General features: G+C 38.3%; 4 protein-coding genes and 1 pseudogene across 9 annotated transcripts; 2 read left to right on the top strand and 3 right to left on the bottom strand.

Moving 5' to 3' along the window:
* Positions 1-2,256: 2,256 nt before the first annotated feature.
* On the bottom strand, positions 2,257-4,409 carry LOC137956509 (stem-specific protein TSJT1-like). The gene is made up of 5 exons (XM_068804034.1): positions 4,148-4,409; positions 3,442-3,682; positions 3,189-3,309; positions 2,770-2,879; positions 2,257-2,534 (listed from the first exon to the last, which is right to left on the bottom strand). The coding sequence occupies exons 1-5, from the start codon at positions 4,348-4,350 to the stop codon at positions 2,499-2,501; spliced, it is 711 nt and encodes a 236-aa protein (XP_068660135.1). The 5' UTR covers positions 4,351-4,409; the 3' UTR covers positions 2,257-2,498.
* Positions 4,410-10,109: 5,700 nt separating this feature from the next.
* On the bottom strand, positions 10,110-30,418 carry LOC137956781 (cation/calcium exchanger 5). Its single transcript, XM_068804403.1, has 2 exons — positions 29,381-30,418; positions 10,110-11,358 (listed from the first exon to the last, which is right to left on the bottom strand). The coding sequence occupies exons 1-2, from the start codon at positions 30,188-30,190 to the stop codon at positions 10,594-10,596; spliced, it is 1,575 nt and encodes a 524-aa protein (XP_068660504.1). The 5' UTR covers positions 30,191-30,418; the 3' UTR covers positions 10,110-10,593.
* Positions 30,419-34,893: 4,475 nt separating this feature from the next.
* On the bottom strand, positions 34,894-36,836 carry LOC137957024 (ribosomal RNA small subunit methyltransferase-like; annotated as a pseudogene).
* A 6,751-nt stretch (positions 36,837-43,587) lies between these two features.
* LOC137956253 (uncharacterized) lies at positions 43,588-54,030 on the top strand. 6 transcript variants are annotated; one of them, XM_068803651.1, is made up of 4 exons: positions 43,588-43,740; positions 44,509-44,530; positions 53,388-53,582; positions 53,673-54,030. In XM_068803651.1, exons 2-4 carry the CDS (start codon positions 44,513-44,515, stop codon positions 53,787-53,789), a joined length of 330 nt encoding a protein of 109 aa, XP_068659752.1. In that variant the 5' UTR covers positions 43,588-43,740; positions 44,509-44,512; the 3' UTR covers positions 53,790-54,030. The 6 variants fall into 6 exon arrangements, with proteins under 6 accessions (XP_068659752.1, XP_068659751.1, XP_068659757.1 ...); XM_068803650.1 differs by having other exon boundaries at positions 44,506-44,530; XM_068803656.1 differs by having other exon boundaries at positions 43,589-43,740; positions 53,400-53,582.
* Positions 54,031-58,262: 4,232 nt separating this feature from the next.
* On the top strand, positions 58,263-61,605 carry LOC137954829 (uncharacterized). The gene is made up of 4 exons (XM_068801734.1): positions 58,263-58,380; positions 59,698-59,880; positions 60,056-60,788; positions 61,047-61,605. The coding sequence occupies exons 1-4, from the start codon at positions 58,263-58,265 to the stop codon at positions 61,603-61,605; spliced, it is 1,593 nt and encodes a 530-aa protein (XP_068657835.1).
* Positions 61,606-65,190: the final 3,585 nt, after the last annotated feature.

Genomic DNA, 65,190 nt, shown 5'->3' with positions numbered 1-65,190 from the left:
AAGGTCGTTTTTTTGAAAATTACCCATCGTTCAATAATTTTTTCGATTTTGAATTTGAATACATATGAGTATGACAGGCAGTGAAAGGTCGATAGAAAAAGTTAAATCGTTGTTGTCATTTCCCATCACATCACTGCACTAATTTGTTCATCTTCCGTTAGATGGGTTTGTGGTGCCTCGAGCTCGGTTCGGTTCGATTCGGTATCTCTAGAGCTTGAGCCGAGCTCGAGATCCTGGATCGACTCGTTTAAATTAACGAGCCTGAGCTCGACCGAATCAAGGTTCAGCTCAACGGCTCGCGAGCCAACCTGTTAATTTAACGAGCGACGAGATTCGGGGGATTTGGGATTTCGGGAGTCTCAAGACCGAGAAGAGAGTCACGTCGCGGACACTCTTCCATTCCGTCTCTACCATTTTCATGCCTTCTCTTCCATTTTCGTGCCATCTCTTCCATTTTCGTGCCATCTCTAGCATGGCGGCACGATTTTCTCGAGGAAATCGTGGATTACAGATCAAAATCGTTGTCCGTCTGCGGGGATTCATCGAAAATGGGGGATTTTGGTCTTCATATCCCTCTTTCTCCCTCTCCCTCTTCGATTCCTCACTCTCTGTCTCAACTCTTCGATTCCTTACTCTCTGTCTCAACTCTTCGATTTCTTCGTTTACAATTTATCCTCTACGATTTCTTCCTCTTTTATCTTCTTGGTGGCGGTGGTTGTGGTGTTTGAGATGGAGTTTGTTGGGTGGTTGGGTGTAGTCTTCTGCGCTTCATCTTTCTTTGCCGAAGTCCTTGGGGTTGCTCTACTTCCAATAACCGACATTGCAACAGTGATTGCCTTCAATGAGAAGTTCACTTCAGAGAAAGGGATGTCCTTGACCTTGTGCTTGTGGGGATTTACTTCTTATTTCTACGGAGCCAACAAGAGGGAGAAGAAGGTTAAAGCCGAAACTGAAGCCCAGCAACCTGAAAACATATGATTTCTTCTGGCTGTGAAGACTTGGCAATCTGATTTATTTTTTTGGTGATATTGATAGTACTTAGAATGAAAGTATTTCACACTTACAACTATCATATTGAATCTTTAGTTCAAAGTTTCTCGGGGCTTTTTCTGGATTGCCACCCATTATGCTTAGGGGCTCAGGGCATACTTCTCTGGTATCCCCAATTTCTCTGAATGTTGGGCATCAATCAAGCTTCCTCTGAACGTTTTACAGTAGCTTGATGGATAAGATGCCACACCATCACTTGACTCTGTCGAGATTCCATTGATAGAACACTTGCGAGGTCTTTATTTGAGAACAAATTCATGATTTTATCCTGCTAAAAACCGATGGAAATGACCGTCCGCACTGGAGGTTCACTTCCCCTGCTAAGATCCAAGCGGTAGCCACTCCTCTTAGGGTGGATTATTTTCTAGCATGAAGAGAAACAACTATAGTTTGTAAATTTATAATGGATTTATAGTTTTTATTTGGGTGATTGTAAATTGATAGTGATATTTTATTTAATTTTGTTGTGTTTGATTATTGTATGGAGTTTATTCATAATATTATGCAGTGCATGAAGTGTATAAATAATTTTATGGAATATTTATGGAATGTATAGATAATTTTATGGAGTGTTTATGGAGTATAGATAATTTTATACAGGTATTATATATATATAGATTATGCCCAATTTTAAGTAGAGGTCATGCCTAATTTTATACAGTTATTATATACATAGATTATATTCAATTTTAAGTAAAGGCCATATCCAATTTTATACAGGTATTATATACATAATTATGTCCAATTTTATGTAAAATATATACATAATTTTATATATAATTTATTTGATATATATTTTTTTAAAAATTTTAAATGTATGTTAAAACTTGAACTCGATTCAAACTCGGTTAAAATTATTAGACTTGAACTCGATAACAATTTTAGGCACGAAATTGGACTCTATTCGAGCTCGAAATATTTAAATAAAACTCAACTCAAAGATAAATAGGTTTAGGCTCGGCTGAACTCGGCTCGAGGTCACCTCTACTAGTGCCCACTATTAAAGGGAAAAAGCTCAGCTCGATGTTGCTGTTTCCCTCTGCAAAGTGATCGATCCTTTCCTAACCCTTATCCGGAATCTTCCGTGCCATCTTTAAAGCTTTCCTATTATGTTCCTTTCGTTTAAGCGAAAGTCAATCCTTCCCAAGAATTTAAAATGGAGGAAGGAGGTTAGAAGGGTGAGTCAATCGTAAGAACAAACCTTAATGGGCAATACCAACACAAGCTTATCTTAATTTCACAGCAAATCCACATACATGAAACATGACAGAAGCAGGTGAATTGAGGAGTAACAAAGTAAGTAAATAACTCGATCCTAAAGCAGAAGCCTCATCACTACGTCAGTTTTCTTCTTTGTTCTTCTTCTTCTTCCTCCTCCCACACTCTTTTTCTTCGTTTTTATGTACAGAGGCAACCATGACACCTCGTCGCTTTCTGAGTTTTTCTCCCTAGTGAGTAGTCGCAAAAACGGGCGCTGGTTCCACCTGGTTTTTTTACAGGGAAAGTGAAAAGATAAATGTCAGAACTTGTCGCTCTAATGATTGCAGCTGGTATGGGATGTGGTGGTCCAGGGATGTCGAGTATGGCCGTCCACTTCGTCATCTTAATTTAGCTCGACCTGATTCATCATGACGAAGATGACTTCCTGCCTTTTCCTTTGCTTACGGAACTCCCCCCACCATTACAATTTCATTAAAGTGGTAGCTACTGATAGTTTACCTTGAAAGTGGCACCACATATCTCTTCCTCTCCTGCAGGGATGGCGGTGACCTTGTTTTTGGGGTTCTCGTAGCTGATCAGTTGTCCGGAGGCAGTGGAAAAGAAGCAGCCTGTTACGCAATCAAACTTCAAAAGTTGAGATAATTGGAATTGGAGAGAACGATTAAAATTTGTTGGGAGATCTCATCTCTCCCTCTCTCTCTCTCTCTCTCTCTCAGAATTTGTCACAACTCACAACTGAACACACAGATGGCATCTTTTCCTTTTTGAAACAGTAATTAGCTAAAAGAAAATCCGTCCAGGAGACGACCCAGAAATTATTCAACTGTACAAGATGACAGTTTAACTTATCCGAGATTTCCCAGTAGAGGAAAGAAGATAAGATTCTGATTTAACTTCACAGAGTAGCGGCGTTTTACCTTGAGGGAAAGGTGCAAGTGATTTGCCACAGGCTCCTTTCAGCAGCTCGGCATCATCGGCAAAAGCCACAGATCCATCTGCCGTGATGCCCCAGAAGACTTGGACTTTACCGTATTGATCCTGTCACCGCACCCAACAACGCATCACCTCTCGGTTACTGATTTTTTAAGTAATAGGTGGAAGTAACAGTTTAACACCCAGAAATAGACAGAAGTAGGGGACTGTTTCAAATTCCAAGGTTGGTTTACTTACAGAAGCCACAAATAATGTAGAGGTGGACTTATCGAAGATGACAAAGGCGAAACTCCCACTGAGATGCCCGACGACGTGATTCGCAGGGTATGGAGCCCGGTCTCGGAGGGCCTTGTACGCCTCGATCATCAGAATGGCTTCGTTCGCCGTCTTCGACAGACCGTATTGCAGCCTCAAGCTCCCCAGGTTGTCGAGGGCCCCTTCAAACAAGCAGAATATCTCGTCCTTGACAGCAAATGACCTGCAAGCATCATTTGTCATGCTTCCTGTCTTCAGTAGACCATCCAAATCCTCAAATGAACGAAGAAATTGCATCTTAGAAACGGAAACCTGTCAATTTTTTCTTCTACCATTCTTTTTCTACTCACCAATATTTGAAAAACTTGAGAAAGAAAGAAAAAAAAACAGTAGTGGAGCATTTGATTTTTTCCTCTTCTTCAGAAAAAAAAAATTATCAAACCAAATTGGATCGCAGCGCCCTCTTTCTATCTTTAATTTTTCACTTCTTAAATTCTTAATTTTCACCTCAGCGACGAATTTGTCCAGCATATTTAATAAGCGATGCCAGTTTCAAATTATTCTGAAAAGGCCGTTGAGACGATCTCTCCCATTCGGAGATGATATCTGACCAATTAAACGGAGAACGATCGAGAAAGAAGAAACACCAGATTGTTTATGGAATGAAGCACTCCTGACTCAACTTTACCTCGGTTTTAAGAAGGATTCGTTCTCGTGCGTGTAAGCAAGATGACAGACGCTGCCGATGCGTACGGAGACGGCAGCGGAGTGATGTTCTAAATAACGGCTGATTAAATTGGCAGCCGTCGTCTTCGGCGACGGCGTACGACTCCCTGCGGCGACAAGCTCGTCTGGTGGCGTCACAACGGCGCTGCTGAACACCCCCAACATCCTGTACCGACCAGCTTTCTCAAATTGAGGGAAGAAAAGGGAAGAAGACAGAACATAAGAATGGCGAAGGGTGGAAGCAGGCAGCCTAAATTTATAAAGGAGAAGGAGGAGGGTAAAGTGGAGATTTCATCGTTTATTGTATCATTTAATGACGAAGAAAGAGAGGATAATATCCAGTAAGAGACGATCGGCACACGTGACAGTGGGCCCGAGTGAGCATTGAAAAAGTAAAGTAAACAACTCTACGGTAGACACGCGGGCTTTAGGATATTTCTCGATTCTTCATCATTTACTCGAGCGATTTTGGATCGTCAATTTCCATATCATTTCGTTGATCGAAATGTCCTAATTCTCGTGCTTCTCTCTCTCGTGATAAGTCATAAGTGATAGTTCATTGTATCGTGACTCGTGAGAAGTTATTTCACTTTCGTGGTTTATTCATTTCGTCTTCACGGAAGTACTTTCACTGTTTTTCGCTGTACAGGAATAAAGTAGGTGGAAGCTCCATTAGAATTTTGTAAAATTCTCTTCTAAGATTTCTCCGTGAGGTGCTCAGAATCGAGAAATATCTTTTTACTCGTAAACGGGAACACGAGGCAGTGATTTTCAATTTTTCATATTTCCACCCAATTCCGTTCAGCAGGCGTCGCGGTTGACGACAAAACCCTAACATCCCTGGTTCCCAAACCATGGACGGACCCCAGTTTTCTCCAAAACCAAAAGATTCCGCACCCAAATGATTCTTCAATAACAAATTGATTGGCGTCGTTCATTGTTTAAATCGACCATCCTCATAATTCAAACAGGACGACAGCGATGGAACAGAAGTCATGGGTGTGTGGATTGAGAATCTCAATTCTCAACCCAGACGATTCGACTTTGTGGCGGGCAATTGATCTGGTGGGAGACCTCCGCCTCCGGCATTGACAGTTGAGAGATGGTATGGGAGATTCTAATGAAGAGGGAGAAGAAAAGATGTGGTAATCCGTGTCTGGGTTCCATTGTGGGATTCAGAAAGGAAAATGGAAGATTAAGCATGGTGGTGATGATGCGGACAGCTCTACCTGTGTTTGATGAATTCAATGCGAGCTGTTACGATTTACGGAGTTCGTTGAAGTAGGCGGAGAAGGGCGCAGGGAAGAAAACATGGATGGGACGGTTTGGTTAACATCCCTTTCCACCCATGACTTTGCGGAGTGCGGAGCAATTTGCAATTTAACCTTCATAGATGAGCAGGTATGTTTTTTTTTGGACGAGTCTTCCACCGACCGACTCTTTTAGGAATATTACTAGATTGACATTAATTAAAGGTATTTTAGTTAGGTTAATTTTTTATTTATATTTAATTATTTTAAGACTTATCTTATAGTCAACTTTGAATATAACTACGACAAGGATAATTTAATTATATTTAAATTCTACTTGTTTCTTAAATAGAAAATCAAATTACATTAAGTCAGTAAGGTTTTTTTTTTTTTTTTCAGAAATTCAACTTGGTATCAGAGTGGGCTCAATGATGATTCTTTTATGATTTATTATCTCTAATAGTTTAAATTTGTTTTTTATTTTTCTTTCTCTTTTGTTCTAGTACCCTTTTTTCTTGGCATTTATACCTCTATACTAATTTTTTTATATTATAAATTATATATTGATGGAAAGATCTTCGAGTCAAATTTCCAATGCAAAAATAATTTTGACAATCAGAGTTTTCTACAAAGAGAAGTAGATATTTTAAGTAGAAAAGGTCATACTATAAGAGAGGTTCGAGTAGTAGTAGAGGTTCAACTTTCGAGCCTTTTTATACCATCAAGAACAAGACTTTATATGAAGAATTATTATCAAAATAAATATCTATAAATCTATTTTGTTATCTCTATAACAAATACTCAATCCGAGTTTTTTAGAGGGAGATATCAATGTCGGAAGAGTCAATGGTCATACTGGTGAAAGAATAAACAATTTTCAATTTGGCCAGATTAAAGAATCCACATTCTATCAGATTTTTCTCTCAAAATAAGTATACTTTATGAAGAAAAATTATACACGGATGAAAGGTATCGAAGTCTAGTTTAGAACTAGAAAATTTCATGTCAATATGATTTGTATTTAAGGAGATATTCGTATTGGAGTCGGCTAGGGCCAAACTAAAGAATGAAGAAAACCAAGAGGTCATAAAAGATTCAACAACAAAAAAATTTACGTCAAATTAGGTATCAATTTAAAGTTCTTTGAGTCTAGTTTCTTGAGCAACAAAACTTGTGCGATTTTGAGTTATATTTTGGATATATTTATATCATAACTACTAAAAGTCAGTTCATCTGAAAATCTCTCATTTTTCCTATTTTCTCTCTTATTATCTCTCCATGCATATGCGTAAATTGAGTTTACTTTTCCCCCCAAATCCTAATTTTTTACCCAAATTTCTTTTCTAAACAGAGATTTTTTGTCAGAATTAGTCACTCCATGATGTGCTTGTTCAAGGTATGCAAAAAAACTTTGCTTCGATGTTGTTTTAAAGTTTGCGTTTTTTGTTACTTGGTTGTGTATCTTACTCATCGTCAACTCCAAAAATAGTGATCGCCCTTTTTTTGGTCAAATTTATTAAGTTTTATTGTTATAGTCTCCCCTAGTTTTTTTTTTTTTTAAATGTCACATTCTAGAATTTGTTTGGAAGTATGAGGGTTGCATAGTCAATTCCTCTCGGTTAAAGTTATTTTCCTCTATTATTTCTTTAATTTATCATCTTGTGTTTGTATCACTTCAAAGCAATGCCTAGACCCACTACCTAAAAAGTATAGGAGTGTGTCTGACATCCAACTTGAGTCTAGTCTTTTGTTCTTTATCTAATAGGTGATTTGTATTTAAGCTACCCTTAAAAAGTGAGTAGTGTCTTTGTTGTGCCATAAAGTTGAGCCATTTTTGCATTTAAAATTGAGCGGATCGTGTTTCAGACTATGACCATTTTGCACTGGCTTTGACGTACGACTATTAGTGATTTTCTTCTCCCATATTGTGTTTTTTTCCAAGTTGGGTCTCTATATCCTTTTTATTTTCAACTTGAAAGGGAGAACTAGAAAAAGATGTACAAGGAGGTATTTTGTTCCACATGTAATCATTTTTATGTTACCAAAATATTCAAGATGTCAATATTTTGTAGCCCAAGAGTGGCCGCTGGAACAGCCAAACTAAGTTGCTAAAGAGAGCAGCAACGACCAAGGATTTCCACTAAGAAGAGTTGCCGTGAGCAGCCAAAATAAAGAGCTCCAAGCTCTGAATCTACCGAGAGAAACCTAGCTACTGGAGGAAGCAACAACCACCAAGAAAATCTACCCAATAGGCTCCTAGAACAGCCACAACCGATAGCTCCAAATTTTAAGACTGACCATCACACCGACGCACAAGAGAAGCTGAGAAATCAAGGGCACTCTTCCCCTTCCTTTATCTTCTATTTAAACATAGGGTTAGGTTAAGTACAAGACAGCCCATGGGCTTAATTACAATCCAACCCAGCCCATTAATCCTTACTTATTAACCTATATACATGTAAATATCTAAACAACTAACGTTAATATAACTTCTAACTTATATGAATTCCAAAATATGGTAACACAAGAAAGGGGAAGAACAAATTAGTCTTTTGGTCAATTGACTCGTTGACATAAGACTGAATGAAAATTGAGGGACAAATAACACATTAGAAAGTTAAAAAATAGTGAAATGGTGGATTTACCGATAAATTGAATCCTAGTTTGTGATCCATTTGCAATGGAGACCAAGAGATCTAAAGTGCATCATGTTTTAGAGGACAAATTTTTAATTTTATCTGTGACCTACTCAAAGGCTCCAGAATCAATTATCTAAGGTGAATAATTACCAATAGTAGCAATTGTAGCAATTGTGTTGCTTTGGAGAACAACCATGATACTTTTAAACTTTTGAAACAATTCATGATCCTCTTCTGATAGAGTCAATCTTCCTTTAGAGGACTAAGGGTGTTTCATTGTTGGTAGACGTAGCTTTGATGTTTGATTAACCTTGAAGTAAGGTGGTTTGCTTTGTAGATTCCAAAAAATTTCAACTAGATAGTTGTTGACCTCACAAAAGGTACACATCCTTTGTTGACCACCAGTGTTAGAGGTAGGAGCATTCCCACCTCTACATCTTCCTCTGCCAAGTGTCTTTCGACTTCTTCCATTACATCTACCAGAATCATTGTTCCTTTTTCCCTTGGGACAACATAGTTGAGTTTTCCATTTGTTCTAGTTAACTATTGGACTCCTTAACTGGAATTAGTAGAATGGTTGACATCATTAAGAGAAGGTTTTGCAGCAAAGCTAAGTACTTGTGACTTGGCAACATCCAAGTGGGGTGGTAGATTAGCAAGACATATTTGAGACCAGGTCTTCCCTCTGCTTTACTTGTGTGGCAACATCAAATGCATATGGTTGTGTAGCTGAGAACAGATGATGAAGATTAACATCTATAAAAGATTTTTAGTCAATGAAGACTGAAGACGAATAATATTTTTTTATTACAAGCTGAAATTATAAACTCCAACTTGAGGGAGAGTGTGGGAGAACAAATATGGAAGATTTTTACATAACTCTCACACTAAGAAATCTCAGAGAGCCAAAATTAATATAGTGGAGTCTTACAAGAGTCTCACAAGAGGAGGCCTGATAGAAGAGTCTCAGTTAAAGGTATTTAGCTATGTTAGTCTTCTATTTATGTTTAGTTGTTCAATTGTTCTAGAACTTACTTTTTAGTGTTTAACTTTGGGTGTAAATGGGACAAGGGTAGTTTAATTGTAATCGGATTCTACTTGGTTCATCTATTATAAATAGAGGCTCGTTATACTCAAATTACATCAAGTCAGTGAAGTTTTTCTCTTTTCCAAAAATTCAATAGACTTCTACCAGTAGTAGTCCATGTATTATCGATAAATATCACTGAGTTTGCTTTAAAAGGTATAGACAATATAGAAATATATGGGCTAATACAATTGATACGTATCAGATTTTACAGTGTTTGATATGTATCGAAAACCGATACATACACTCTTGGCTAGACACAAATCTGCCATAAAAAATGAAAAATATTGCAACAAAATAAATGCTTGCCATATAAGAAAAGATAAATCAATCAAATGATAAAAGATAAACAAAGCAGCAAATTCACATAAAAGACACTTCATTGGAATGAACTATCATATAGAAGACAGAGTCCAAAATATTTTGACTAAGATTAATTTATTTGAATGACTGAAGTCAGTAAGGAGAAGCAAAGAAGAAAATTTATTCAAATGGAAGTTCATGTGAATGTGCTAGAGCCCTAAATCAACTAAATGATCTTTGAAGTAGAAATTGCTTGGAGCTATAGTCCTAGTATTCGAATGGGGGAAACAAAAAGGATTTCATTCAAGTGAACTATTAAAAAGATCAACTTGAACGAAATGAAATCAAATCATTTGAATGAAGTTATCCAAAATGTTGTAGCAGGATCTATTGAGTTTGGATTTAGAGTCACCAAGCCATATAAATGACCTACCATTGTTATCAAGAGATCAAATTAAATATTTTAAATATTTATTAGTAATTTTTATTAAAAAATTGGTAGATTTCATGAAGGCAAAATGTCTGAAATATATTTGTTAAGTAGATTTTTGCTTGAATTCAAGAGGGTTACTAATGGAATACCCTTGTCAGGTTCACCTTATATGAGTGTGGAAGTAATGGCCACTTCGTATGAAAATGATTGGTTTTTCTCTGGAGCACTCATGAACACCGGCTAGTACAAGGCCATTTAATGTGCCAATTCGAACAGGAACTATTAGAGGTAACTGAAAAGAAAATATGAGAGAAAGTTCATATATACTATTTGGCAGTATAAAATTTTCAGAGAGATAAGAAAATATGAGCAATCAAGAAAAAAATTCATTCCAAGAAGGGAGCAAAAATGATACATTGAAAATGTGGTGGTAATGAAAAAACTTTGCACCTTTCACCTGTCAACCGCCGAAACTTTGGCACATGATGAGTTCACTCTCCTCTCATCACAATCCATGAGCCTCAGCCGCATTGCAGAGCCCACACCTGATTTTACACAAAATTGGTAGTAGAGGAGGGGTGGTCCTTCTCCTTCATCGATGTTGAGCAGACATGTTTCTCTCACCCCCAGTCTCCAAACCAAGCAAATAAAATCCTGCAACTCGATCAGATGCATGCCTTTCCCAGTTTTCTTTCATCACCCGAGAAACTTGGCGATGAGTAAACTTACAACAATGAATACGCTGTAAAGCCCAACGAGACAATAGCCCCAACGTCTGGGTACTCTGAACCCATGCCAAGTCACCACTAACAAAGACCCCATCAGGCTCAGTAATAAGAATACAAAAGCCACTATAATACCGAGGTGAAAATGGAGCTCATATGCGTCTGGATATACATCAGCTGTCTGTAGCACTAGTGCAGTCCCCAGACCCACAAGCATGTTGAACATTGGACCAGCAAAACACCCAGCCATCGCCATGGCTGGCTGTCCTGCCTTGGCAACGGCTACATCAGCTACAAGATCCCCAACTGAGTTTCCCCAAGCAAGTACAGTCAGCCCAAGAAGCTGAGGGGGCAACTTCAAGATGGACCCCAGTGTAGACAAACATTCCAGTAGTTCACCTGCCACTGTTGATATCCAAAAGACGCTCATTACAAAACCCATAAGGATGGTAGCTAATTGCTCAACCTGTGGCGGTTCAGTATCCATCAAGTAGTTGAGTACTGCAAGAAAAAGACTTGTGGATAGTACCACGGACCATAGAGGGAAAAGAGTGTTTGGAAAAAAAAATATGACAGGATGGTTAAATGGGATAAATGATCTAAATGAATATATGATAGCCAGCGGACAGAGAGCAATGTTGGCTGAGGTGTAGAATCTGCTCCACTCGGAGGTGGTTACTGAAGGGATTGTTAGCTTTAGAAGTGCTGAGACTGGAAGCTCCCACAGCCTTGTGACCTGTCTAAGCACCCATGAAAACAGAAACACTCAGGTAGTTCTCCATACAGTTTTCAAAAACTTACACAATCACATGTCACTGAGCAATTGAGAGTTAAAGATAGCTAGAGGAAAATAAAATAAAATACAAAATTAAATATAACAGATGCTGTAAGATAAAACTAAATGAAAGCTAAGGCAAAAAATTATTAAAGAGCAAAGATGAGGAGAATGAAGAGAAGAAAATGAGTCGTTTAGGAGTCCAGTTGACCCCTAACTCCTTTATTAAACGGTTTAAGTGATTTACAAGGAAAATGTCCATAGGCACCTATGAAACTTATACCACTAACAGCCGTAAAACAGTAACGGGAAATGATAAAAATTACATTAACATCATTGGACTTGCCTAATTAATAACTTTTTAACTAGAACTTTAAGACACAATACATCGTAATAAAATTACCAAAATATCACTGAAATTTAACACCCCCTCAAGTAGGAGTATATGTATCTAAAAACCCCAGTTTGGACTAAAAAATGATGAAGGAAGCCTAATTAATAACTATTTAACTAGAACTTAAATGTGATAACCTAGCAATAATCTTCATTGGTAGAAAAGTCTCCAATCTGGTCAGTGGTCCACTTTTCCACTTAATCACATCACGAGTAAACTGGCAATCCACTTCTGAAGGTTTGCTTCACTCATGGAATATTGGATCATTAGCAATGAAGATTATTGCTAGGTTATCACATTTAAGTTCCATTGGACCACTCCCACCTAGACCAAACTCCTGCAACACAAATTTTACCCGTATAAGCTCACTTGTAATGTGTGTAATATGTGTCATTACTCAATATTCAGCTTCCACATTGATCAGACACTTACATTTTGTTTTTTACTCTTCCAGTTGATAAGTTTACCTCCCAACAACACACAATATCTGATAGTAGATCATTTGCCTAACTTCGATCCAACATAGCCAGCATCTCAAAACTTACAATATTTAAGTGTCTACATGGTTCATTATACAACTTTTTACCAAAAATTCCTTTCAAGTACCTCAAAATTCTTTTTGCCTCAAGATGCATTTTCTAGGGAGAGTCCATAAATTGACTTATAACTCTAACTGCAAATTATATGTCTGGCTTAGTAACAGTAACATAAATCAATTGTCCAACCAATCTCTGATAAATAGTACTATGTCTAATTGGTAGTGTATTGTCATCTTTCAAGCTAGAGTTCATTTCCACGGGCCCATCTGCAGGTATTGCACCCACTAGTCCATGTTCGCTCGGCATATCAACCACATATTTCCTCTGAGATCTCATACCACTCTTGCTCTTAGCCATTTCTATTCCTACATAGTATTCAAGTGTACCAAAGTTCTTTGTTTGAAACTGCTGCTTGAGATGTTTCTTCTTATCCTCGATACCTTCAATATCATCTCCAATGAGCACAATATCATCTACATACACCACTAACACAACAATACCAAACTGCATACACAAATTAAATAAGGAATGGTCACAAAGACTTTTAATGGACCCAAATGACATCATCACCTTATTGAATTTCTCAAACCAAGCTCGTGGACTCTATTTCAAAACATATATAGCTTTGTGCTACCTGTGCATTTTGCCTATCTCTCCCTGAAAAACATATGTTGGAGATTTCTCCATATACCCCTCCACCTGCAAAAAGGCATTTTTGATACCTAGCAAGTGCAAAGACCAACTCCTATTCACTGCTACCGAAACCAAGATCCAAATACTACTAAGCCGAGCTATAGGGGAAAAAGTATCAAAGACATCTACACCGCACGTCTAAGTGTATTCCTTAGCCCCCAACTGTGCTTTATATTATTCCATAGTGCTATCAGCATTATACTTAACTGTATAAACCCATCTACAACCAACAACAGTAGCTCCAAGGGGCAGATCAACCAAGACCCATGTTTTCCAAGCAACAAAGGCACTCATGTCCTCATCCATTGCCTTTTTTCACTCACGAGAAGTCAAGGTATTCAGCACTTTAGTAGAAACAGAAATACTCGACAAAAATAAAGTAAATGATCTATATGTAGGAGAAAAAGAATAAAAAAAGACACATAACGAGAAATGGGATGTTGAGTACAGGATCATTTACCTTTCCGGAAGAAATAGGAAGATCAAGGTCATTCACAACTGGAATTGCAAGCACAGAGGTTGATGGTGGGGGCAATGGAGTGAGAGCTTTTGATATTTGTCTTTGGTCCTTTACTGGTGATGGCTGCAAACGTGCATGCTACGTTGATACACCAGTAACGACTTTGATTGTCGTGGGTTAGTGCTAGTGCTCGGGACATCTATGATAGGAATAGATGAAGATGACATAAGAGATGGATCCCTTTGGGAAAGAAGGACATCAAAAGCAGAAAAATAAGGAGTATAGTCAAGAAAGTGACATCAGCAAAGACATACACTTGGTTAGACATAGGATCATAACACCGACAACCATTTTGGGTTCTAGAATACCCAAGAAACACACAACTAATGGCTAGAGGAGACAATTTATCAATATGAGGACCAACACAATGAAGAAAATAGACAGATCAAAGAACTCGAGGAGGATAGCTTTTACCTAGGTTTCAAATATGCATAGGGATAAGACCACCTAACACAAAAGACGACATTCTATTAATCAAAATAGCAGGATGTGACCGGTGCATCTCCCCTAAATGACTTTGGAACATGCATCTGGAACAAAACAGTACAAGCAATTTCAAGCAAATATCCATTCTTTCATTCTGAATCCCCATTTTGTTAGGGATATACACACAAGATGTTCGATGAATGATGTCACGCATAGCCCAAAGTGAAAATTTTATTAATGGCAAGATCATTATCAAAGCGAAAGATATGGATGGAAGCACCAAATTGTATTAGCATAAAATTGACACATACATCAAACAGTTTTGTTTTCACTCGAAGGATACACCCAGGTCACACAACTATAATCATCTATAGATGTTGAGAAATAGTTAAAACAAAAGAACTAGGAACCTGACATGGGCCCCATACATGAGAATAGACTAAATGAAATGGACTCTCATGTTGTCGACTTCTTAAAAGGAAACAAACTTTGATGTTGCTTACTTAGTTGACACAATTGACATTCAAATGAATTATCTATTGAGTGGAAAAAAGTCCCACATTGAAAAATGAGAAGAAAATTAATAAGTTAAAAGGTTGAGCAATAGGCCTCCTAAGTATTCATTTTGGGATGGAACCGGCACAAAAAAAACCCAACATGGTATTAGAGTAGGTTGTGTGTGTGGGCTAAGGCCTAGTTTATGCTCCTCGGGTTATTTATATATTGTGGGCTCCATAAGGTAGGAGTTTGTGAGGTGTTTGCTCCATAAAGGACGTTGTGTGCCCCATTAGAGGGTTTGTGGCCCACTCAAGCCCATTATGTGTAAGTCTAGACATGAGGGGGAGGATTGGGTGGGAAAAAGTCCCACATTGAAAAATAAGAAGAAATGTTAATAAGTTATAAGGTTAGTCAATAGGCCTCCTAAGTGGTTAGTCATTTGAGATGGAACCAGGCTCAACTGAAAAAACCGAATATTATCTGGAGGTAAGGTAGGAATGAATTGAAGTAGCTTGACTATTGATGGATGACCCAAGCCAAATAGCATAGGTAAGGAGAGGATGCAGCCTTCAATGCAACTGAATTGTTCTTAGGAACAATATCAAATAGTCTACAAGTCTTGAAACACACAATGAGAAGGAAAAATATGAATGAGCAATTGAGTAACTTAGTAAGTTTGTTAAAAACCAACAAGTTGATAGGAACTTTGGAACATACATATGGAAATTAAAGAAATACTAAATGAAGGGTAAACATCCCCTTCACCACGGACAAAAGAAGTAGAACCATAAGCTAATATAACTAATTCATGTGATGAACGATGCTGACAAATTTGAGAAAATATAGGAACCTAACATATGGTCGGATGCTCCAGAGTCTATCACCCAAGAAGAAGAACAAGAAGAAGAAGAAGAAACATGAAGTGTAAACATACTTGAACTTGCCATTGCAGTATTAGCTTAGGAGTAGAAACCTGAGATGTTGGAGTAATGGTCATTGCTAGTTGACCTTACTATTGAAGTATCTTCTGAAGCATCTCCCGGATGCCACCAGAAGACCCAATCTTACCACTAACTACCTTCTACTGATATACTAGAATTAGCCCAAGTAGGTTTCCCAAATTAATCTCAACATGCCAAAGGTAATTAGTGTTAAGTTGTGGAGCCTAATCAACGCCCTACGCTGAGTCGATACACGGTGCTCGAGGTATCAGATCCCAAGTAGTTGTGGTCGTCTCTCTGAGAGAAAGAATACGGCTCGACTCCCCCCCCCCCCCCCCCCCCCCCCCCCACCAAACGACAGATCTACACGTCTTGAGGAGAAACTCCAAGTGGAGCGTCATAAATATGACGAAGAGACAAGGCAAAACATGATGCAATTGGCGTGCCTTATGGCATTGTTTATCAAGGTCAGCTGCCTGGGGATAGTACTACGTCGGGAGTCCAAAACCGAGGTAGCAAATGATCTTGCTATCTTGGAATGTCAGAGGAATTGGTGTTGTCTGGAAGCGCAACATGATATCAAGCTTCCTTTCTCAATTCAAGCCTTCTATAGTTATCTTCCAAGAAACAAAGTGCCAAGAGATGACAGATGCCATTGCTAAGGAGCTCTGGTCATGCCCATCAATTAAGTGGGCAGCTGTGAATGCTATTGGCCACTCCGAAGGTATATTTGTAGCCTGGGACTCGGCTAACTTTAACTCTATTAATATCATTTAGGGTCGTTTCTCGCTGGGTATTCAGTTTAGAGATCTCTCCTCTGACAGAATTTGGTGTGTGGGTGGAGTGTATGGTCCGACCAGATACAAAGATCGTAGCCTTTTCTGGGAAGAGCTCAGCTCGCTTCTGCAGAATTGGAATCTCCTGTGGATCTTTGCAGGGGATTTCAATGCCATCAGATATTGCCATGAGAAGAAACCTCCGTCAGTTCGAATTTCGGCCTCTATGCGAGGCTTCTCAGATTTCATTGGCGGGTGTTTGCTGGATGAGATTCCCCTATCCGGGAAGAATTCCACGTGGACAAACGGCCAGCAACAGCCCATTCTATCAAAGACCGTTTCTTGGCTTGCAATGACTGGTTGCAGATGTTTTGGAATGTCACGGGGAGAGTTCTCAATAAGGTAGGTTCTAACGATTGGCCTATCTTGCTAACTACCATTTTTGAAAAATGGGGGGCCTCGCATTTCCGTTAAAATTTTTGAAGCTCTTATTGATGGATGGTGGGATGCGGGTTCGAGCTTCTGTAGAAGGAGTGGGCATTCCCTCTAAAGCTGCGATTCTTAAAAGGAAAAATTAAAGAGTGGGCCACTAGTCGACATGCCTCTTTGGTTGCCGAGAAGGCTTCTCGTGTCTCTCAGATCACGACTCTGGACCTGGTGGAGGAACAAAGGTATTTAAATTCTGATGAGTTTTCGTTCCGGAATTCTCTAAATTATAAGCTCAATATCATCCTACACCAAGAGAAAGTTCGGTGGAAGCAAAGAGCCAGATTTAAATGGCTAAAGGAGGGAGATGCGAATACAAAGTTTTTCCATGTTGTGACCTCGACAAAGAGGAGATCCAATCGAATTACCTCATTAACGTCGTGTTGGACCTCAATTACTAATGAGTTGGTTAAGTTTTTTACAGATTTATATTCAGAGGAGTGTACCAACAGGCCGAAGTTTCCACACATTAGCTTCTCTAGTATTTCCACAACAGCTGCCTCACTTATAGAATCTCCTTTCTCTTCGGATGAAATTGAGTGGACCGTCTTGGGCATGGAAAGTGACAGGGCCCCGGGCCCTAATGGTTTTAGTGGAGACTTTTTGAAAATGTTTTGGGTTCATCTTAAGGAAGATATCAGTGCTATGATCCATGACTTTTTCAGAAATGGCATAACATTCCGCAGCATTGGTGCATCATTTATCACTTTGGTTCCAAAAAAAGCAAGTGTGGAGAAACCAGAGGATTTTCGCCCTATCAGTCTGGTTACGAGTGCATACAAAATTATTGCGAGAATCCTAGCCCATCGTTTAAAGGTATTGCTCCCCATCGTCATCCACAAAGAGCAAGGTGCTTTCCTCAAGGGGAGAGAAATTTTAGATTCCACAATGGCTACGCATGAGCTTATGGCCATTTTGGAAAAAATGGGATTTGGAGAAAAATGGCCATTTTGGATAAGAAGTTGTGTGGGCTCAGCATCCTACTCCCTAATCCTCGTTCGGTATGTGGTTATTTTAAAGGAACTAGGGGAATCAAGCAAAGCGACCCTCTTTCTCCGCTCCTATTCAACATAGTAGCAAAATTCCTCTCTGCTATGTTCTATTCGGCGGTTGACGTTGGATGGCTCTCCCCAACAAGTCCCCACCAGGCATTTAATATACCCATTTTGCAGTATGTGGATGATACTATTTATTTTTGGAATCGGTGATATGGATAATGGAAGGAGGATAAAAGCAGTATTGGGGCTTTTTGAAATAGCATTTAGGCAGAAAGTTAATTGGGGGAAGACCTCTCTCATAGGATTTAATGTGGACTCGGAGAATCTTGCAGAGATGGCAAATTTATTTGGTTGCTCTACGACTACTCTTCCAGCAAAGTATCTTGGCCTCCCACTCTTTCATGGGCGTATTTCCCAAAGCTTATGGAACCCAGTGGTCGAAAAGATTGAGTCTCGGTTAGCCACTTGGAAGGGGTGCCTCCTCAACAAGGCGGACAAACTAATCCTCATGTATTGTTGGCATCCCAAACTATGCTTTATCCTTTATGCCCTGCCCCTCTTCCGTATGCAAAGCCATGGATAAAATAAAAAGAAGATTCCTCTGGAGAGGAACAAGTGATTCCTTGAAATATCACTTGGTCAGATGGGATGAAGTATGTCTGCCTAAGAGATTGAGTGGATTAGGGATTCGGAAATCAAAAGAAATGAACAAAGCTTTACTCCTTAAATGGATATGGAAGTTCAACACAAATTCTTCTAATCTTTGGAAGGATATGGTTCGGACCAAATTGGGTTGGAATTCGTCATGGTGGATGTCCGAAGAAAATCGGAGAGGGATATCCTCAATATGGAGATCTCTTTACTTGCTTCTTCAGAATTTCTCCTCAGCCTGTAGATTCTTTGTTGGCAGTGGAAGATCACTTAAATTTTGGGATGATTGGTGGATAGGGCAGGAACCTTTGAGGAACTCTTTCAGAAATCTTTTCCTTCTCTCTACACAAAGGGAGATTTCAGTAGCGATGCCTTTGAGGGGGGTGGAATGAACCTACATTCCCGAAGGGGTCTTTCTGATACGAAGGCTATGGAAACAAGCAGTTTATTGGATTCTTTGAATCATGTCAAAATGAGACTTTCCAATGCAAACAATCTCATTTGGTGGCCTAACAAAAGCGGAAAATTCTCATTTTCATCGGCATACAGATACATTAATGGTTGGGATTCATCGCAAAGTGAGCATGATATTTACTTCGTTTGGCGTCTTTGTGCCCCTCCAAAGATAAAATTCTTCATGTGGGGTATTTGCCAAAGTAAGATTCTTACAGCAGATGTGCTCTGAAGAAGAGGTCACCCATCAATAGACCCACTATGTCCTTTTTGCAACAATGAGGCCGAATCCGCCAGTCATACTCTGCTCCTGTGCCAGTTCTCATGGAATGTGTGGGCCTCTGTTCTATGCAAGTTGGGGTTGCAATTATGTATATCTGCTGATCTGATCTGTTTTAGCAAGTCGATCATTGGCTATCCCCTTCCTGGTCTCGATAAAATGATGATCTCTGCCTACGCCAATTTCGTACCATGGGCTTTGGAATGAACGGAATAGAAGGCGGTTCGATGCTAAAAGTGAATCTGAAGCAAGAGTAGCAGAAAGAGTGACAGGGCAAATTTCCACCTGGCTTCTGACTAAGAAGTCTTTTTGCTCTTTCAAGGGCACCTCCATTCGTGATAGCTGGAGCAATCTGCAAGGATGCACATTGGGACTAAGGTTCAAGTAATGAAAGGAGTGTTCTCCCCCGGAGGTTGGTTACCTAAACTTGAATTTTGATGGCTCTTCTCTTGGCAATCCGGGGTCGCTAGCTTTGGGGGTGTGATTTCGGATCCGTCTGGCAATCAGTGCTACTCTTATGCCGGTCCATTAGGCATCTTCGATTCTACATCGGCAGAGCTATATGGCCTTCTTAATGGACTCCGTGTGTTCAGAGACAACTGCAGTGGTCCTATTCACATTGAAGGGGACTCCAAGGTAGTCATTGGTTGGTGCCAGTGTGCTTCCCTTCCGCCATGGAGGCATTGGGACATATTTCAGGAGAGTTTAGATATTTCATCATTATTTTCTTGTATTTGGTCTCACATTCTGAGATCTGCAAATTCGACAGTAGATGTGTTTGCCAAACAAGGGAGCGTCCTTTCAATCTCTTGTTGTTAGGGATCTGCTCCCTCTTCCTCTGTAAATTTTCGCTTGTTAATATAAATACACCTTTATCAAAAGAAAAACAAAAAAAAGGTACCGAGCTAAAAAACTATGGACACCACAAATTACAGAGAGGAGATATGCAAAAAAAAAGAAAAAGAAAACTAAGTACATATCAAAAGCTAACTTCGGTGATCCAAAATGTGAATGTTGGTGTTAAACTAACTAACCAATTCTACATCTTGAGCAGTTATTTTCTACTAGGATCCCCTGAAGGTGTAGGCATGATTCACCTTGAAAGAGCAAAGCCAGACAGCATCTTCAAGTATTTGTCCACTTGTGCAAAAAAAAGTAGATTTCTTTGATGGTGGCTTGGGCATTTGGCTCAATGGTCACAACAGGGAGGAGGAGGAGGGGGGGGGGGGGGGGGGGGGGGGGGGGGGGGGGAGGTCAAGTATTTGTCCAATTGTCCAAAAAAAGTAGATTTCTTTGATGGTGGCTTGGGCATTTGGCTCAATGGCCACAACAGGGGGGGGGGGGTTGAGGAGGTTATGTGAGAGGTCTTGAGTTCAAGTCTCAGGAGGGGGATGGGGGTTGTGTAATCAACATTCAGAGAAAAAACTCTGAACATTTCATTTCATATTCAGCTGAAAAAATTATCCTCAACAGAATAATCTTGACTCTACCTAATTGGCCACCAGTTACCAGAATGTAACTTCCAAACAACAAACTTTCAACAGTAACCTCCAAGAAAGGAGTAACTGCATAGAATACTACGACCAAGTAATCTGATTCATTGTTACCAAAAAAACTCTTTATTGAGACTAGAAACTTCAAGGAAATGTTTTTGAAAGTTTTGAGAAACTTGCACCAAAAATCATTGAGATCTTATTTGAAAATTCGTCAAACAAATGTTTCCTCAACATAAGAGTTAAAAATGATATTCAACTAAGTGATCAAGTAACATATACATATATTGGAAAAAAGGAGTATGGACCTAAGTCCATCTAAGTTAGTTGCACCCAATTTTTAACTTCTGCAGCAAATTTAATTGAATTCTTAAAACTTGATTTCTTCTTATAATATATTCATCTTTATTCATGCATTCATTTGGAATTTTTTCTTATTTTTATTGATTTTTAATGATAAAATGGTGATAAATGGCATTGTAATAACTACAATGCAGCACAAGACATTCTTGTAAATGGTGTGTACCCTCTATTTATATATATATATATATGAAAAGTAATAAAATATAATATACAGACACCAAACCACTGAAACCTTGGGGGTAGGAAAGGTGGTGTGCATTACCCCTAGTGAATGATAGGAAGAAAGAATGGCTATGGAGACATCTTTCACATGTTCTAACTTTGTTTTCAGGCTTGAGGACTATGCTATGTTGGATTTCTTTGTAGGGGTTGCAATTTCCTATCAGCTTTTGTAGAATTTTGATGCAGTTGGGTAAAGAGAGGAAATAATAAGTTGGATACAGAGAAGTTGCTAATGGTATTTCTGATTTTGATGATGATTGTGAAGGGTACATTTGGGCTAGGTGTTGAGATGTATGATTAAATTGAGCCAGAAGGTAAGCTATCTGATTCTCAAGGCTGACTGCTTTTATGTGCCCATGGTTGAAAACTTAACCAGCATAAGCTGTGGTGTTGTGCAGATGATAATATAAAGCACAACAAGCTCTGGTGGTGCTTCAATTGATTGAAAACATGGGTTTTCAGAGTGTGTGATGTGTTGGCAGTAAAACACCAACCAAGATATCAACCCCAGAGAAGTAAACCACAAATCTACAATGAGGAAATCTTTGTTTCCCAAAGGACGGTTGGAATGGTAGAGATGGTAATATATTGACTAGGCAACCCACCTCATTTGGAATGGTAGAGATGGTAATATATTGACTAGGCAACCCACCTCATTTGGAATGGTAGAGATGGTAATATATTGACTAGGCAACCCACCTCATTTGGAATGGTAGAGATGGTAATATATTGACTAGGCAACCCATCTGAGGTGGTTTTTGGCGATGCAACACACTTGAAGCTCAAACCTGGTTACAAATTGGACTTTTCTGGCAGGATATTGGTTTGCCAGACATGACACTTACACTCCACTGGAGGTCATGCCACAATACAGTCTGAGTTTCTTCCTCACAGTAAATGTTGAAGCCCTGAAGTTTATAATGATTTCCTACCGGTCTATATGCCTTGTCATTCACTCAAGTAACTCTTTGTTGGTCTGACATGGAACAACATATCAACTCATCATGGGTTCCTTGCTACACGTTATTAAAATGCACCATGTCCCCCTTGAAGTTGTGTTTGGACTTGGTCAGATATTGGAGCTTACCAGCCTGACTCCTGTGATGGGAATCTATGGCTCAAGTGTTACCACAAGGGATTTCAGATCAATATGATATCACTTTTGAACAACCTTCGGCCATGCCATAGAAAAATACACCCTTTTGGATACCTACCTCAGGTGCATTTGCAGATGGTTCACATTATAGTTATACTTCTCTACCAATCTCTTGGTTGTGTATTTGCTCAGTATGTAGGAAAAACTTTAGCATCCATTTGACTACAATGTCCTTCTGTGATGGATACATATTTTCTCATGGTTGTGAAATCTGTAATGTTTAGTTTTGTATTCTCATCTTGCATGCTTTCTCTTGTCTAATGTAACATGGCATCTTACCAAAATAGGAGAAAATCTATAATAACTAATTAATTATGCTACCTTTATTTGACGCCTACTATCAAAAAGAACTTGCCATTACTTCTTTAAATTACACAGCATAGAAATGACAATAAGGATTCTCGTGCGTTTCACATTAGTTTTCAAATGGTCTCTTATTTGCCTCGATGTGAGATTCAAGTTTCTTAAACGTTTTCTATCCATTTTTTTAATTTTTCATTTTCTATAAATTTCTATGACCACATTTCCAATTTGAATATTACGTTCATTACTTGTTTTTGTTTTCTACTCTCATAACTATGATTTACGACCTCCTCCACAAGCAATGGACAAAAGAAGCACGAACAAGCTCCATGTTTTATGCTAATGAATACAAAGAGGCTCCAAAAGCAGGGCAAGCAACTAATGAACTAAGAAGAAGGATCTCTTATAACAAGGGAAAGTCAAGAGACCCCAAGCTTGACAAGAGAATCTGATTCACCATTGGCAGTCCTAGGAGTCTGCAGTCATGTCACTTGTTGAGAATAGCTGTGGGAGAAGATCTGTGTAAAGGTGTCTTAGTCTCCAACAAGAAGCAACACTTGTTCATCCAATTGATGATAAGAAGAGAGACCCTTCAACAATTAATGAGCAGGAGTAAGATTGAGTAAATGACTCAAAAATTAGGAGCGCTATACTTTCAGCTTCAATGGAATTAGCAAAGCCAATATCTCCTGAGTAGACTAATATGACAAATCTGTCATTATATTGAGGAATGCCCCAGTACCAGTTGGGTTAGGAATCCTTATAGAGCTTCCATAAAAATTTAGCTTTAGGCAACCAGGAGAGGGAAGAATTCAGCTAGTTTACTTGCTCAAGAATATAGCCTTTATAGTTGACTGTTAGAAGCCAATTTCTTGATATAATCAAGCTTAGTTAGGGGAAGAACCCCAAAAGCATGGCTCTTGAAGACGATGGAGTGGATTGAAGCTTCAATGGTACCTCCAATGGATTTCTTTGTTCCTTGGATTGTCCTTGCATTTCTTTCCAGAGCTGCCAGAAAATAGCAGCAATAGATCATTTCCAGAGATTCTGCCCAGTTTTTGAGGAAGGGCCAGAATTGAATTGGAAAAATAAATTTTAATATTGACTGTGGAAAACAGGATGAGACATCAAACTTCCCAATTATGGCACCGCAAAATGAGTAGTTGTAACTGCAGTGAAGAAGAGAATGACTTCCTGTCTCTTCAACTTAGCCACCAAACTTGCTATAAGCTGCCCCTGTTTGCATAACTCGTCGCACATTAAGATCATTTCTATGGCTGAAGTCCACATAAAGTGAAGCACTTTTGATGGCCCTTTCAGCTTCCAAGGGGTGGCAGCAAACAATGCTTTCACTGGTGGCTGACCAGGCTTGAGAATCTTAATTATTATAGAACATATTGAAGAACTGACCCATGTTTTCAACGCTCCACATTGGCTCATCAATACAGAGAGGCTCAAGCAAGCTTTGCAAACCCAAAAGCTCATCTGTCCCTTGATCTGAGAGAGAGAGAGAGAGAGAGAGAGAGAGAGAGAGAGAGAGGATGTATGGGTACATCCTACTTTTTTTTTTTTGTCTTTTCTATCCAGTCTCTTTTCTAAAGTACTTTTATCTTTAGGTCTTTTCTATCCAGTCTCTTTCTAGAGTACTTTTATCTTTAGGTCTTTTCTATCCAATCTCTTTTCTAAAAAGAATCTTATTTGCCATCAAGTGTTGTCAAATTGTGGATGGCCTCTGAGTCGTAGTCAAAATCTTCGTCTTCATCTTGAGAATAGCATTGTAGTGTTTGGGTACCAGTCATAGAGCCGGTTTTGCTGGAGTATCTGAATTATTCTTTGCATATCCTTGGTCTTTAAGATATTCTTGAAAGTAATCTTGCATCATTTTCTTGATGTCTGCTGAGTCTGTATACTATTGTTTCTTTCGTATCTTCTTGCTTTTTGTCTTTCTGATTTTCTTGTGGCATTTTTGGCAAATGCCCAGCCATCAACGGACTTGATATGTCTTTACCGGCTGCCGTTTGAGCCGAACTAGCTAGTGAAAACCCGTCACTAGTAGGGATCTGGGTACAGATGGTACTTGTTGCCTTTGCTTTGAGCCTTCTATTTTCTACTTCTAATGTCTGGATATAATCTTTCTGGAAATCATTTTTCTCTTCTAAGAGTCTCCTTTTTCTCATTTAGCCGTTGGATGGTCTTTGCTAGTGTCACAGTGATCACAAAAAATAATTCTCTTATTGTCTTTGGCTACGCTATAGGACACTTGGTCTTCTCTCATATGTCTTAAAGAAGGGGCTATGTAGTAATTGGTGCCAATGGTTAATTTGGCTGCTTCTAATGCTTCTTGAAGATTATTAAAACCTTTGTAGATGGGTCTTTTGAAATTTTGGATGCTTTCTACAATTTCTATCCAGGAATGAAAGACACCTGGAGTATGACCTTGAAAGACTACATAAAAATTAAAACTTTTCTTTTTCTGAGTAAAATATTCTGAAAGTCCATTAAGACTGGCTAGAAAATATTTCTGATCTTTGGGAATTCTTTGGTAAGAAAGCCATAGATTGTCTAAAAAGCATTGTTCTTCTTTTGTAACAGAAATATTCGGTAAAGTCTTAAAAGTAATATTCGATTTGGGAAAAACTACTAATTTCTGATTACCAAAACTAAGAAATTATTGCCCGTAATTATTAAATCTGGAAGAAGAAGGTCTGGAAGAACCTTTGTCTGGAAAATCCATTTGTTCAATCAAGAATACGTGTTGAGTCAAAAAACCTTCTACTAAGAGTATCTGCAAGACTATTGTTTTTTCCTTTAATATGTTCAAATTCAATCTTATATCCATTACCTGTGATAATGTCAACTAAGTTTAGCCATCTTCTTCTGCTTATCTTATTTTCTTTACTCCTTTGGAAATATTTTACTATAGCTTTGCAGTCTGTTCTCAAAGTAAATTCTTGCTTGTTAATAATAAAAAGTCTGAAAGATTCTAAAGAATAAATTACTGCTAATATCTCAGAGTCTATGCTACTCATATTTCCTTTTTCTTTGAATTTGCCACTAGCATAGCTACAAATTTTTTCTTGTTCTTTATCATTATATTTATAAGGCTTAGCTATAAGTACTCCTCCCCATCCGAGGTTACTTCCATCTGTTTCTATGATGAGGTAATCAGAATCTAAAGGCATTTGTAATTTTGATAATTTTTTAATTTTTTCTTTAACCTTTTTGACTAGATTCTTATCTTCTTGGTTAAAAAACTTTTGGCCAGTAGGAGCAATTTTTCCATATAATGGGCCAATAATTTTTCCTATATCTTTTAGAAATGGTCTGGCATAATTAACTAGTCCTAGAAATCTTTGCAGCTGTTTTGTATCAGATAAGTCATCTGGCATTTCTAGGATTTTCTTGGAAATATGATGTTGTAATTCTATCTGACCTTGTCCTATATTTACACCTAAGAATTTTATATATTCTTTGAAAAGTTCTATTTTTGTTTTACTAATAATAATTCCTTCTTGCATAAATGTGGCTAAAACTAATTATAAATGTCCTATGTGTTCTTCAATAGTTTTGCTAAACACCAGGATGTCATCTATGTATACTAAAACAAATGTATCATATTTCTTGAATATATTATCCATTTTTCTCTGGAAGATAGCTGGTGCATTTTTAAGACCGAAAGGCATTACTAGCCACTCATAATGTCCTTCTGGACGTGAAGGTTGTCCATTCTATACTGTCTGGGTGCATTTTTACCTGCCAAAATCCTGACTTATAGTCAAACTTACTAAATATTCTTTTATCCTGGATTCTATTAATTAGTTGAGATTTATCAGGAATGTTGTAACTGTCTGTTACAGTATTATCATTTAATCTTTTGTAATTTATGACCATCCTAGATTTACCTCTTTTTTGTTCACTATGTTTTCTAACTATAAAAGCTGCAGATCTATGGGGACTTATAGATTTTCTGATCATTCCTAAATTTAATAATTCAGTAATATGAATTTTAAAGTCTTCTTTATCTAAATTTGTGGCTTCTATATTAGCTGTTTTAACAATATAATTAGGGTTTAATAATTCTAACCTACACTGTATATGATTATTTTCCCAATGTTTCAATGGGTTCTCCCCAAAATATTCTAATTGATCTAGTTTATCTATGATCTGTTGTAAGTGATGTTTGTCTTTATGATGGACATTAATTATTTCTAAATAAAGTTTTTCTGTATCTAAAAAGGTATAATCTAAGTCTATCATTCTTTCTATCCAATCATCAAAATCTTCTTCTTCTCCCATAATTTCTTCAAGATAATTCTGGGGACTAGGACATGAGAGAGAGAGAGAGAGAGAGAGAGAGAGAGAATTATTCTGATTTCTGGTAAGACAAAATCAAAATCTGGTGTGAAAACCTTCTCATACAGGAATGACGCTCTATACTTGAAAGAGTTTGAGGAAAAGCCAGGAGGTGAGGGGGTGGATGTATTTTGCACAAATGACTTTCTTATGTAATGTGGACTTTTCAGCTGATAATCTCCAAAGCCACTTATCCAACAAAACATAGTTCATCTGGTTAAGCCTTCTAATTCCAATGCCCCTATTTTTTCTGCTTTCACAAACTTGGTCCCAGCAAACTAGTGGATATTTGAACCTGTCCAAAGATCCCCACCATAAGAACTTCCTTTCCATTGCTTATGATGCTGACAGGACAAGGGAATAAAGAGAGGAAGTAAATGGAAATACCAGCCAACACACAATAAGGGTGGCATGACCAGCCAAAGAGAGCAACTTTCCATTCCATGTTGCTAGGCATCTCTCAAATCTTTCAACAATCGGAGTCCACAAACTGTTGGGAGCTGTACCTATAAATAGGGAAAGCCCAAGAAAGCTAGTGGGAAGATTCAGCACTTTGCAACCTAGGATTATTTAGAGCACATGAATTTGGCTCACTTCCTCGTTCCGCCCAAAAAATCTTGACTTCTTCCAGTTAACTTTTTGGCCTGAGATTGTCTCATACAGGTGGAGAAGAACTTTTAAATTCAGAGCCTCCGCTTCTATTCCATTGCAAAAGCACATTGAGTCATCTGCAAACTGCAGTATGGAACACGAATCCCACCATTTCCTGCTTTAAAACCAGTGATACATGTTTTGACCAAAGTGAAGAAGAGGGCGACCTATTTTGTCAACAAGGTAAAAAGGAAGGGGGAGAGAGGGTCCCCTTACCTTAATTCTCTAGTGCTTCTGAAGTGTCCTTATGCTTTTCCATTAAGGAGAATAGATAAAGATGTCGAAGATATGCAACTATGAATCCACTCATGCCAGTTTTGGAGAAATCTCATTTCAGCAAGAGCGAGCTTGAATAAGAAAATTCCAAACTCACCGGGTCAAAGGCTTTTTCCATGTCTAGTTTGATGACTAGACCTTGAAAATCATTCCTTTGACTATCAATCGGCTCATAAGTAATCAAGGCAGAATCAGCATGAAGAAAGCCCTCTGATGATCGTAGATAACATGGAAAAGAGCTTGCTTGAGCCTGACAACAAGCATTTTGGACGGCAGTTTGTAAGGACCAGAAATTAGGCTTCAAACAAGCTCCTTTGTTTTTCTTGCCTTAGCTCCTACATTACAACAATGTCTTTTAGTACTTTCTCTTTTCTAATTAAAATTGTATGTTTAGAATGAAATCAACTACATAGAAAGTCAACAAAATCAGCCTGCCATCTCCAGCAAGTATGTATGACAGCAATAGTTGAGCCAATTCAACATCCATCATGATGTGGGTAACATGAAATCCAGAATAACCTTTTTTGTCCAAATAGACATGAACATGTAGTTCTCTGCAGTCTGCACATCCTACACAGTTTGATAACGACTAAAAACCATAGAACTGTAAGCCCCAGGTAACTCAGTGGATGACAAAAGTGTTTCCAAATTTAATTAAACTTCCCCTAGAAGTCAACATGGACTTAAGGAAGGCATGAACCTCCTCCGTACAATGAGTTCTCAAAAGATCTCAAGCAGGTACTACTATTAATGAAATCATGTCAACCAAAGGTAGGAATTTTCGTACAACAAAACTTCTATTGGATCACCTATAGCATTTTGTTTTTCCAATTACGAGAAGATTGCGACAGTCTCTGAAATCCCCCAATACCTGGTCATTGACGTTAATGTTACGAACCTGCCATGATATCCAATCTGAAGTATGATGGTTTTCATAGAACATCTGAGGACTTGGAAAAGAATAATTATCAGCATCAGAATGAAATTAGCACTCAGGCCTCCACAGCCATCTGTTAGGCTCCAGTAACAATAACAGGAGAACATTTCACTAACCTGACCTCTGGGATATCTCGTGACTCCAGCCTTGGGCCTGTCTAACATTACAAGGAAAGATAGAAACTTGACAACAACCAAATTCAGGTTACCGATGATCAGCACGATCGAAACAAACTCACAGATTATTCATGATGATTTTTCTTTCTTTTTTATTTTTTCAGAGAATCTCAGTTATATACTATAGCAGCAGCATATGTCTGGTTCAGCCAACAATATGAATTTCACGACCCTATCATCCAACAATAGATTTCAACAAATAATGAGATATTTTTCACACATATACAACGAAAGACGCATCTAATTTGGGGTTCGCAACGATAAACCATTGATTCCAAGCTTCATAGGACAAGGATATTCCAAATAATTATGGAGACATAATCAGATTCTTGGAACAAAATAAAACTACGACGGTCACAAAAATGCAGTAAAATTTCCACGTCTAACACAAAACGTACCTTTCCAATGACTCCACAAGAACTCCCAGGGGGTTTCTTGTCATCTTCAACCCGTGCCACCACTTCAGTGTTCTCACTATCCTCAGCCCACGAACACATCTCAACATCTCTCACTCTTCTCTCTTTCTCCGCCCCGACATCCATCCATACCACGAAACCCACAAAAAATAAGTAAAACCCCACAAAACCGACTGCCTGCCATAAGTAAATCTCAGCGGTCAGGTACACGTAAAACAATGCCAACGCTGCAATCAGATAGAAGAACACATCCCGCACAAATGGCGCAGGGTCCACAGCAAAGGGAGCAGCGTGGACAGCCACCAGTCCAACAACAAAGGCAGAGACAAACGCTCCAGCAGAGAGTATTGCGCCGAAGCCAGTTCGAGCCCGACCAGATCGGACGGCGGAGATGGAGGCAAATACGTCGGGGGCTCCGTTGCCGAGGGCCAGAAGAGTGACTGCGCCCATCGACGGGGAGAGGTTGAGATGATCTGCGAGCGTAGTAACAATGCGAGAGAAGTGGGACTGCGCGGTTTTGGTGAGGAAGTAGAAGTAGAAGAGGAGGATTAGAGACAGAAGTGGAATTGAGATAGATGAATCTTGATTACAAATGCAGAAGTGGATATAGGCGTAGTTGATGAGCGAATCAGAGAAATTTGGAGACGTACATACAGGCAAAGAAGGTGACTGGAGAAGAGATCGGAAATGGGTTTGATTTCTCTGTGGATGAGTAGAGGTAATCGCGAAGAATATGAAAGCGGAGAGAAGTGTTATTGAGATTAAAGAGGTTTTCAGCACCGTTAGAGCCATGATACATAAGAAACCGCGTGTGACGAGAAATCTGGAGGTTGGAGTAATTCTCAAAAGGTGTTGCTTTCTGTGTTTTATTTTCAAAACTTCTATCGATTGCTGTGATAAGTTCTGCTGTTCTGCAGTTCCTCAGTCACAGTCCACGCATGGAAGACATGGGAGAGGAGGAGCAGGCTGTTGGAGAAGTGTGCCCGGGTATTTTCCAAGCAAGGGGGAGAGCCTAGTGTTTGTCTCCCTCCTGTTGGGATTGTGGGACGAGAGATCTCCTAGCCATTTAACGAAACGCGTCCGGCTCGAGAATCGAGATGTATCACAAAAATATTTTTATATGATTAAACAAATAACTACCTCGCTATCTGAAGACTAAACCGGCCTCTTCATTGCAGTCATGGTTTTGTCATTCGGCGAGTCAGACCTGGACATCAGAAGAGGCGGTTTTGGCAACGATCTTCCCTTTTTCAGCGAGTGTGATCTGTCTCTTCTCTTCGGATCTGTACTGGAGCTGACCTCCTTACGTCTGGTCTGTGGCGACCAAATCCAAGCCGTCCTTTGCTGCCAAGGCAAAAATCTCCTCCTCTAAGCTTCCATTGTCTACCTCTTCTACTATTCTGTCTGTCGTCAACTCGTCAGTGCTCCACATCCTTACAGGTTTTTACCCTCATTTTCCTCAATATTTGGTCAGTAACTTGGGTAAATTTAAGTTATCTTATCCTATGGTTTAACCCACCACTGTAATTGGGGTTTAACTTAAGTCACAAATGAGAACGTTTGATAGAATTCACCACCCGATATGGGTGAGAGTATTTTATTTATATAATTTGTTACTGCATGATAGTAGATTTTTCAAAAGATTTGAATTTACAATGGAAAGATTTGATTTTACATTGAACTGAAAGAATTGATTTTACATTGAACGGAAATAATTGATTTAATTAAGCTTAATTGAGCTTAATTAATGGAGGGTCAATAGTGCTTGTAAGGAAGGCCTAAGATTATGGCAACGAATCCTCAACACCTCCTCAGAGCGTCGGATTTGGACGGACGTGTAGCTTGAATTGGAAATATTGAAAGAGAGGCCGACACACTTTTAGTGAAGATATCAGCAAATTGTAGATGAGATGGTATATACTGAGTGTGAAGTTTTCCACCAACAACAAGTTCACAAAGAAAGTGGATGTCTAACTCAATGTGTTTGGCCTGCTTGTGAGCAACAGGATTGGAGCTCAAAAAAATAGCACTTTTGTTGTTGCATAATAGGAGAGGCCACTATTGAAGAGAAACCTTGAGGTCACGAAGAAGATGCGTGAGCCAAAGAAGTTCAGCAGCAGTGAGAGAAAGAGCACGATACTCAGACTCACAACTGGAACGGGAAGCAGTAGGTTGTTTGTTGGCACTCCATAAAACTAAATTGTCACCAAGGTAAATGGAATAACCGGAGGTAGAGCGACGAGTGTCGTGACATCCTACCCAGTCAGCATTAGAGTAAGCAACCAAAGAACCAGGAGTAACAGATTGTCGGAAAGAGAGGCCAAAATGCAGGGTACCCTTGACATAGAGAAGACTGCACTTGACAGCAAGAAAATGATCATCAGTGGGAGAGTGTAGAAACTGACTGACGGAGTTGATAGCATGAGCAATATCGGGACGCGTAATGGTCAAATACTGAAGAGCACCAACAAGAGACAGGTAAAGAGTAGGATCTGAAAAAAACTGACTATCAGAAGTTAGATGCTGAGAAACAACCATAGGAGTGTGAACAGGCTTGCAGTCAAGTAACTAAGCATGAGCAAGGATGTCGTGTGCATATTTTAACTGGCTGAGAAATAAACCATCAGTGGTAGGTGTAGCTTCAAGACCAAGGAAGTAATTGAGAGAGCCCAAATCCTTAGTAGTGAACTCAGAATGATACTTACAAGTAAAACTATCAAGAAGAGAGGAGTTGTTGCCCGTAATAATAATATCATCAACATATAGGAGCAAATAAATAATGTCAGATTGCATGTGAAAGATAAAGAGTGAAGTGTCGGCACTATTGCAGTAGAAGCCAAGATGAATGAGGAAGGAGTTGAACCGTTGAAACCAAGCACTGAGTGCTTGTTTGAGACCATAGAGAGGCTTTTGTAGCTTACAAACATGATTAGGGAAGCGATGATCAATATACTCAGGAGGTTGTTCCATATATACTTGTTCAGTAAGATGGCCATTGAGGAAGGCATCCTTGACATCCAGTTGATGAGAAGGCCATCGGTTAGTGACAGCAAGTGATAGAACAACACGAACAGCAGTAGCTTTGATGACAAGACTAAAAGTGTCGGTGTAGTCAAGACCTGGGACTTGTGTAATACTCTTGGCCACGAGACGGGCTTTGAGATGTTCAATAGAACTATCAGGCAAATATTTGGTCCGAAATACCCATTTAGAACCCACAATATTGGTATGAGCAGGTCGAAGGACCAAAATTCAAATACGATTATTTTGCAAAGCTTGAACTTCTTCATCCATAGCGGCAAGGCAGGCAGGATTCTTGGCAGTAGATCTGAACCCTTTAGGCTTAGTGGATGTCAGGAGAGCAAAGAGAAGACCAGAAGATCCAAAGAAAACAAGATCGACCGAGTGACGGGGTTTAAAAATACCAGCCTTGGCTCGTGTGAGCATGGGATGAGATCCCATCAGAATAGCAGTAGGAGTAGTGGATTAGGATTGGAGTGCAGCAGAGGTGGACTTGCAATATAATTCACAACCTGCAAAGACTCATCCACGGGATAAGTACAAATAACACAAGGACGGGATTCGGATTGAGCAGTGTGCTGGGAATGGGGCGCAGGGGAATGTGGCGCGATGGAAGATTGGGGCATGACTGTTTGGTAGAGTGGTGTCAAAATGCTGTCAGTCTGGAAAATTTGTAGCTTATCACCACTTAATTCACCAAAATAGTCTCCCTTGTTTGTCATACACAACATTTTTCAATAAAAGCTAAATGCAATGGTTGTCTAATCTTAAATTAGGGTGTCAATTTTATCATTTTATTCAAAATTTCTGCGTGATTAAATATTTGATTAATTCCATCCTATTATTTGTTTAATATTTATTAATTGCATATAAAAACGAGTTATTTTGTACAGATTAACTAGTTACTTGATTATGTAATGTATTTTTTTTAAAGATTATGTAATATATTTTCTTAATTTTAGTATACATGAGGATGACTTTATTCATAAGCTTTTTGGGTATTTGTTAATAGAATTTATGATTTTATAAAATTTAGATAACTTTTATATTGCATTTAATTATCTAATTACCTTATTTAAGCGTTCAATAAATAACAAAAAAATAAATAAATAACAGGAAGCAAACTTGATCTCTTTTCTTTTTTTCTCCTTATTCAAGTAAATGAGTCTCTGTACAAGAAAGAATTCTGGTTGGAGGAGTCTCCAGCCAACTCTGAGAAATGCCCTACATTTGCAAGGGCAGTAATATATTCTCCTAAAGAAAGAGAAAATCAATTCCAAAAATTGGATTACAATATAAAACCTATAGGAGACGATAAATGGAAATAATGATATCTACAAATAAAAAACCAGGAAAACTAAAACCTCATAAGCTTTCCTACAAAAATTGTGTGGACCCACCACTAGGCTATAATGAGGTCGTGGACCAATCTGACATTTTTGCTAAAGTATGATTCAGCATTTGCAAGCATCATTGCAGCATCCAGGGTACGATAGAAATTATTCTCTAATCTTATCCTAATAACTTCAAGTGAGAGAGGAGCTGGAAACCTGCAAAATTGTAAGGAATTCATGCAAGTCATATTCTTCAAAGATCAAGGAAATGCATTTCACTCAGAATAAAGAGGCATCCAGTAATAACCAAACATCACCGAAGGTTTTGTTGCAGTCTCTTCCATCTCCAGTTTTCCTACTTTGATTTGTTTAATTGGGAGTCAAATATTTACTATTCCTGGTAAAGTCAGATCCTTGTGGCAAATATGTGGGGTTTACTTATATGACCCCACTTTCATGTGCTGCTCTGGTGGATCGCCTTTGTATTGAATCACATATATTTGCTAATGTTGAATAGTCATTCATCTTGTAATAGTTAACTACCTACAACTTCCATCATATCCATGGCGATATTCTGAGGTTTTGTATCTATAATTTGTGCAGGGTTACAGTGAAGCTCAGTTGAAGGAATGCTTAGAAGAGTATGCGGCCCTAAATGTTTGGCAGATTCACCCCAACACTATTGACAATTAGATTCATTGACGCTTATGGCTATCACCCTGTACATCTCACTTAATTTCTACCGTTATCCAACTCAAGAAATTTAAAAGCTTGTATCCTTCCTATTGTGATTTATGTATCTTAGCTATTATTTATCTTTCGAGATTTAACCAGTGTACTCTAGACAGCTGAAACTTTGCTCAGTTATTTGCACAAGAAATTAAAGAAAAATTGATGGTTTCATTGTGTAGTTCTCTTGTACAATGAACAACTTGCCCGTATCCAAGGAAGTTCAATATAAATGCCACCTAACACGTTTTGTTTCAACTGCAGTCAATGAGCCTCAGCGGTGTATGACAACTACAAGATACATATAAAGCCTAATAACGTGCAGTGAAACTCACATAATTGATTTTCTCAAGTGGCTTTTGTTTTCAAAAACACCTGCCCAGCCTTTCAGCTGAAACGGCATAACTCACTTTTCCTGGTTCATTACATAGTCGCCCTTCAATGGGATTCCATACACAAATTCAAGCAATACAAACCTTCTGCATACTCTTAATCAAATACATTACAAATTTGCAATTTTGAGTCACACTAATACAATCCATAACAACTTTAACTCATCCAAATGAAAGAGAAGTAATCATAAAATAAGAGGATCGAACTAATTTTTGCTGGCTACAAAAAAAAAAAAAGTGACACCAAAATGGATATAAACTCTTAATCCTGTCAAAATTGTCAGCATGATGAGAAGTGTACACCGGCCTTATTGAACAGAGAGAGCAGATAAGTCCACTTGAGTGAGCTTTGAAGATCTCTTCTCTTCAAAGTCTCCTTGTCTCAACACCCCTAAAACCTTTTCTTTGAAATCAGACTCATCTCCTACATTCACCTCTCCATCCTCCACCTCCATCTCATCGTCATCTCTTCCCCGGTCAACTTCCATGTTGTGGTCTTCACTAGTATCCCCCAAAACACCCAAATCATCTTCCACTCCAGAATACCCACTTTGCAAATTCTGCAATGACAACAGTGTCTTATAGTTTTTCTCCAGTAATGAAATGACAGACTTTTGCGGAAAATTGAGCCCAGTGTTTTATTCTTCCTATTGAAACATAAACGGACTAACCCATCCCTTTCCTTGAAACTCACAGGCAGAAGAATCTACTTTTGGAGGAGACCTGAAATTATTTCTTCCTACTTTGAGGAGATGAGAGACCCGGGCCAAAAGTTGAGTGTTCACTGAAAGCCGGCAATATAGAGAACCACCTGGCTGAGCAACAAGTCTCATAGCAAATTCTCTTTGGAACATAATAACTGCACATCTGAAGGCTGGTTGGTGAGACAAGAGCTTGAAAGTGAGGGGGGAAGAGATCTGATAAGGAATATTTGCCACACAAATGTCAAAGTATGGAAGGTCACATTTAAGAACATCTCCTTGTATAACCTGTAAAACCCCCATCAAATTAAATATTCTAAAAGGCAAAGTAAAGAGAATACCCAAAATATGAAAAAATATTGTTTAAAAAGAGAACATGGATTAACTAAATTGACTAGGAGCATCTATATCATCCTCTAAAAAGCACAAATTCATAGGGACAAAAGAATGAACACCGGGAGAACCTCTGCATGGAACTGATTGATGAAGAATGGACAGTACAATAAGAGAAACCTCAAATTGCTCATGAAACCCTATATTTGTGTACTCTTTTCAATTAGCAGAAAAGGGTAACTCTCTAGCTTGTTACATGAAAAGACAATTACTATAATTCATGATGTTCATCAATTTAGTTTGATTTTACAAGAATTATGTCTAGTCCTGTTCTAAGAATAGATGCATGAACGCATTGGTAGATTAAAAGGCAGAGATAAAATGGGTTTTTTTTTGGGTGTGTATGTGTGCGTTTGTTGAGCAGAACAACGGTTGTTATCAGCCAGGAATATGAGCCATGCAGCAATCCCCAACTATCATAATGCTTTGTCATTGTTATTTTAAAAACAGGAGAGAAACTTTTGAAAACACTTGTGCTCAAATCAATTAAAAACCAAAAAGAAACTTTTGAAAAATAAAACAACCTTCGATTTATTCGAAAATGGCATCCCTTGAAAGCGGCGTTGCAACTCCAAAACCATGCGAGGATCTAACTCAATGGCAATAACGGACTAGGCAGCTTCAAGGAGCTTTTTAGTAAGATTACCAATACAGGGACCAATTTCAAGAACGACATCCGTGGTCTTGATACCCGACTTCTGAACAATAGTTTCTACTAGCATGGGATTTTTCAGTTTGTGTTATCCTTTCGACTTGTGGAAAGGAACACCCCCTGGTAATGGTTTACGGTAGCATACGCAGCCGGTTTCCGTTTCTGGATCTTTCCACCCGCCATTGGAATAAAAAATCCACGGAGATTAGGGTTTTCTAGTTCTCGCTTTCAATGGAAAGGTGGAGAGTGCAAGTCCCGACTCTCGGGTTTTATGACGAACGACAGCCGCCAAACCAAACGGTGCTGCGTGTGCGTCTCGTCGAATAGTCGCAGAGCGGTGGGGAGTGACAGGGAGTAGGCACTGCAAGAGGGCGAGAGGAGAGGAGAGGAGAGGAGAGGAGGCCGATCGGCGGCAGCAGGCACTGCGAGAGGGGACGAGAGGAGAGGAGGTATATGAATAAAACTAAATTTATCAGAATTTTTTAAAAGTTGAGCGTTCCTGTGACTGTCTTTCTGGGATTGGTTTCGAAGTCCTTGAAATAAAAAAAATTGTAGCTTTCATTGCGTTCTTACGTTTTTGCATATCTGAATTTCCTTCATCATTTTCATTTTTTTATCTTCTGCAAATATCTGAATTGTTAAGAGGATGGAGGGAAAAAGAGATACTCCAATAATTCTGAATAATTTTATTTAAATAATAATAACACTGAATCTTATTTTCGAAAATCCATTCTTTATTTTTATTTTGGTAACATTAGAAAATATAATTTAGTTTATTGACTTAATTGATAGGCCTTTTGGGTACATGTTAATAGAATTTATAGAATTAAAATAATTAATTTAGTTTTAAAGTAACTTATTTTCTTCCAATTTATACATTAACATGTCTAGTCACAGCCTTAAATGCCTCAGAATGCCCGACTCATACCTGAACAGCTCTTCTAGAAGAGACTGCCCCACTACACGTTTTCCCTCATTGTGTGAGGTCACACACTTGGCATTCCTGTATGTTGACCGAATCTACCTATATTTGAACTAAGCCTAGCCTCGAGCCTAAAATTGTAATTGAGCTCTTTATAATGACTCCCGTTCTTGGCTCCTGCCTTCCGGGCCCTCATTAAATTAACAAGTCGGTTCGCGAACTTTTGAACCGAACTATGGTTTAGTCAAACTTGGTTTGTTAACTCAACCGAGCCTTATCAGTTCGAGATCCAGATAAATTGAATCAAATGGAGCCGAGCTACAACTGCTCATGAATTAGCTTGATTCGATACCACCCAATACCTATTGTTGACCATGTTTGCAAAAAAATTAAATAGTTGGGTCATTATCATTTGTCGCGTCACCTATAGAGTTTTAAATATGTATTATTTAGTTGCTCATCAGAATTCTATACTTTAAATTTCTTATAATTGTAAAAAATAATGTCATTTATATACAACATGACATAATTATGTGTGCCCAACCACTAGGTTCAAAAGTCCCGAACCATTCCTGCTTTATCGGCATCGGCTCCGTGTGGGTTCATAGGAGCTCAGACCGGTCAAATAAACTAAAGAGCTCACCGGATACTCTTGGAATGCCAACCCCATGCCACGATAATTATTAATAATTCATTTATTTTAGAGAAGACAAAATCATTTCAGATACTGAGAAAAAAAAAAAGGTAAACATATAAATTAAAGCGGACAATTGGCTATGTTATGATCCTAGGTTAAGTACTTGGCTTTCCGCTACCTACCAAACCGGTCTTTTGGGTAGTATTGGCTAGGTGCTAAACATTTGGTATCAAAACCATTATTTACGTTGTGAGTTCCAATCCCGGAGGGAGCGACCTAACGGAAGGGGTAAGAGACGACATCTAATTTTTCCCTAAGTGTTGATACTAGGGGCAGGAACTTCGAGCAGAATTCCAACAAGAACAATGGTAGAGGGAAATCAAGAAATGGTAGAAGCAAGTCCAAATTCGGAAGAAATGTGGAATGCTGGAATTGTGGCAAGTCTAGTCACATAAAGAAGAACTGCAGAGCATCGAAGAAGGATGAAAAAAAAATGATGTTGCAAATGCAGTGACTGAAGAGGTACAAGATGTTTTACTCTTGTCTGTTGATAGCCCTATTAACTCTTGGATGTTAGATTCATAAGTTTTTTTTTACACCACTACGCATCGTGAGATCATGGAGAATTATGTTGTTGAAGATCACGGGAAGGTGTATCTTGCTGATGGAAAACCTTTAGATATTGTCGATATTGGTAATGTCAGTTTGAGGATATCAAACAGGACAATGTGAAAAATTCTCATGGTGTGACATGTACCAAAACTGAAGTGTAATCTGATCTTAGTAGGGTAGCTTGATGATGAGGGTCATAATGTGACTTTTAATGGTGTTGCCTGGAAAGTCACTAAGGGAGCCATGGTTATTGTACGAGGAGTTAAAACTAGAACTCTTTACATCACTTCCTGTTGCAAAAACACGGTTGCAGTTGCTGATGCTATTATTGATTCTGATTTGTGGTATTATAAGCTCAATCACATGAGTGAGAAGGGAATGAAAGTTCTTTAGTTCAAAGGGAAGCTACCACAGTTGAAAACTATTAATAACAGTTTGTGTGAAAGTTGTATTTTCAGCAAGCAAAAAAAGGTTAGCTTTTCTAAGGCTGGAAAGGAGAAAAAGACAATAAAATTGGAGTTGGTTCACACTGATGTGTGGGGGCCCTCAACTGTTACATCCCTTGGTGGTTGTAACTACTAAGTGACATTTATTGGTGATGCATGCAAAAACGTATAGGTTTATTTCCTGAAAAAGAAATTTGATGTCTTTTATACATTCAAGAGATGGAGAGCAATCGTACAGAATGAGACATATTTGAAGGTGGAGTACTTGCAGTCAAATAATGGGGGATAATACATAGATGATGATTTCAAGCGGTACCGTGGTGATATTGGAATCAAGATGAAGAAGACCATTCCTGAAAAACCTCAACAAAATGGTGTCGCAAAGAGGATGAACATAACTTTGAACGAGCGTGCTAGGAGCATGAGATTACATGTGGGATTGCCAAATATGTTTTGGTTTGAGGCTATTAGCACCGCTGCCAATTTGATCAACATATGTCCCTCAACACCATCGGATTGCAAAATACCAGAAGAGGTCTAGAGCAGCAAAGAGGTAAACCTTTATTTCTTGAAGGTTTTTGGTTGTGTTTCTTATATTCACATTGATTTTGTTGTTAGAAGTAAACTTGATGCTAAATCTACAATATATTTTTTATTGGCTATGGTGGTACGGAGTTTGGTTATCGCTTCTGGGATGACCAAAGTCGTAAGGTTATCAGGAGCAAAGATGTGATCTTCAATGAAGGTGCCCTGTATAAAGACAGGTTGAGAGTAGAGTATGAGAGCACAAGTGATGAAACCGAGAAGTTTGAAGTGATTCTGTTATGAGATCTTCCAGTTATTGAGATGAAGAATATTTTTTAGGAAGACCAGGAAAACATACCCCAAGAAGTAAATCAAAATATTCCTGTGACTGAACTCAGAAGATCTACCAGAACTAGCAGACGACCACAAAGGTACTCCCTTGCACTGAATTATATTCTATTGACTGATAAAGGTGAACCAGAGAGTTATGAGGAAGTCATGCAAGTTGATGAATCAACCAAGTGGGAATTGGCCACGAAGGATGAGATGGATTCACTGTTATCCAATCAGATATGGTAGTTGATCGAGTTACCAAAAGAGAAGAAGGTCTTGTAGAATAAATGGGTGTACCGAATCAAAGACGAATAGGATGGTAGCAAGCAGTACAAGGCAAGACTGGTGGTCAAGGGATTTCAACAAAAAGAAGGCATTGACTACACTAAGATTTTCTCTCCAGTAGTGAAATTGATTACTATTAGAACAATGTTTGGACTAGTGGCAAATGGAGACTTTCACTTAGAGTACTTGGATATACAAACAACTTTTCTTCATGGTGATTTGGAGGAAGAAATTTACATGATGCAGCCATAGAGTTTCAAAGCACAAAGAAAGGAGAAAATGGTGTGCAAACTTCAAAAAAGTTTGTATGGTCTTGAACATTATCCAAGATAATGGTATGAGAAGTTTGACACCTTTATGAGTAGTAATGGTTTCTTGAGGTGTCAGGCGTATTATTGTTGTTATGTGAAGAAGTTTGATGACTCTTACATCATTCTACTGCTATATGTTGATGGCATGTTGATATCAAATGCTTGCAAACAGGAAATAGATAAGTTGAAAATGGAGTTATCCAAAAAGTTTGCAATGAAGGATTTGGGTGCTACAAAACAAATCCTTGGGATGAGGATTACTAAGGGTACTGATGTCTTGAAACTGTCATAAGAAAATATGTGAAGAAGATGCTGAATATATTCAACATGAATGATGCATAACTAGTGAGTACTCCTTTGGCTAGTCATTTTAGGCTATCTATGGAGCACTCACCTTCTATAGAGTAGGAACTAGCCAACATGACCAATGTGCCTTATGCTTCTGCTATTGGCAGTCTCATGTATGTCGTGGTGTGCACTAAACCAAACATAACTCTTGTAGTGTGAGTTGTGAGCGGGTAAACAACATTGGGAAGCAGTAAAATGGATTATTAGGTATTTAAGAGGCACTGCAGACTCACCCTTATGTTTTAGAAAGTTAGACTTGGGATTATAGGGTTATGTAGATACTAACATGGTTGGAGACATTGGTGGCAGGAAGAGTACCATTGGATATGTATACACATTGGGTGGTACAACAGTTAGCTGGGTCTCTAAGTTGCATAAGATAATTACTCTTTCCACTACTGAGTTAGAATATGTTGCTATGACCGAAGCCAGAAAAGAGATGGTATAACTACAGTTCTTCTGGGAAGAATTAGGTCTCAAGCATGGGAAAAATGTGTTGTATTGTGACTATTAGAGTATTATTCATTTAGCAAAGAATCCTGTTTTATCATGCTAGAACAAAGCTCATACAGGCGCATTATCATTTCATCAGATCGACTCTGGAGGATGAAGTATTAGTACTTGAGAAGATTCAAGGAAGTCAGAATTCAACTGATATGTTGACAAATACTGTTATGATTGAGAAACTGAAGTTGTGTGCAAATTCAGTTGGACTTCTCTTTGAGGATTGAGAAATTGTTGCTGCTTCAGAGGAGATATTGATTATGGATTAGTCTCCAAGTGAGAGATTGTTAAGTTGTGGAGCCTAATCAACGCCCTACGCTGAGTCAGTACGTTGATCGACCTTCGCGATAAGGTTGTTGTGGGGGTTGGAAGGGAGCCCCTACCCGATCTACGATATATTAGCTACTATCATTAAGGGCAGTTTAAGAATTTCACTCTTGTAAAGTGATTGCTTTAATTTTCTCTTTATAATTGGGGGTGGGGGAGGGTTACTAGGGTTTTATCATCCGAAGAACATCAATTGCGGCCAAGAGAGGATAGAGAAAAATGACACCTATAAGTGTGCATGATCTCTCTTGTAAACTATTTCATCTTTATAGTGGATTACTATAGCGAGGAAGACAGGACGTAGTATCACCTTGAGGCGAACCTGTATAAATCTTGTTGTATTTTTTCGTGCTTGCTTTTTCCTTTTTCTGCGTTTATCATTATTGATCTTGTTAGTTTGGAATTAAGGCATCTAATTTCTAACAGTTTTTCCTCCCCTAGTTTGAAGGGGAATGTTAGAAGATAAGACTGTAGTATAATGGTGTGATGTAATTTTCCTTTAATTTTTTACCCCTTTTTATCCCTTCTTAGGGTGAAAGGTTATGATATAATTATAACTCTTCTCATTATTATAGATATATATTGAAGGGGAGGATTAGGATGTGACTTTGACCTAAATCCTCTTCCCTCTTCTCTCAATCCTCTTCTCAACTTTGGACGCTCTCCTCTCTTCCTCTACTCTTCTTCCTCTTGTTCTTCTTCTCTCCTCTTCATCTTACCTTCGGTTTCTCTTCTCTCACAGGTGTTGAATATCTATGGTGCTATCATGGGATCCTAAATCTTACAAGATCCTAAATCCAACATTGATCATGCTTGATAAGTTTTGCCATACTCCATATGGGATGATGCATCAAGTCCATGTAGGTTGATTGTTCATGCTTTATACTAGAGTATAATTTTGAGTTTTAAACATGACAAAAACAAGACTAAGGGTTTAATAAATGTAAATCCATTTTATGCATCGTTTAAACATGGTTTTAGAAAACTTTATGTTATAAAGCTCCATGATATTGCTGTGTTTAAGAATCTAAATTTGGTTGCCTATCTACTTAGTAGCTAGAATTTTTGAGATTTTCTGTTTGAGTTTGACTTTAGGTCTTCAAATCTTCGAACTTATATTTTTGTGTAAGTTCATATTCACAACAACAATCTTTAATGAGTTTTTGCTTCCAGTCTTGACTAAGCATTGATCATTCTTTTATCTTTGGATTTTGCCATAAAACCTCATAATATTCGTGTTGAAAGACATGTATCTAAAATATACTAATAATACCGTTAGTTGTACATTTTCAAAAAACCCATTTTGTTATAATGAAAATAACAAAAAACTAACATGATTTTACCATTAGTCAAAAAATTATACTACCGAATCAGGTCTCTGAATTATTTTGGAGGATATGAAGTTAAAATCGGAAAGTCTCAGACTTGACAACTTATATCAAAATGATTCTATGCTATTACACTTTTTATTTCTGTTTTTTTCCCTCCTTTAAAACAAGTACTTATAGACATGAGCCACTAAGTTTCATGCCCGAAAACCATTATAATACTTTAAGTAATTATATAAAATATAAAATATATTATATTTTGTAATACATTTTAATCAATTTTTATAGTTTCATACCGATTCACCTTTAGAAGTTTTCCAGGCAACTACGTGTACGAGGATCGGGAGCCGCCGACTCCTGAGTCGCAAACCATTGTTTCACGTAGAGAAACCTCAGGGTTCAGGCCGAGCCCAACTTAATCTGGTTCAATTATTGTTCTGTCTTCTGGGTACTTCAACCTCGCTTGTCCGTGTGCCCTAAGCCCAGTTTGTTTACTGCAAGAACCCCGCAGTTTCCGTCTTCCCTGGAAGCGCCGATTAACGGTAAGTTTTGTTGCTCTCATCCTTCTCGAACTGTGCCTCAACAAATAACCTCACATTTCGTTCGCATTTCTGTTTAAGCTTTTTTAGTCAAAGTCACTTTGTACAAATTTTCTTTTCGCGATATTTATACGGGTATTGGGAGTTTGATTGCAGCTGTCTATGGTTATAGATCAATATAGTTTTTTATTTTCCAATGATTGAAAGTGCGACACCTCTCACGTTCATTGCTTCCGAAGTCAGTAGATACTGGGAATACTGTGGGATGTTTACCTGAGACACTTAGAAATGGAAGTTATAGTTTTTTCTATAAGACGGTTTAACTGAATTTTGGAGTGCGTTCATAGATTTCTGTTTTTCATTTTGACTGAAAAAAGAAACTGAACAAGGACGATTCTCTCCCGTAGGTTAAACAAAACAGGAAGTAGATGATAAGAGACTGAGTTTAAAGATCAAATGCTTTCATTTAGGTGAAGCTTAAAGCATGTTTTTTCGGAGTTTCATGCTCGCTTTATGTACTGTTCAGTGCACTGCCTATCATTTTATTGCTGCTGGCATATACAATACGCACCGCACCCGAACGTAGTTCCCACATCTAGTTGTTCATTCTTTTGACACAAACATTTCTCCATGATTGTATTGTGGACAGTTTGTCTATACTCAGTTGTTTCTTTTATATATTTAGTTATTTTGAATCGTCTCAAACTGTTTATTTATAATGCTTGCTGAGTGAAACGTCTAATTACTGAACTGTATGTCTTTCTGTAGCAGGACAATGGACGTGGATACAAATGTAAGTTTACTCCAAGCTTTGCCGATTCTTTTAATTAAGTGTGCCTTTCATTACACAATGGCAGCAGCAAGAGAGAGGACATCACTGTATGCCTCTTTCGAGGGAACTTTTCTGTGATTGAATTTAAAAATGATATCATTATTAATTTCGTTCTCTAGTTAGACCTACATGTTGTCATCACTTCAGTTACTCCTTTTTACTTGAATGGCCTGTGTGCTTTACCATTCAAATTTGGCCATGACACCAAAAAAATGGTGAAGGCAAACTTTCTCTGCTATTTTTGTTGGCCATGGTTCATATGTTCTTTGTTTCAAAAAGTGCTAGCTGTTTTTCGTCCTTTATTTGTCTAGATACGTAATCAGATCAGAAAACTTTTAAGGTGAAAGGTCTCTTAGGTTTCTACATGTCTGAGAAATCTGGGTTCTTGTATTAATAGATGTGTACGTTGGAGTGAAGATCTCTTTGCTGTGTGGAAGTGTAAGATGTTTAAAATTGTCAAGCAAGTTCATTTGTAAGTTTGTAAAAACATTTCTTTTGTGTTACATCTAGAGTGGGACAGCTGACAGCTTAGTGACCGACGGAGCCCTTCCTCTCGGAGCAAGTTATTTGGCCCCGATTTCTCTCCTACTGGTTCCTTATTATACCTTTTATGTTAGCCTCTAGTTTCCGTTCTTAGCTCTCTATTTGTATTTTATTTTCCTAGCCCTCCTGGTTTGTTCTGGAGGTAGCTTGTAATTTTTCCACCTCTTTAATGAAATCTCAATTTCGTCTTTATCAAATGAAAACATCTTGAGTGGGGAGGATAGTCTTTCCAAGCTTTAGATGGTGGTGTTGAAATATTGTAATCTAGTCATTTAGAAGGATATATATTATCAATCTCTCAGAGGTACGTTATTCATAAATGGAAAGTGATTGATGTTGAATGATGTCTGCTGCTGTGTCTTGGGGAGACTTTTTATTGATTATGCGGCTTATTACTGGAACAAATAGAGAATTATGCAAAAGTGTATGAGGATCATATCTGGGAGTGTGAATGGTGTCATTGACAAAATAGTCATGCTAGCATTACACTATTATTATGTAAAATGTGTCATAGTCAAATAATCATGCTAACATTATTGGACTGTTGTCATGCAAAATTACTATTCCAGCAGAAATTTAAAAATTATGTATTTGGATCTTGAGGAATGTATGTAGAGTAGATTTCTCATCAAATTCTTGATAGGTTTTGAATAACTTCATCACTTACAGCTCATGATAGTCATTCCTCAGCTATGTTTGGGCTGGCTAACCCACTTTACGTATATGGAATTGGAAATGATGTCTGTACTTAATGTAAAACCATTTTTTTCGTCATGACAGTCGCTTGGCAGCTTTGATATGGTTTCTCCATGTGAGTCAAATTAATTTCGGTAATGTTGAGGGTAATGGCCTCAATGTCCCCAATATCACCCTTACAGTACAACTTTTATTACTTCATGCTTTTTTTTCCTCCCAAATTGGGGCACAACTTTCAAAGAACTCCAAGGGATGATTCTCTCTCTCTCTCTCTCCCTCTCTCTATCTTTTTTGAAATGGCATTAACTTTATTAATTGACTGTGTACAGAATTACAGCATATAGTATAACATTGATTATATCTAGCTTGAGTAGAGCTAGAGCTCAAGTGAGAGCCTGAAGTCAAGGTGGTCCCCATATTCTCGAGCTTTTGGTAGCTTATTTACTTTTGAATTTGGTGATCTTGGGATCTTAGGCCATCCTATTCGCCCTTCAACTATTTGATCCTTAATTTCATTGAATAGGTATTAATTTCCATGGGGCGGCACATGCTGAACTCACCCAGCCTAGAACCAATTGAACCTCCCTCTATGCAGACTGTTGAAATGTTCTTGAATAGTTGTATACCAGCCAATAGGGCTCTAGCTTCTGCTTCATTGGAGTGGCAATGGGCCCCGAGAATGCCACTAGAATAGGCTTTGAGTTGCTGAAAAGCATGACCTTGTGTTAGTACTTGCTGATTAGAGTCCCATGGATGTGACTAGCCCATTGAAGAGTGGTATGTATTATCTCTTCTATCACCCCTCCAATGGACGAAGACATGCCTTCAAATGTTCTGCTTTTCCTTTCCAGCCACAGGTGCCAGGGGACTGCAGCCTTAGCAGCTTTTCAGAGTGCTTCACTGTATTTAGGCAATGGCCAGGTGTGTGTTTGCTGCAAATAATCTGTGTAGAACTTTGTTAAAATGCAGCCTCCCCCATCACGCACACCAGACTTTTGTGTTGATGTCACAATGAAGCAAAAGGTGGCTGTATATCTTTTCTGTGTTTCCATGTAGCTTGCATAGAGGTTGTTGATCATCAGCTGCTCTCTTTTAGATAGTTCCCGACATTAAGGGATTTGCTGTGCCCTGCTGCCTATACGAATTGCAGTACCCTGTTTGGAGCTATTAGCTGCCACCCTAGACTGGCATCGATAGTCTTATTGAGTGGGCAAGGCTGCTTTTTGATATTATAACATGAGGCCACTGTGAAAGTACCTGAAGGACAGGGGCTCCAAATTGGCTCATCTTCTTGTTCACAAGAGAAGTATTCTGAATCCAGCAGCTTCAATAGGTTGGTTAAGTCAGCCACTTCAGCGTCATTTAAGTTTCTTTTGAAGTTGAAGTCCCAGCCATTGTTTTTCCCCCTCTGATTTGGCTTGTAATAGTCTGATGTGTGGGTTTCTTGCTAATGTGTATCGCCTTGGGAACTATTGTTTTAGAGACCTTTCTACTATCCAGATGTCCTGCTAGAAAGTTATTGAGCTTCCCCCCCTAGCATGTTGCCTGAATTTCTGCTGAAAATTTTCTTTCACCTTTAGGATTGGTTTCCAAATGTAGGATGTTCTATAAGATGGGCTGTTTTTTGGCAACCAATCGTTTAGGTCAGAACTGTACTTCTTCCCTAATACCGCTCTCCATAGAGAGCGTCTGTCTGAAGCATACCTCCAAATCATTTTGGCCAACAGTGCTGAGTTCATTAGTTTTATGCGCTTGATTCCCCACCCACAGCCCTTTGTGCTTTGACATACACGGTTCCATTGAACCAGCGGTTACTTGAATTGGTTTGTATTTCCACACCATAGAAATCTACCCTGGATGGCCTCCAACTTGGCATCAATTCTTGCTGGACATGGCATTTAGGGTTAGGAAATAATTAGGTCTTCCGGCTAGTGAGACTTTGATCAGTGTAGTTCGGCCAGCCTGTGACACTAGCTGCCCTTTCCAAGAGTCCAATCTTCTTTTCAATCTATTTATTATTGGCTGCCACAAGTTCTTGTTTGCCCTGCCAATAAAGAGTAGTAAACCCATGGGAGAACAGCTAAGTACCTGTGCCATGTTTAATTCCATGACTTTCCCCAATTTAGTTTCTGGTCATACATGAGCTCGTATGTGTTTAGCAATGCTTTGATTTAGAGGTCTTGGTCACTCTGTCCTTCACAGAACATGATTGTGTCATCTGCAAATTGCCTGATGGATACTCTAAATCCAGGTTCCCCTGCCCTGAATCCTATCATCAATCCTTGACTTTGGCCTTTGTAGACCATAGCACATAGTGCTTCACTTACAGTATTGAATAGCAGTGGTGATTATGGATGACCCTGTGTAAAGCCCTCGAGTGCTGTTGAAGAAACCCTTTGCTGAGGACCGAGAACTGGGCTGATGAAATACAGCACTTGATCAACCCTCTCAATCGGTCCCTTAGGCCCATTTTCTGCATCAAGAATTCAAGGAAGTGCTACTTTACTCTATCAAATACGTTTTCAAGGTCTAGCTTTTGTACAGATGAATCAACTCATGCACTGTGATTGCTGCATCATGAATCTACCACCCTTTTATGAAGGCTGATTGGTTTTCACTTATTACCTTTCACAATGCTTTTTCTCAGCCTTGTTGTGAGTGCCCTTGCTATAAGTTTGTAATGGTTTGATATTAGACTTATAGGTAAACCTTTTTGTGGAGTGAGCACCATCCTTATTGGGCTTTGCGCAATGGGACCATCTTTGTAGGATTCATTGAACATTCTCAGTATGTCTTTTTTTAGGAAATCTTCAGCCAGTTTTTTAGAATTTAGTAGTAAATCCAGCTGGTCCAGGGCCTTGTCAGTTGGCAAACAACTTCTTCAATTTCCTCTGGGGTGAAAGGCCTTTCTATTAGGCTTGCTGTGCTATTCCTTTTTAGTCTACAGATTTGCAGGTAGCAGTCTCTTAGCTCCATCTTTGTACAATTCAGTGTAGAAGCTGACAACTCTTGTCTTATGTTCTTCTTCCTCTCTGCGAGTGCCTCATATACTTCTAGCTCTATAATTCTGTTTTTGCTTTTGTGGGCTGTTGCAATGGCATGGATTTTTTTTTGTATTTTCGTCACCTTCTTTGATTCATTTCTATCTGACCCTTTGTCTCCAGTGTACCTTATCCTGCATGACTATTGCTTGGTAAGTGTCTTTCAGCGTGTCCCTGCCCATGTTCTCTATTGTTGATAGATCATTTTGTTCCTCATTCCAGTCATAGGCTTGTATCCTTACTAACAACCCATTTCTTTCCATTTTATAATTGCATTTGTGCTCATAGTTTGGTTTTTCCCCGTAATGCTTTTAGTTTTTAACTGAAATGCATTTCAGCAGTACGGTACAACTGATTTCCTACCACCAGCACTTCCATCTTCTCTTTAAAGCCCCTTTATAGCAACCATTCTGCTTCAAATTTGAAGGGAACACTCTTACAGCTGTCAGTGTCTGTCTAACCTATCTTGATTGCCCAGAAACCTATCTGTTTGATAGGATTGGAAGGTCCCTATTGTTGCTCCAGGATATTGTGCACCTGATAGTGGTGGCTCTATTAGTTTGTGCTCATTTATGAAAGTTGTGTAGTGTTTCATTGCGCTCGTGGTTATTCTTCACCCCCCTGATTTCTCATTACTGAATCTTACAACATTGAAGTCCCCACCTATGACCCATGGTAGACTCCATAGCTGTATGATTGCTGAATTTCATCCCATAGTAGTTGGTGTTGTGTAAAGCTTGTTGGCCCATAAACAAACTTGTTGTCCTTTATGAATTTGAAGTATATATCAATGGTGAAGTTGCCACTTTCTGTTCAGTCATCTCCTGTTCGGTCATATTCCATATTGTTGCTATACCCCCTGCGGATCCTTCTACATCAATTGCGGACTACCCTGGTCCTTTCTAATACCACAAATCCCATTTCAGGGCATCTGTTATCTCTTCCTTTTTACATTTCTTGCAAGAAAGTTGCTTTGACTTTTATGTTTTTTTAGAATTTCCCTTATTATGGCTCGTTTATTTTGTGAGCTGACTCTGTGAAAATTTCTGGAGAGGGTGTTGATTCAATAACAATGCTTTTGTTTTCAGCTTCTTTTAGCTGCTTTATTCTTGCTCAACAGGCCTCTGTCTTCTTGTTGCATATTGAGGGACACTCCGAACTAATTCATTGTTTTCTTTAGGAATTTATCAATTCTTTTTTCAAAGATCATTCTCTCTTCTTCTACTTCGCTTGATGGCTGCGCTGATGTGACCATGGTGGCTCAGCTTTAACTGTTTCAATGATACATGTATTTCACTTGGTTGTATTTTTTTGGACCACTTTTATCGCTTTGATGTTCTGTTCAAATCTCCTCCTTGCATACATGTTTAGAGGTGTTTTTTTGCTCTTTCTACCCTATTGGTCCTATATCGCTGGCCGCCTCAGGTTGGTTTGACTTCCGCCTCTCTGATGTGTCTAGTATCATATTTACCTTTTGGCACGATAGGTTAGTATGCCTTGGGTCTCCTTCTCCCCAGCTTGATGCTAATGGGTTAGTTTGGGTTGTCACCGGGTTATTAGCAAGCTGGGTTGGATTGATCTTTGGTTCGGTTAGTGTTCACACATGTGAGTTGATCTCCTGTGCTAAGGAATGATCTCTCAGGTGGTGTGGGAGTCAGAGATGGGGTGAGACCGCATTTGGGACAGATTGGCACTCGGGTTGAAGATGGATCTGGGACTTTGCTTTGACTTTGCGGTTTACTTTTGGATTCGACTTTAGGATCGACATCTGGAGTATTCCTTTAAATAAGTTTAAGTTGTCTTCAGGTTTTGAATTTGAATTTGAAATTGGCGCTTCCAACTGCATGTCAATGCTCTCCCCCTCGGTGAGACAAAATTGCCGCTCATCCTCCTTCAACTTCTTGTGATCAAAATCTTGTGATCGAAAGACTACGCCGTTAGTAGTTTTCCAAGTTTCTTCCACATGGGTCTCTTCGTGCATCTTTCTTACTCTTGTAATGATCAATCATCATTTTCTCCCTTTTGACGAGACCAACCTCCATTGTTGCAAGAAGGTTTGTCCCCCAACTTGGATTGGTACTTCCAACTTCCACCACCACTATCTTGGCTTGGACCCTATCAAGTCAATTTCCTTTAGTTGCTTCTTTGACAAAGCCTATTGTGGTCTCAACAATTCCATCGAGACTTAGAAAGATCTCCAAGCACAAGAAATGATTGGGATTCCCCGAATCATAACCCATCTGGTTTCCGTTCCTACTTTGAGGCTCCACTCCAATAGCTCCCAGTGGTCTTTCCTTTTGACTCCTCTTTTAAGGCTAACACTCTTTTCTTTTCTTCTTTAGAATTAAGTGTTGTGAGCCATAGATCCAGCATGTAGTGCTTTGCAAGCTTCCATTGCATTTTTGTCCATCGCCTGAGTTCCTCGAACCTCTTTGTAGTACCGGTCACAACGTATTTCACAGGGTCCTCTTCTCTTGGCATGGTGAATTCCGGTTCCATCTTCAGCGCTAACTTGCTATTGATTGTTTCAGTGGCAATAGTCCGTTTCTTCATATGTGGGCGAACTTCATACATCAGCTGCACTTGTAAGGCCTCTATCGGTCATTTGCATAGTAGTGCTTGTATCAGCTGGGGTTGCTTTTGGCATCCTCAAGCTTTGCACATGATCGGCCTTCTTAGTTGGGCGATTCAGTTTGCGTTGCATTAGTTCCAACTTTTCCCCTTCTCACTGCAAACTACAAATCTTTTGGTATGACTACAAGCTCCAATAACTGTTGTTCCCTTTAACTTAGCAATTTTATAGAGTAGTTTCTTCTCCTCTTCATATATGCCTACCCAGAATTTTTTTGTCATCCATGAGCTCTGTCTTCCCAAGCACCTCATCCTTATATACTATTTTTAGTGCAAATAGCAAATCATCTAGTTTGTGTGGGGGGTCCTAACAAATGATTGCCAGTCGACACATTTCGTTGCTATCTTTGCTGCTAGAGTTTTTCCTAGTGCGACGATGTCAATGTAGAATGTGGTTTGTCCTTCCTTGGCGAAGAAGGATAGCTTCATTTCCTTAGGGATTGCTTGGCTTGGTAAGTAGCTGATTGCTTTACCCCCTTGCTCCCTCTCTCGCAAGTTCTTGTTACACATTTCCACCACTTCAAGTTTGCTTTGAACTGTCTCTATCAACTCATCTGTCACCATCATTCGTCTCCCTCTCACGTCTTGCATAAGTCCATCTTCGCCACCATCAGGGGATGACATTAATTTTGAGGTTTCTTAGAAGAGGATAGAGTAGGGTCAATTATGGGAACTTTAGAAGAACACATTTCCTCAAATAGTTTTCAATTCCGGTGTTGTGATTGGCTGGTGGGCAAAGGAAGCCATGCCACCTTGGAGACATTGGCAGATTTTTCACAAAATCATGGACCTCATTTCTGGTTATAGTTATGTTTGGATCATCCAATAATGGCTGACCTTTCAGCAAAACAAGAGGTGGCCCTTCAGTCCTTCATTGTAAGGGGCCCCTTCTTTCTAAGTTTTGTTCCCTTTTTGCCGCAATAAAATTTCACTTTTCTCAAAAAAATGAAATTTCAATCAAGAGTAGAGGTAAAATCATTGCATATATTATAAAATTTTTTATGCATAAACAACTGTCATTTAATTTCAAAATAGCCCACCTTTTCACTTATCAAGGTGGAAGATATGAAAGAAAATGCTGATATATATGCACGCATGCCTTTTAGAAAAATTATCTAATATATTATAACGAGGGCTGATCCAATATGAAAAACCGTTTGGTGTGAAACATGCAAAACACTATCTCAGCCGTTCGATTAACAACTATCTCAGTCGTTCGATCATGATTAATGGTTATCTCAGCCGTCCGATCAACAACTATCTCAGCCATCCGATCAATTGCTATTTCAGCTGTCCAATCATGATCGGACGGCTGAGTTAGCCGTTTCGCATGTTTTGCACCAAATGACTTTTTGTATTGGATCAGCTGTGATATTATAACATGATATATGTGGTTTTTTGTGTCAGTTATAAAAAAAAGTGCTTTTGTGTGTGTGTAAAATGAGAGTTTGTGGGTTGGGGCAACCATGAATAAAGTTCATTCAAGAATCCATGTCTTCCTTTAGGAATTTCCATTCTCAGGTACTAGGAAGTACAATTTGCTTCATAATGTCATGTGTGTTTATTAGGCTTCTTTGTCTGATACTTCAATTGCTTTTGCATGTTTAATTCATTTTATTCAAAAACTGATGTGTATAAAGTATTACTAATCATTTTGAGATAGAATTGAAAGGAATGAACAATTGGAATGTTAATATTGTTACAAAGTTCCATTTTGTGATCCATCTTTGTATCATCATTGTATTTAAATAATTTAATCCAAGCCAACAATTAAAATTCTGTGACAAGGGTGTATATCAAATATGACAAAACTATCTATGAGTCTATCTGGAGTTCATGAAGTGTGATTTCAAATGGATCTGATTGAGATTATCTTGTCCTATAATCCAATGTATTTATCATCTTAGCAACTACAGCAGGGTGGCAAGAAGGAAGAAGAGGAATTTAGCACTGGTCCACTCTCGGTCTTAATGATGAGTGTAAAAAACAACACCCAAGTGCTAATTAATTGCCGGAACAATAAGAAGCTTCTTGGCCATGTGAGAGCCTTTGATCGACACTGCAATATGGTACTTGAAAATGTCAGAGAAATGTGGACAGAGGTTAGAGCAGAAAAAACTCAACCATTTCTTTCTTTCATGATTTCATTTTTGCCAAATGAACCTAAGCTCTTAACCCCTTTTTTTTGGCAGGTACCTAAGACAGGCAAAGGCAAGAAGAAAGCTCTTCCTGTTAACAAAGATAGGTTTATTAGTAAAATGTTCCTTCGAGGAGACTCTGTTATCATTGTTCTTAGAAATCCAAAATGAGAATCTAACATTAGATGCAGATGAAGGTAACTCAAAACTGTGGGCGTGATTGTAGGAAGCTTTTTGGTACAGGTGGATACCCAAAATTAGGATTAGAGGCATTACAACTTTCTCCGTCATTCTGAATGTATACTGGATTATTGTAGTTGGTAGATTGATGCTATTTGTATTGGCACTTTATGTTACTCTTGAGGCACTTTGTGAGGAGAAATTACAAAAAATCATAGACTTTTATTCTTCATTTCTCGCCAAGTTGAGTCATGAATCTTGATCTGTCTGATTATAGGTAGTGTTCCGGCCAAATAATACATCAAATGGATCGGTTAAATCAGCAAGGGTGGTTAAGGTTTGGTATGTATTACCTGTTGGTGATTGTAGGCTGGCCTCGGCAATGCGGTAATTGATGGCTTTAGGCCACTTATGGCATAAATTTAGGACATTAAGTGACTAGATGTCAGAAATAACATCAAACATTATTGGAACAAATTGAACAATCAGCAAGTACCCTTCAAATCTAAATTCCTTGAACATGGAGCTAATGTAATGGCAATCTATTATGCTTCTAGTGAGAGATTGAGTAGCATTAGTTTGTTTTTTGATGCCCTATAGATTCTGCTCGCTCACTACCAATCTAACAAATCAAATTGAATTATATTATTACCTTCCAAACAATACTTCTGAAATTCTTCTCATCAACCTCCCAAGTCCCATTATCTATCTAGTGTAAATTATAACTTTTGGAGTTAAATATAAAAGAGACAAAATATAACCACGAAATATCCTGTTAAATTCTATCTTTTTCTTTTGAGTTTGTTTCTCTTGTGAAACTTATCTTGTTTGAGATTCACCTTAGACTTTATGAAACTTATGAGATATGCTTTACATGGGACTAGTCTTAGTTATTTGATATGACTTCTTCAACACTTTCTTCAAGTTGGACTTTATAACTTGAATTTGAAAATAAAAATTGGCAAATTTTTCTTGTCTTCAATCTTCAATTTTTCCTTCAATATTTTGGTTCTTCAGTCACCAATTGTTCCCCTTCGATATGTTTTACCACTATTGAAATTTAGGATTCCATGATGTATAATCACAGAAGAAGATGATTAAGGGGTGAGAAGAAGAAGAAGAAGAGTTATAGAGAGAAGGTTTGTAGGAGGAGAAAGGATGAGTGACGAATTTGAAGAAAAGAGGAGGAAGAATAGAGTGATGAACTTAGTCCAAATCCTCCACCTTAAGCTATAAATGGTAAAAATACAATATTATAATTGTACCCTTCACCCTAGTAAGAGTGAAGAAGAGATATAAAATATAAATTAATTACATCAATGACCCTCCAACATGTTCATATCTTCCAACACTCCCCCTCAAACTGAGAGATGGCAGTGATCCCAGCTCGAAACAAATAACATAGATGTAGTAATAATCTCCTCTATCACGGTGTCCCAAAGATTAGTATAGCACCAAGCATTGACTCTCAAATGGTAGAAATGGGTGATAAAACATAAGTTGAAACCAACCTCAAATGATTTCAAACAAATATAGTAATAATAATCACTAAAGTGGGTAATGTCTGTCATTCACAAGATGGCGGTAAAAAACACAAGGGTACCAATAAAAAGACTCAATGGACTTAAAAATACCCATATATACAAAAAGGACCAACCAAAGCAACTCTCCAAAAAAGGGTTGGCCAAAGGGGTAAGTGAGAGTCAAATAAATGATGGTAGGAGAATGACTGCCAAATAATAAGAGGGTAATGAAGAATCAATAGGAAGATAAGGTGAAAAAGTTGGGGCCACCATGTGCTTTATTTTCCTATGTAATTCAAATCTCCATCATATGAACCAATGCTGACAACAATCAGCAAATTATGAACCCAAGCAAGCAACTAAGGTGTCCTTCCTTAATAATAATGTTTCAATCAAAAAGCCAAAATAACAGTTAGGGTGATGAGCCAATGCCCAAATAACACATACTAAATATGTTGTTATATAGTAGTGGATAACGGGTAAATAGTAAAAGTCCTTAAGAGTAATAAGTACACATGAGATAATTTGCAACAGTCCATCCTTGAATAAGGAAGATGTGCACCAAATAATAATCTGAAACTGAGTAATAAGTTGCCAATAAGTTGAACCGAGTGTTGTTAATCTTCTAAAAAAGAATGATTGAATTGAGTGTTGCTGGTCTCGAGAGCAGTTGCAAGGTCTTAAAAAAAATAGAGAAGAATGAATAAAATAGTAATGGATGTTGCTTCCACACTTACTGCATCAGTGATTAATTCAGACACCAAACTGAGAGCTAGCCATTTTAAACCAACTAATTAGCAGCTAATGACAAAAGTGTCATGTTTCTGAATATAGTCCACGATTAGAGATGTAATTAAAAAATGAAATTGATTATGAATGGCAAGATAAAAAACCAAAGGCAAAGCTTGAAGCTAGACCAGTTATAGCTTGAAAGAATTTCACCGAGTGATAGGCTGAGCAAGGCTGCTCACTTCATAAGTGTTGGAAAATGGGTCCAAGCCCACACGACCAAGGAAGACCCACATATCCAAGTGTGTTGAAGATGGACCCAAGCCCATAAAACCAAGGAAAACCCGCACATTCAAGAGATGTAGAAGATGGGCTCATGGACCAAGGAGAAGGCCCATAGACCCATACAATGATGGCAGAAGGGTAAATAAAGAGTCATCTCATAGAGATAACATTGATGTATTAAGGTTAAAGTTCTAGGGATATTATTATAATATTTTAGGATCATTAATTTATAAATTGAGATTTAGGGGAAGGTTAGAATAATAAGTCCATAACCTCTTCTTTCTCCTTTTTTCTCCTAATGTATGTTTCTATATTTTTCTCCATGAGCTAAATCAATGGAGTCCTAAAAATCAACATGGTATCAGATCATTGATTTTTCAGGAGTCACATCTATGATTTTTCATGATTTAGAAAATCCATCAATTTTTATTTTTATTTTCAAGACTCATATCTATGGTTTTTCATGATTCAGAAATCCATCAATTTTTTTATTTTTTCATATTATTGCTTATTTTTTCATCATATTATTGTTATTTTTTTCTCTTATGCTTGTACACCCGCTGGCTGCTCCGACAGATTGCTCAGCGCCAACGTCATTCCCCTGTGTATGCTGCATGAAGTGTCCTCCCTGCTGCAAGGAGACATCTGAGAATGAACAGGAGGAGCATGTGGTTGAGCATCAACGATGGCAGCAAGATACATTACATTATGTTGCAACTTTGCTCGGTACTGAGTGCAGCTTCCCAAGGTTTTGGTTATCTAGGATTGCAAGAATCAACTTCTTGCTCTCATCCAGGAAACTTTGAATCTGGTCAGTTGTGATATTGCTGGCAGGAAATAAAGGGGGCATCTGAGGGACCATCGGCTGCGGTTGCTGCATTCTTGTATCCACTGTCTTCCTTGACGACTCTACTCAGAAGAAATCATCAAATTCAAAAAACAAAGCAAATGGAACAAAAACGCCGTGAGAAAATCTGCTGCTACCATTGTTGTCTCTGCCTCTATGCTGTGGTTAACAGTAGATTCCGAAGACATTCTGCAAATCAATCCTTGGTCCATAATCCTCAATTGGTATATTTGATATCGTTCTATTTGGCACTTCCTTTTCGAGTACAATGTTGTTACTGCATTCTGTTTTATCCAAGAAGCAGTATTCTGTTGATTACTTTTCAGAAGTTTCGCTTGTCTATCTCCTGTCTCTGTGATTCGCTGACTGTCAATCTGGGATCTTATTTCTGTTTGGAGGCTGTTTCTGAATTTATCTCCCAAGTTGCTGTTTCTTTTCTCTGAAACTCTCTGCTGGCTGTCTTATCCTGGGCTTATTTCTAGAATGAAGCTGCTGGATCACTGCTTTTCAGTGTAGTCTTCCTTCTAGCGAGTTCAGAATCCGAAAAAAATATTTCGAATCAACTGTTGTTTCTTTTGTTAACTGCTGTTTCATTTCAGTTAGGAAGTAGTGGTTGGTCCAACTTACTTTCAATTTCGGAAGCAATGGTCCAACGTCTCTCATGGGGAACGTGGTTTCGTTTCGGAAGTTTATGAACCCCACGTCCCTCCCATCGGCAGTTATAGAAGCCTATAAGCTTGATGGAAGCTTGACTTATAAATACAGTGTTTGGTCCCCAATCTTGTTCACTTATTCAAACCTTCAGCTTACACCATCACTGAGAGTGATCAGAGAGCGGAAGAGCCAAATAGAAGCAGCGATCGTCGGTGAATTTTACGGAATCTGATCGTATGGAGAGAGGTAAGATTTCGGGCTTTAATTTAATTTTTATTCAATGAATTTCATGTGTTAATTATAATTTCATGATTAACTAACAGTTGGTATCAGAGCAGATCTCTGATCCTGCGTGTCAGTTCCATATGTTAGAGTTTCAGTAGCTCTGTTTTTGCTCTCTGTTTAAAAAAATTATGTGCTCTCTGCATGAGGGTGCGTGGGCTCTCGCATAGGAGATTACCAACATTGGAGCACGACGCCGATGCTGGTGACCATTCCGAACGGTTTGCCAATGTTGACATTGTACAGAAAGCCCGTGCCAACAGTAGTTGTGAGCTCTTTGTGCGCTCATTGCGGCAACAGTCGACGGCTCTAGCGTCGCCGTAAAACATCCCAGCTGGTGCTGGCGACCTTTCCAATAGGTTTGTCGGCGTCGACGACTTTTAGGAACGCCGATGGAACACTGACAAACCAATTTTCTGCGTGCGGTTGGAGGTTGAAGATGACCTCCTGCGACCAAAAATGAAAATGAAAGTTATAAGGTTTGTTTGTAAATATGGGCTGAGTCGACACGCCGTTCCAACTCGGCAATTGAGTCGAAAGTCAGGGCGACTTGGTGTAAATCTAAATAAATAAATAAATAAATAAATAAATAAATAAATAAAAGGGTTTGGGTTGAGTTGGCTCACCGTTCCACCTCGCTGCAGAGAATCACTTGAGAGGACCGAGTCGACTCGGTTCTCAAAACTCAATTTTTTACGCCGACGGGATTCGAACCCGTGCGTAGACACCGAATTCTTTGCCAGTGACCATTTGGCCACTGGCCGCTGTGTCTTATATGTTGAATATATAGATATGTATTTCAGAAATGTTTTTATGCATTTTGACACATCATTAAATCCATGAAATTAAAGTTATGCATAATATTATAGTTTTTAATTATGCATATATTATGAGAATATTTGTGCATAATGATCATTTGTTAGTGTTAATTAAAATTATGTAATACATGCTATTCTCATGAAAATTTCGCATTATGCGATGTAATGTCTAGTGATCCATATAATTTTTCATTAATTAGAGAGTAGCCACAACATATTTAATTGCATAAAAAATATATATTATGATTAGGATCACATAAAGTATAGTAGACATTAATTGTAACTAATTTGACTTAATATAATAAATTTTATCCAACTGGAATTTTTATTATATTTGAGTTTATTAGTTAGGATAAAATATCAAATTATTCATAGTTTACCCACTGGAATTATGACTTCATACGTAATTTGATATTTTATCATAAAGTTTAATCATAAAGAAAATATTAGACATTAATTGTAACTAAGTTTATTTAATATAATAAATTTTATCCCACATGATTGTTTATTATATTTGAGTTTATTAGCTAGGATAAAATATCAAATTATTCATTATTTATCCACAGGAATTATGACTTCATACATAATTTGATAGTTTTATCATAAAGAATAATTGAATCTGCTTGAATTAATTTTTTTAGCCCACATGCATTTTTTTATGTCAATCGATTCAATTTTTAAGCATGATTTACATTGGTAAAACATGATATTTATTCAGGCCTCAGTTTTAACATAAACATGTAATTTATAATTTTATGCAGTTCTACAACCTGTCAATTTCTCTGATATTCGTTGTGATATCCAAGATAATCCCACCTCATTTGTTTGTTATAAATCTAATATGGTTAATGTCAATATTAACACATGGTGGATTGATTCTGGATCAACAATCCACATTTCAAATTCCTTGCAAGGTTTGCAAAACCTAAGGAAATCGGTGGGAAGTGAGCATAACATCTTCTCATGAGCTCACTTGTGGAACCTATAGGAACTTACTATTTAAATTTAAGTAGGGGTTTGTTTTGAAATTTGATAAGACCTTTTATGTTCCAAGTTTTTCTAATAACTTGATTTCAGTTTCAAGGCTTATACCTTATTAATATTCCTTTACTTTTTTAGACTCATCTTTCAATTTATTTTATAAGTCTGATTGTGTTGGGAATGGTATTTTGTCTAATGGTCTTTATCGCATTAATTTACAAAACGATGCCACTTATGATTCAATGCATGTTCACCCTGGTACTAAAAGAGGTGTTATTAATAAGGATTCCTCTACATTGTGGTACCAGAGATTAGGTTATATCTCCATAGAAAGAATTAAGAGATTAGTAAATGAAGGGGTACTTAATACTCTGGATTTTACTGATTTTGAGACTTGTGTAGACTGCATTAAGGGAAAGCAGACTAACAATTCAAAGAAAGGTGCCAATAGGAGTTCAGCCATATTAGAAATCATACATACTGATATATGTAGTCAAGACATGGACTCACATGGTCAGAAATACTTCATCTCTTTTATGGATGATTACTCACGATACATGTATCTCTACATGCTTTCTAACAAGAATGAAGCATTAGATGCCTTTAAGATCTTTAAGGCAGAAGTAGAGACACAATGTGGTAAGAAAATTGAGATCGTGAGATCAGTTAGAGGTGGAGAAAACTATGGTAGATACACAGAGAATGGACAAGCACTTGGGCCATTTGCAAAGTTTCTTCAAGAACATGGGATTGTTGCCCAATATACCATGCCTAGTTCTCCAGACCAAAATGGTGTAGCAGAAATAAGAAACCGAACATTATTAGGCATGGTGCAGAGTATGCTTAGCAACTCCAATCTTCCTAGATTCTTGTGGGCTGAAGCACTTAAGACGACAATATATATATTAAATCGAGTTCCAACCAAGGTTGTTCCTAAAATGCCATTTGAATTATGAAAAGTTTGAAAACCGAGTTTGAGACATATGCACATTTGGGGATGCCTGTTTGAAGTGAGAATTTATAATCCACAAGAGAAGAAGCTGGACCCAAGGACCCTTAGTGGGTATTGTATTGGATATGCTTAAAGGTTCAAATGTTACAAATTTTATTGTCCATCTCACAACACTAGGATTGTGGAATCAAGAAATGCAAAGTTTCTTGAAAATGACTTGATTAGTGCAAGCAATCCAACTCGGAACATAGTTTCTGAGAAGGATCATTCAGAATTGCAGCCTTCTACTTCAAGTGGTAGATTGGTTATAGTTTACAACACCCCTCCAGTACAAACCGGTGTTGAACAACCAATCATTGAAGTTCCACAAAATTCTGATGACATTCTAGTAGATCAGGTAGTTCAAGAGTTGCCAAACACTTTTGAACAACTAGTTGAACCACATACTTCTCAGGAATATGATGGTACAATATTAAGAAGATCTACTAGACTAAAGAGATCGGCAATTCTTAATGATTATGTTGTGTATCTGCAAGAATCTAACATTGGAGCCGCAAATGATCCCAAATTATTTTCACAAGCCATGAGTTGCAAAAAATCAAAATTATGGTACAATGCCATGAAGGAAGAGATGAATTCTATGAAGAGTAATGGAGTCTGGATCTTGTTGAGTTACCTAGTGAATTTAAAGCCATTGGATGTAAATGGGTCTTTACGACAAAGAAAGACTCATTAGCCGACATTGAGAGATACAAGGCAAGACTCATTGCTAAGGGATTCACCCAGAAAGAAAGAATCGATTACATGGAAACTTTTTCTCTTGTATCTAAGAAAGATTCATTGTGCATTATTTTGGCATTAGTAGCCCATTTCACTTAGATTTACAACAAATAGATGTGAAAACGACATTTCTCAATGGAGATCTAGAAGAAGAAGTTTACATGAAACAACCTGATGGATTCCCCTCTAGTGATGGTGAACAATTGGTTTGCAAGCTAAAAAAGTCAATATATGGATTAAAACAAGCATCCCGCCAATGGTATTTGAAATTCCATAATGTAATTTCTTCATTCGGTTCTGTAGAAAACATAATGGATCAATGTATATACCAGAAGGTCAGTGGGAGTAAAATCTATTTTCTTGTTTTATATGTAGATGACATTTTTTTAGCAACCAATGATAAAGGTTTTCTGCATGAGGTGAGACAATTTCTCTCTATAATTTTTGATATGAAAGATATGGGTGAGACACCTTATGTCATTTGCAATAAGATTCATTGAGACTGATTTTGAGGTATCTTATCGTCACAAGAAACTTGTATTAATAAAGTGGTAGAAAGATTTCAGATGAAGGATTGTTCACCAAGTGTAGCTCTCCCATTGTGAAAGGTGATAGGTTCAATTTGAACCAATGCCCGAAGAATGACCTTGAAAGGGAACAAATGAAGAACATTCCATATGCTTCTATTGCCGAAAGCCTGATGTATGTTCAAGTCTGCACAAGACCTGATATTGCATTTGTTGTTGGAATGTTGGGGCGATATCAGAGTAATCCAGGCTTAGACCACTGGAAAGTTGCAAAGAAAGTAATGAGGTACCTTCAAGGAACCAAAGACTACATGTTGATGTATAGACGAACGAACAATCTAGACGTAATTGGTTACTCAGATTTTGACTTTGCTGGCTGTATTGATTCCTGCAAATCAACATCAGGATACATTTTCTTGATGGCCAATGAATCTATATCATGGAGGAGTGCCAAATAGACTTTGACTGCACGTCGACTATGGAAGCCGAGTTAGTTTCCTGTTTTGAGGCTACTTCACATGGTGTATGGTTTAAGAGTTTCATTTATGAGCTTAGAATTATGGATTCTATCTCTAGGCCATTGAGAATATATTGCGACAATTCAGCTGCTGTTTTTATGGCCAAGAATAACATTAGTTGAAGTCAAGTAAACATATCGACATAAAGTATTTAGCCGTAAGAGAACGTATTAAAAAAAATAAAGTGGTCATTGAGCACGTAAACACTGAATTAATGATAGCTGATCCTTTGACTAAGGGCATGCCACCGTTTAAATTCAAGGATCATGTCGTGAATATGAGACTTGGTTCCATTATGTAATTTTTCATTGTATGAACAATGTTATTTTAGTGAAATTCTTAATTATTGTGATGTTTTTGTCATATTTATGTGCACTTTAATTTTGAGAAAATCATTTGTGTTAGACCAAGAATAAACATAGGGTTTATTCATAAAGTATAAGAAATAAAGACATTGTAATACATGAAAGGTAATACTCGTTATCAGAGGACCTATCGCCATGATTCATGTATTTATGACTTAAATTCAGATTACACTGGAAGTGTAGACCAAGTGGGAGAATGTTAACTGCTGCTTCATTTCAGTTTGGAACCAGTGGTTGGTCCAACTTCCTTTCAGTTTCGGAAGCAATGGTCCAACGTCTCTCATGGAGAACGTGGTTCCGTTTCGGAAGTTTATGAACCCACGTCTCCACTCCATGGAAATTTATGATCCATGTTCCTCCCATCGGCAGTTACATAAGCCGATAAGCTTGATGGAAGCATGAGTTATAAATACAATGTTTGGTCCCCAATCTTGTTCACTCATTCAAACCTTCAACTTACACCATCATTGAGAGTGATCAAAGAGCAGAAGAGCCAAATAGAAGCAGCGACCGCCGGTGAATTTTACGGAATCTGATTGTATGGAGGGAGGTAAGATTTTGGCCTTCGGTTTAACCGGAAACTCTTTTGGCTCATCTTCATCGCCAGCTAGGCACTGCTTCGACAGGACAAAGACTCTGGTCCAGCCTACCAGGTTCATCTTCGGCTTCGACTCTGTGGATTTATTGCCGCTTGATTCACGTAATTTAATCTTGATCTTGTTGTTCCTTTTCCAGAAACTTTCTGATTGCCGTGATGATACCTCCCTGCCGTCTCTGGTCTCTCGAGTTGTTTGACGTTGGGGAAGAAGAAGATGGGTTCCCGGATTTAATTTTTCCTAACTTAGGAAAATTAAATCCTGGTTTAGCTCCGAGCCTAACTCAGACCAGATGTTGCCAGGTCAACCCAGCGAACCAGCGAACCAACGATCACTTGATGTTTCTGATCTACTGAGTTAACTCGGTTCAACCTGTTTAGGGTCAACTTGGGGTCAACTTGACTCGGCCCACTTGTTTTTTGCCTCGGTATACGTCTCCGAGTCCCGAGTTCTATACATATTTCTTCCACAAGTTGGCTATATTAGTCTACTATTTGACTCGACCCGACTCGGTTCTTTGTCCCAATTGGATTATTATTTTGAGGTATTGGCATCTTATTCCTTGGTCAGTATATTATTTGGTGCAGATACTTGCATTAGATTATTTCGTGGGTCTTTTTATAAAGATTTTTATTATTTGGTACGTGTTAATGGGCCTAGACCCATTTTAGTTGCTACTATTATGTCTCTTTGGATGAAACATTATTATTGAAGGACTTCTCAATTACTGATTTTTATTAGCATTGGCTATTCTGATGATAAAGAAAGTCAAAGTGGCCCTAGAATATTATCTTTCGGGTAATTGTCCGTTACTCCCCTTAAATTGGTATTTATTACTCCTTCCATTTGAGAGTCGGTGTCCAGTGGAGGGACACTGTGATGGAGGAGTTTTATTATACTTCTGAGCACTGCGTATAGATCCACTACCTATAAAAGATAAAAGTGTGCCCTACATCCAACATGACTTATGATTGGAGTATGGAACGATGTCATACGACTTGGAGTGATTTTACTCTCACATATCTTATGCCAGTTGGGCCTCATGGAAGAGACCACCAGTGTGAGGGGGAGTGTTGGAAGATATGGAAGACTTCCATTTTATACGAGAAGATCCTATACTCCATTTGCAGCAAGCTGGGAGTTCATGATGTTCTCTCACCCCCAGCTTGAGGGAGAGTGTTGGAAGATGGGCCCAAACCCACACGACAAAAGAAGGCCCACATACCCAAGTGTGTTGGAAGATTGACCCAAGCCCATAAAACACAGGAAGGCCCACACATCCAGGAATGTGGAAGATGGGCTCAAGGAGCACATACAGGGGAGAAGACCCACTTGCCCATACAATGATGGTTGGATGGTAAATAAAGAGTCATCTCATGTAGATGACATTGATATAATAAGGTTAAAGTTCCAGGGGCATTATTATAATATTTCAGGATCATTAATATATAAATTGAGATTTAGGGGAAGGGTTAGAACAATAAGTCCATAACCTCTTCTTCCTCTTATTTTTCCCAATATGTGTCTCTCTCTTT

The sequence above is a fragment of the Aristolochia californica genome, unplaced genomic scaffold, assembly GCF_029961685.1.
Source record: "Aristolochia californica isolate CCGP_79_NKW_82.1479 unplaced genomic scaffold, dmAriCali1.0.hap1 SCAF_2, whole genome shotgun sequence".
Lineage (NCBI taxonomy): Eukaryota > Viridiplantae > Streptophyta > Magnoliopsida > Piperales > Aristolochiaceae > Aristolochia > Aristolochia californica.
The sequence above is the reverse complement of the archived record's forward strand: the minus strand, read 5'-3'. Positions and strand labels throughout refer to the sequence as shown.

Coding starts and splice junctions, on each gene's coding strand:
- LOC137956253 (XM_068803651.1), top strand. Junction 53,583..53,672: donor TCAGAGAAATGTGGACAGAG/GTTAGAGCAGAA, acceptor TTTTTTTGGCAG/GTACCTAAGACAGGCAAAGG.
- LOC137956781 (XM_068804403.1), bottom strand. CDS start 30,190: ATGGCTCTAACGGTGCTGAAAACCTCTTTAATCTCAATAACACTTCTC. Junction 11,359..29,380: donor CTTGTGGAGTCATTGGAAAG/GTACGTTTTGTG, acceptor GTGCTTAGACAG/GTCACAAGGCTGTGGGAGCT.
- LOC137956509 (XM_068804034.1), bottom strand. CDS start 4,350: ATGTTGGGGGTGTTCAGCAGCGCCGTTGTGACGCCACCAGACGAGCTT. Junction 3,683..4,147: donor GAATCCTTCTTAAAACCGAG/GTAAAGTTGAGT, acceptor TGATGCTTGCAG/GTCATTTGCTGTCAAGGACG. Junction 3,310..3,441: donor CTACATTATTTGTGGCTTCT/GTAAGTAAACCA, acceptor GTGCGGTGACAG/GATCAATACGGTAAAGTCCA.
- LOC137954829 (XM_068801734.1), top strand. CDS start 58,263: ATGAGGGTGCGTGGGCTCTCGCATAGGAGATTACCAACATTGGAGCAC. Junction 58,381..59,697: donor ACAGAAAGCCCGTGCCAACA/GTAGTTGTGAGC, acceptor AATTTTATGCAG/TTCTACAACCTGTCAATTTC. Junction 60,789..61,046: donor TCCAATCTTCCTAGATTCTT/GTGGGCTGAAGC, acceptor TCACAACACTAG/GATTGTGGAATCAAGAAATG.